The 72,089-nt window shown below is 41.1% G+C and overlaps 3 protein-coding genes across 6 annotated transcripts; 2 read left to right on the top strand and 1 right to left on the bottom strand.

Moving 5' to 3' along the window:
- Positions 1 to 21,887: 21,887 nt before the first annotated feature.
- Positions 21,888 to 30,732, top strand: LOC103723397 (ubiquitin-conjugating enzyme E2 32). 2 transcript variants are annotated; one of them, XM_026800076.2, is made up of 5 exons: positions 21,888 to 22,155; positions 23,619 to 23,750; positions 23,918 to 24,002; positions 29,753 to 29,916; positions 30,050 to 30,732. In XM_026800076.2, the coding sequence occupies exons 1-5, from the start codon at positions 22,036 to 22,038 to the stop codon at positions 30,449 to 30,451; spliced, it is 903 nt and encodes a 300-aa protein (XP_026655877.2). In that variant the 5' UTR covers positions 21,888 to 22,035; the 3' UTR covers positions 30,452 to 30,732. The 2 variants fall into 2 exon arrangements, with proteins under 2 accessions (XP_026655877.2, XP_008812524.2); XM_008814302.3 differs by having other exon boundaries at positions 21,891 to 22,155; positions 30,008 to 30,732.
- A 91-nt stretch (positions 30,733 to 30,823) lies between these two features.
- LOC103723396 (probable WRKY transcription factor 35) lies at positions 30,824 to 33,876 on the top strand. Its single transcript, XM_008814301.4, has 3 exons — positions 30,824 to 32,221; positions 32,335 to 32,472; positions 33,004 to 33,876. Exons 1-3 carry the CDS (start codon positions 32,142 to 32,144, stop codon positions 33,539 to 33,541), a joined length of 756 nt encoding a protein of 251 aa, XP_008812523.2. The 5' UTR covers positions 30,824 to 32,141; the 3' UTR covers positions 33,542 to 33,876.
- Positions 33,877 to 38,921: 5,045 nt separating this feature from the next.
- On the bottom strand, positions 38,922 to 43,813 carry LOC103723395 (eukaryotic translation initiation factor 5B-like). 3 transcript variants are annotated; one of them, XM_039124314.1, is made up of 7 exons: positions 43,547 to 43,813; positions 41,300 to 41,737; positions 41,016 to 41,239; positions 40,060 to 40,648; positions 39,862 to 39,962; positions 39,563 to 39,765; positions 38,922 to 39,337 (listed from the first exon to the last, which is right to left on the bottom strand). In XM_039124314.1, the coding sequence occupies exons 2-7, from the start codon at positions 41,685 to 41,687 to the stop codon at positions 39,211 to 39,213; spliced, it is 1,632 nt and encodes a 543-aa protein (XP_038980242.1). In that variant the 5' UTR covers positions 41,688 to 41,737; positions 43,547 to 43,813; the 3' UTR covers positions 38,922 to 39,210. The 3 variants fall into 3 exon arrangements, with proteins under 3 accessions (XP_038980242.1, XP_008812520.2, XP_008812521.2); XM_008814298.3 differs by having other exon boundaries at positions 41,016 to 41,698; XM_008814299.3 differs by having other exon boundaries at positions 41,016 to 41,737; positions 43,547 to 43,812.
- Between the last annotated feature and the right edge of the window lie 28,276 nt (positions 43,814 to 72,089).

Raw genomic sequence — 72,089 nt, 5'->3', positions numbered from 1 at the left:
CATATACCACTGGTGGAATTTGCTTATAACAATAGTTACCATTGCAGTATCCAGATGGCCCCATACGAAGCTCTCTATGGGAGAAAATGCCGATCCCCCTTACACTGGGATGATGTCGGGAAGCGGAAATGCTAGGCCCCGAACTGGTCCAGCACACCAGAGACAAGGTACGACTAATTAAGCAAAGGCTTTAGGCTGCCCAGGATAGACAGAAAAGATGGGCTGACAGAGGAAGAAGGGCCTTGGAATTTTTGGAGGGGAACTTTGTCTTCCTAAAATTTCTCCATCAAAGGGTATTACCCGATTTGGAAGACACGGCAAGTTAAGTCCTCGCTACATTGGCCCATTCGAGGTTCTTGCTAGAATAGGCAAGGTTGCCTACAAAATTGGCCCTACCTTCAGAGCTATCAGGCGTACACAACGTCTTCCCGTCTCCTTGTTACGGAGGTACGTTCCGGATCCCAGCCATGTGTTGCCACACGAGCCTCTGCAACTGAATACTTAACCTCATGAGGAAGCTTCCCCTGCGCATCATAGACGAAAAGAACAAATCCTACGAAGGCGCACCATTCCCTACGTTAAAGTTCAGTGGACCAATCACACGAAAAGGGAAGCTACCTGAGAGCTGGAGGATGAGATGCGCCAAAGTTACCCTCAACTCTTCGAGAACCAAGGTTGTTTAATTTTGGGGACGAAATTTATTTAAGGAGGAAGGATGTAATGTCCGGGCCCCAATACAGACTGGGCCCAATACTGTTGGGCCCAGTTTGAGGGTATTGGGCCAGGGTGAGGGTTAGCAGGCCCAGAAAGAACAGGCTCCCATCTTCCCCGAGGGCTGAAAAGACAGATCACAGATGGCCAACGGAGAGACCCCCACAGGCATGCACGGCGAGATCCGCCACCTCCTCCTCCTCGGCAGCTGGGCCTTGAGCTGGCCTGAAGGGGGGGGGGTAGCTTGGTGGCTCCCGAAGCCCTGAGCAAGGAGAGGATGCCACCTCTCTTAGGGTTCAAATCCCAAGCTTAGTTTTTATAGACCTAAGCCCTGCTAACCCTAATCTTTGATATACCCCTCCTAAGCTTCTAACCCTCTGATATTCGTACCAGAGAGCTAGGTCCCGGAGCTGGAGTGGAAGGTGCCCCCGCAGCCCTAGAGGAGAAAGGAGGGACTGGTGTACCGGTGACACCACGCTGCCCCGACCGACCACGACAAGGTAAGGAGCAGGCAAGTGTGATTCTTTTTTTTAGATCGAAAATGGAGAGGGGAAAGAAACCCTCTGTTCGATGTTTCCCCTCTCTGTTCCATTCTGTGAACAGAGGGGAGCACATCGGCACAAGGAGAAAGATCGGGGCAAGGAAGAAGACAACAACAAAACCCTAGGCCGGACCCACGGGCCGCGGGCCGGACCCACGGGCCGCGGGTCGGACTCAGGAAACCCAAGCCCAGGCCCGGCTGCCACCCGGGCCGAGCCCAACCGGACTTGGCCTGCGGGGTGACAGTCCCCGGCCGCTGCGCCCTAGGGCAGAGGGGCAGCCAGGGGGCCGCCGGTTCTGGCCGTGCCGGCGACCAATGTGGCCCCAAGGCCGCCAGCCTCCGCCCCCGCCTCTCCGCCGGCGAAGGGGTGGCGGTGCAACACCCATGAAGGAACCCACAAAAAAAAAAAAACAAAAAGAAAAAGGGGGAGGATCGATCCTTACCTCGGGCCACGGCCTCACCTCGCCGTGGCCGAAGGCGGAGAGGATCTTCCCCGGAGGAGATCCCACCTCGGACCCATCTTCCGACTCCTCTCCTTTCCTCCGACATCATCTCGAAGAAGGGGGAAAAAGGGGTCCCGACCCCATGCCACCATCACCCCGCCTCCCCGGTCGCCGGCGAGAGGAGGAGGAGATGTCGGAAGGGGTTCCGGCGGAGGCTAGGAGGGAACGAGGGAGGCGGAGAGGCCGAAGAAGGGAGAGGGGCGCGCGAAAGAGGCGGAAGCCTCTGGAACCCCCTGGAAAGGACCCTTAACGGGTCTGCCTAGCGGGTCGGATCCGAGTCCGGATCCGAAACCCGCTAGGCCTAAATCCTTTAATTCGATTTGGGTGAGTCCGATGAAGGATTGATTCAAGCCCAATCGAGTTAAACGGGTTAATTAAGTTTAATTGGTGTTGAGTCTGAACCCAATCAAGCCTGAATGAACCCGAATTAAGTAGATTGGGCTAAATCCAAACCCAATAGGAACTGAACCGAGCCCAATTGAATGAAATGGGTTAAATTAAGCCCACTTGAGCTGGGTCTGAACCCCCATTTATGCAATAGTAATCCCAGCAGGCCCAATTAATTGTAAATCAGGCCCAGTCCAAGCTAATTAAATTGACAAAGGGCCTAATTGGCTGAAAGAGGCTGGACTTAGTTTTAAATCAGGCCCAACCCTGTCATTAAAAGCCCAATTAACCATATGGATCCAAATGGCTTTAAACGAACACCAAAGGCTTCAAATTGGTTAAATTAAATGGGCTAAGATCCTTGGTTGGGACCCAAGCAAGTCCATGATAAGATGAACCAAATTCTATAATAAATAGAGAATAACATGATTTCTATAATGTGGTTTTAGGAATCAACGATTTGCCACCAGGACTTTGGATAACGAATTGCAGTAAGTAACCTGTTCTAATCCTGTTATGGATCATGTCATGTTATTAATGTTTCCTAAGCATTTATTTTAAGTATATATGTTTCATGCATGATATGTTACAATGCATAAGTAACTTGCATGATCTCAGAAGCTATGGCTATGTATGCAATATGATGATGCTGATATTTTAATCATGCATGTAAGTTTATAAAGTCTTAGCTAGCCAAGAGGCACTATAATGGGCTCAAAGATGCTACTGATCGAATGCAACTGAGCTGGCCTTGCTAGTGGCCGAGAATAACTTCACTGGCCTTGCTAGTGGCCGAGAATGACTAGCTGGCCCCGCCAGTGGCCGAATGGACTTGCAGTAGCATCCGAGAGAATGGACCACGGCATGCCGGGGGCACGGTTTCATATGCCTATTTTATGAAAATTTTGCACTACTGCTTTGTTTAATTTGCATACATATTATGCCATGATGATTATTAGATAAATATGCATGTCAGCTTCTCAAACCTGATATACATGTTTAGCCTACTAGTTGATCCGGTAGGATTATGCAGGATTACTTACTGAGCCGTGTAGCTCACGTCTGTTTATGCTTCGTTTTCTTTCAGATCCTCACCAGTGATCGCCATCAGATATGTTTTTATTTTGTTACAGAGCTTCGTTATTTTTGGAGAAGCTTATATACTTTTGTACATTTGAATAGCATAGAAGTTCTGTATTTTTGGTATCAAACTTCAAGGTTGTACTGCAAAACTTTTAATATATATAAGTTTGAATCCTTTTGGCTACCTGTTACCCCCGTAAGAGGCTGCATGCTACTGTGGGCGATAGTCGGCAATAGCACGGCCGTGTCACGGATCCGGGTCTGGCGCGTGACATCTAGTGGTATCAGAGCCTTAGGTTAAACAATAGAATAACCATAAAATGCCTAGGGCAAAGGATAGTTAAGAGTGTTATCATCATGAAAAATATTATAATATGCTAGTTTATTGTAATCTTATTATGAGAACTTTTGACTGCCAGGCGATTGTTCGAGAGATATGGACGACGACAGGAGACCACCCTCCCGGAGCCTAGTGAGCAGTCGGTCCCCCAGATACTCCACGGTCTGCAGCAGGTCAAGCAGGCCTTGCCAGGGTATATCAGCTTATGGCACAAGTGCTGCAACAGCAACAGATGATGCACTGGCCGCTATGCCACCGGCAGACTCCTGCTATGAGAGGTTTCGCCGACTAAACCCTCCGACCTTTGAGGGGGCCTGACCCTACGGCAGCAGAAGCATGATCCGGGAAATAGAAAGATGTTCCGAGCTCTTCTTTTCCCCGATGAGGTGAAGGTCCGGCTGGCGACCTCTATGATGAAGGGGAATGCCGAGTTCTGGTGGATGGCCATGGAGACGGCCTATGCTGTCGACGGACTTACATGGAGGGACTTCAAGAGGTTGTTTTACAACCAATATTTTCCGGATTCAGTCAACCAGTCTAAGCAGAATGAATTCTTGGCGCTGACCCAGACCGACGGATGTCTGTTCTGGAGTATGCCAATAAATTCAACGAGCTGGGACGATTTTGCCCCAGTTCATGGAGGAGGAGAGAAGTAAGGTGAACCGGTTTGAACAGGGATTGAGGTACGGGATTCGGTCCCGAATATCCTCCCATCTATTCTCAAGTTACCGGGATGTACTGGACCGAGCCTTGAAGGTTGAGGCTGACCTGATACGGTCCGGAGGGAGAGAGAAGACATGAAGAGGACCCGATCGTCGGGAGCTCAGAGTAGTGGGCTCCGCCACATTACTCACCACTCAACCACAGATTCAGGGGGATCTCGATAAACTGCAGGTTGAGGTGGTTACCCGAACTACAAGAAGTTTGCTGGCCGCTTTGAGTATACAACCAACCTTGATCGACAGAATAAAGGTTGCCCAGCAGTCTGATGAGCACATCTGCCAGCTCAAGGATGAAGGAAGAAAGGGTTGCGACCGAGCTCCAAATGCACCCAGATGGCACTCTAAGGTTTGGCCACCGACTGTGTGTACCGGCAAATATTGACCTAAAAAGGGAAATCATGGAAGAGGCCCACCAATCCGTTTCTCTATTCACCCGGGTAGTACTAAGATGTACCGGGACTTTCGGGAACATTACTGGTGGAAGGGGATGAAGAGAGAGATAGCTGAGTTTGTGGCCGATGTTTGACCTGTCAGCTAGTAAAAGCAGAGCACCAGAGGCCGGCAGGGTTGCTGGAACCAATAGAAATTTCTGAATGGAAGTGGGAGCACATCACGATGGATTTTGTTACAGGATCCCTAGAACAGTAAGAACGATGCGGTATGGGTGATAGTTGACCGTCTCACAAAATCGGCCCACTTTCTACTATTCAGAATTGGTACTCCTTTAGACAAGCTGGCCCAATTATACATCGACGAGATTGTACGCCTGCACGGAGTACCAGTGAGCATCATTTCTGATCGTGACCCCCGATTCGTGTCCAGATTCTGGGGAAGCTTTCAGAAGGCCATGGGTACCGGACTGAGGCTCAGTACAACATACCACCCCCAGACTGACGGCCAGTCAGAGCGGACAATCCAAACTCTGGAAGACATGTTGAGGGCTTGCACTGTGGACCTAGGTGGGAATTGGGATAGTCATATACCACTGGTGGAATTTGCTTATAACAATAGTTAGCATTCCAGTATCCAGATGGCCCCATACGAAGCTCTCTATGGGAGAAAATGCCGATCCCCCTTACACTGGGGATGATGTCGGGGAGCGGAAAATGCTAGGCCCCGAACTGGTCCAGCACACCAGAGACAAGGTACTACTAATTAAGCAAAGGCTTCAGGCTGCCCAGGATAGACAGAAAAGATGGGCTGACAGAGGAAAAGGGCCTTGGAATTTTTGGAGGGGAACTTTGTCTTCCTAAAAATTTCTCCATCAAAGGGTATTACCCGATTCGGAAGACACGGCAAGTTAAGTCCTCGCTACATTGGCCCATTCGAGGTTCTTGCTAAATAGGCAAGGTTGCCTACAAATTGGCCCTACCTTCAGAGCTATCAGGCGTACACAACGTCTTCCACGTCTCCTTGTTACGGAGGTACGTTCCGGATCCCAGCCATGTGTTGCCACACGAGCCTCTGCAATTGAATAAAGACTTAACCTATGAGGAAGCTCCCTGCGCATCATAGACAGAAAAGAACAAATCCTACGAAGGCGCACCATTCCCTACGTTAAAGTTCAGTGGACCAATCACACCGAAAGGAAGCTACCTGAGAGCTGGAGGATGAGATGCGCCAAAGTTACCCTCAACTCTTCGAGAACCAAGGTATGTTTAATTTCGGGACGAAATTTATTTAAGGGGGGAAGGATGTAATGTCCGGGCCCAATACAGACTGGGCCCAATACTGTTGGGCCAGTTTGAGGGTATTGGGCCAGGGTGAAGGGTTAGCAGGCCAGAAAGAACAGGCTCCATCTTCCCCGGGCTGAAAAGACAGGATCACAGATGGCCAACGGAGAGACCCCCACAGGCATGCACCATGCGAGAGCCCGCCACCTCCCTCCTCCTCGGCAGCTGGGCCTTGAGCTGGCCTGAAGGGGGGGGGGGTAGCTGGTGGCTCCGAAGCCCTGAGCAAGGAGAGGATGCCACCTCTCCTTAGGGTCAAATCCCAAGCTTAGTTTTTATAGACCTAAGCCCTGCTAACCCTAATCTTTGATATACCCTCCTAAGCTTCTAACCTCTGATATTCGGTACCAGAGAGCTAGGTCCCGGAGCTGGAGGTGGAAGGTGCCCCGCAGCCCTAGCGGAGGAAGGAGGGACTGTGTACCGGTGACACCACGCTGCCCCGACCGACCACGACAAGGTAAGGAGCAGGCAAGTGTGATTCTTTTTTTTTAGATCGAAAATGGGGAGGGAAGAAACCCTCTATTCGATGTTTCCCCTCTCTGTTCCATTCGTGAACAGAGGGGAGCACATCGGCACAAGGAGAAAGATCGGGCAAGAAGAAGACAACAACAAAACCCTAGGCCGGACCCACGGGCCGGACCCACGGGCCGCCGGCCGGACCACGGGCCGCCGCCGGACCCACGGGCCGCGGGCCGGACTCAGGAAACCCAAGCCCAGGCCCGGCTGCCACCCGGGCCGAGCCCAACCGGACTCGGCCTGCGGGGTGACAGTCCCCGGCCGCTGCCGCCCTAGGGCAGAGGGGCAGCCAGGGGGCCGCCGGTTCTGGCCGTGCCGGCGACCAATGGCCCCAAGGCCGCCAGCCTCCGCCCCCGCCTCTCCGCCGGCGAAGGGGTGCGGTGCAACCCATGAAGGAACCCACAAAAAAAAAAAAACAAAAGAAAAAGGGGAGGATCGATCCTTACCTCGGGCCACGGCCTCACCTCGCCGTGGCCGAAGGCGGAGAGGATCTTCCCCGGAGGAGATCCCACCTCGGACCCATCTTCCGACTCCTCTCCTTTCCTCCGACATCATCTCGAAGAAGGGGGAAAAAGGGGTCCCGACCCATGCCACCATCACCCCGCCTCCCCGGTCGCCGGCGAGAGGAGGAGGAGATGTCGGAAGGGTTCCGGCGGAGGCTAGGAGGGAACGAGGGAGGCGGAGAGGCCGAAGAAGGGAGAGGGGCGCGCGAAAGAGGCGGAAGCCTCTGGAACCCCCTGGAAAGGACCCTTAACGGGTCTGCCTAGCGGGTCGGATCCGAGTCCGGATCCGAAACCCGCTAGGCCTAAATCCTTTAATTCGATTTGGGTGAGTCCGATGAAGGATTGATTCAAGCCCAATCGAGTTAAACGGGTTAATTAAGTTTAATTGGTGTTGAGTCTGAACCCAATCAAGCCTGAATGAACCCGAATTAAGTAGATTGGGCTAAATCCAAACCCAATAGGAACTGAACCGAGCCCAATTGAATGAAATGGGTTAAATTAAGCCCACTTGAGCTGGGTCTGAACCCCCATTTATGCAATAGTAATCCCAGCAGGCCCAATTAATTGTAAATCAGGCCCAGTCCAAGCTAATTAAATTGACAAAGGGCCTAATTGGCTGAAGAGGCTGGACTTAGTTTTAAATCAGGCCAACCCTGTCATTAAAAGCCCAATTAACCATATGGATCCAAATGGCTTTAAACGAACACCAAAGGCTTCAAATTGGTTAAATTAAATGGGCTAAGATCCTTGGTTGGGACCCAAGCAAGTCCATGATAAGATGAACCAAATTCTATAATAAATAGAGAATAACATGATTCCTATAATGTGGTTTTAGGAATCAACGATTTGCCATCAGGACTTTGGATAACGAATTGCAGTAAGTAACCTGTTCTAATACTGTTATGGATCATGTCATGTTATTAATGTTTTCTAAGCATTTATTTTAAGTATATATGTTTCATGCATGATATGTTACAATGCATAAGTAACTTGCATGATCTCAGAAGCTATGGCTATGTATGCATATGATTGATGCTGATATTTTAATCATGCATGTAAGTTTATAAGTCTTAGCTAGCAAGAGGCACTATAATGGGCTCAAAGATGCTACTGATCGAATGCAACTGAGCTGGTCTTGCTAGTGGCCGAGAATAACTTCTGGCCTTGCTAGTGACCGAGAAGACTAGATGGCCCCGCCAGTGCCGAATAGACTTTGCAGTAGCATCCGAGAGAATGGACCACGGCATGCGGGGCACGGTTTCATATGCCTATTTTATGAAAATTTTGCACTACTGCTTTGTTTAATTGCATACATATTATGCCATGATGATTATTAGATAAATATGCATGTCAGCTTCTCAAACCTGATATACATGTTTAGCCTACTAGTTGATCCGGTAGGATTATGCAGGATTACTTACTGAGCCGTGTAGCTCACGTCTGTTTATGCTTCGTTTTCTTTCAGATCCTCACCAGTGATCGCATCAGATAGTTTTATTTTGTTACAGAGCTTCGTTATTTTGGAGAAGCTTATATACTTTGTACATTTGAATAGCATAGAAGTTCTGTATTTTGGTATCAAACTTCAAGGTTGTTACTGCAAAACTTTTAATATATTATAAGTTTGAATCCTTTTGGCTACCTGTTACCCCTGTATGAGGCTGCATGCTACTGTGGGCGATAGTCGGCAATAGCACGGCCGTGTCACGGATCCGGGTCGGGCGCGTGACATCTAGTGGTATCAGAGCCTTAGGTTTAAACAATAGAATAACCATAAAATGCCTAGGGCAAGGATAGTTAAGAGTGTTATCATCATGAAAAATATTATAATATGCTAGTTTATTGTAATTCTTATTATGAGACTTTTGACTGCCAGGCGATTTGTTCGAGAGATATGGACGACGACAGGAGACCACCCTCCTCGGAGCCTAGTGAGCAGTCGGTCCCCCCAGATACTCCACGGGTCTGCAGCAGGTCAAGCAGGCCTTGCCGGGGTATATCAGCTTATGGCACAAGTGCGCAACAGCAACAGATGATGCAGCTGGCCGCTATGCCACCGGCAGACTCCTGATATGAGAGGTTCGCCGACTAAACCCTCCGACCTTTGAGGGTGGGCCTGACCTAACGGCAGCAGAGCATGGATCCGGAAATAGAAAAGATGTTCCGAGCTCTTCTTTTCCCCGATGAGGTGAAGGTCCGGCTGGCGACCTCTATGATGAAGGGGAATGCCGAGTTCTGGTGGACGGCCATGGAGACGGCCTATGCTGTCGACGGACTTACATGGAGGGACTTCAAGAGGTTGTTTTACAACCAATATTTTCCGGATTCAGTCAACCAGTCTAAGCAGAATGAATTCTTGGCGGCTGACCCAGACCGATCGGAGTCTGTTCTGGAGTATGCCAATAAATTCAACGAGCTGGACGATTTGCCCCCAGTTCATGGAGGAGGAGAGAAGTAAGGGAACCGGTTTGAACAGGGATTGAGGTACGGGATTCGGTCCCGAATATCCTCCCATCTATTCTCAAGTTACCGGGATGTACTGGACCGAGCCTTGAAGGTTGAGGCTGACTGATACGGTCCGAGAGGGAGAGAGAAGACATGAAGAGGACCCGATCGTCGGAAGCTCAGAGTAGTGGGCTCCGCCACATACTCACCACTCAACCACAGATTCAGGGGGATCTCGATAAACTGCAGGTTGAGGTGGTTACCCGAACTACAAGAAGTTTGCTGGCCGCTTTGAGTATACAACCAACCTTGATCGACAGAATAAAGGTTGCCCAGCAGTCTGATGAGCACATCTGCCAGCTCAAGGATGAAGTGAAGAAAGGGTTGCGACCCGAGCTCCAAATGCACCCAGAGGCACTCTAAGGTTTGCCACCGACTGTGTGTACCGGCAAATATTGACCTAAAAAGGGAAATCATGGAAGAGGCCCACCAATCCCGTTTCTCTATTCACCCCGGGTAGTACTAAGATGTACCGGGACCTTCGGGAACATTACTGGTGGAAGGGGATAAAGAGAGAGATAGCTGAGTTTGTGGCCCGATGTTTGACCTGTCAGCTAGTAAAAGCAGAGCACCAGAGGCCGGCAGGGTTGCTGGAACCAATAGAAATTTCTGAATGGAAGTGGGAGCACATCACGATGGATTTTGTTACAGGACTCCCTAGAACAGTAAGGAAGAACGATGCGGTATGGGTGATAGTTGACCGTCTCACAAAATCGGCCCACTTTCTACTATTCAGAATTGGTACTCCTTTAGACAAGCTGGCCCAATTATACATCGACGAGATTGTACGCCTGCACGGAGTACCAGTGAGCATCATTTCTGATCGTGACCCCCGATTCGTGTCCAGATTCTGGGGAAGCTTTCAGAAGGCCATGGGTACTGGACTGAGGCTCAGTACAACATACCACCCCCAGACTGACGGCCATCAGAGCGGAGCACATCCAAACTCTGGAAGACATGTTGAGGGCTTGCACTGTGGACCTAGGTGGGAATTGGGATAGTCATATACCACTGGTGGAATTTGCTTATAACAATAGTTAGCATTCCAGTATCCAGATGGCCCCATACGAAGCTCTCTATGGGAGAAAATGCCGATCCCCCTTACACTGGGATGATGTCGGGGAGCGGAAAATGCTAGGCCCCGAACTGGTCCAGCACACCAGAGACAAGGTACTACTAATTAAGCAAAGGCTTCAGGCTGCCCAGGATAGACAGAAAAGATGGGCTGACAGAGGAACAAGGGCCTTGGAATTTTTGGAGGGGAACTTTGTCTTCCTAAAAATTTCTCCATCAAAGGGTATTACCCGATTCGGAAGACACGGCAAGTTAAGTCCTCGCTACATTGGCCCATTCGAGGTTCTTGCTAAAATAGGCAAGGTTGCCTACAAATTGGCCCTACCTTCAGAGCTATCAGGCGTACACAACGTCTTCCACGTCTCCTTGTTACGGAGGTACGTTCCGGATCCCAGCCATGTGTTGCCACACGAGCCTCTGCAATTGAATAAAGACTTAACCTATGAGGAAGCTCCCCTGCGCATCATAGACAGAAAAGAACAAATCCTACGAAGGCGCACCATTCCCTACGTTAAAGTTCAGTGGACCAATCACACCGAAAGGGAAGCTACCTGAGAGCTGGAGGATGAGATGCGCCAAAGTTACCCTCAACTCTTCGAGAACCAAGGTATGTTTAATTTCGGGGACGAAATTTATTTAAGGGGGAAGGTGTAATGTCCGGGCCCAATACAGACTGGGCCCAATACTGTTGGGCCCAGTTTGAGGGTATTGGGCCAGGGTGAAGGGTTAGCAGGCCTAGAAAGAACAGGCTCCCATCTTCCCCGAGGGCTGAAAAGACAGGATCACAGATGGCCAACGGAGAGACCCCCACAGGCATGCACCATGCGAGAGCCCGCCACCTCCCTCCTCCTCGGCAGCTGGGCCTTGAGCTGGCCTGAAGAGGGGGGGGGGGTAGCTGGTGGCTCCCGAAGCCCTGAGCAAGGAGAGGATGCCACCTTCCTTAGGGTCAAATCCCAAGCTTAGTTTTTATAGACCTAAGCCCTGCTAACCCTAATCTTTGATATACCCTCCTAAGCTTCTAACCCTCTGATATTCGGTACCAGAGAGCTAGGTCCCGGAGCTGGAGGTGGAAGGTGCCCCGCAGCCCTAGCGGAGGAAGGAGGGACTGTGTACCGGTGACACCACGCTGCCCCGACCGACCGACCACGACAAGGTAAGGAGCAGGCAAGTGTGATTCTTTTTTTTAGATCGAAAATGGGGAGGGGAAGAAACCCTCTATTCGATGTTTCCCCTCTCTGTTCCATTCGTGAACAGAGGGGAGCACATCGGCACAAGGAGAAAGATCGGGCAAGAAGAAGACAACAACAAAACCCTAGGCCGGACCCACGGGCCGGACCCACGGGCCGCCGGCCGGACCCACGGGCGCCGGCCGGACCCACGGGCGCGGACTCAGGAAACCCAAGCCCAGGCCCGGCTGCCACCCGGGCCGAGCCCAACCGGACTCGGCCTGCGGGGTGACAGTCCCCGGCCGCTGCCGCCCTAGGGCAGAGGGGCAGCCAGGGGGCCGCCGGTTCTGGCCGTGCCGGCGACCAATGCGGCCCCAAGGCCGCCAGCCTCCGCCCCCGCCTCTCCGCCGGCGAAGGGGTGGCGGTGCAAACACCCATGAAGGAACCCACAAAAAAAAAAAACAAAAAGAAAAGGGGGAGGATCGATCCTTACCTCGGGCCAACGGCCTCACCTCCGCGTGGCCCGAAGGCGGAGAGGATCTTCCCCGGAGGAGATCCCACCTCGACCCATCTTCCGACTCCTCTCCTTTCCTCCGACATCATCTCGAAGAAGGGGGAAAAGGGGTCCCGACCCCATGCCACCATCACCCCGCCTCCCCGGTCGCCGGCGAGAGGAGGAGGAGATGTCGGAAGGGGTTCCGGCGGAGGCCTAGGAGGAACGAGGGAGGCGGAGAGGCCGAAGAAAGGGAGAGGGCGCGCGAAAGAGGCGGAAGCCTCTGGAACCCCCCGGAAAGGACCCTTAACGGGTCTGCCTAGCGGGTCGGATCCGAGTCGGACCGAAACCGCGTAGGCCTAAATCCTTTAATTCGGATTTGGGTGAGTCCGATGAAGGATTGATTCAAGCCCAATCGAGTTAAACGGGTTAATTAAGTTTAATTGGTGTTGAGTCTGAACCCAATCAAGCCTGAATGAACCCGAATTAAGTAGATTGGGCTAAATCCAAACCCAATAGGAACTGAACCGAGCCCAATTGAATGAAATGGGTTAAATTAAGCCCACTTGAGCTGGGTCTGAACCCCCCATTTATGCAATAGTAATCCCAGCAGGCCAATTAATTGTAAATCAGGCCCAGTCCAAGCTAATTAAATTGACAAAGGGGCCTAATGGCTGAAGAGGCTGGACTTAGTTTTAAATCAGGCCCAACCCTGTCATTAAAAGCCCAATTAACCCATATGGATCCAAATGGCTTTAAACGAAACACCAAAGGCTTCAAATTGGTTAAATTAAATGGGCTAAAGATCCTTGGTTGGGACCCAAGCAAGTCCATGATAAGATGAACCAAATTCTATAATAAATAGAGAATAACATGATTCCTATAATGTGGTTTTAGGAATCAACGATTTGCCATCAGGACTTTGGATAACGAATTGCAAGTAAGTAACCTGTTCTAATACCTGTTATGGATCATGTCATGTTATAATGTTTTCTAAGCATTTATTTTAAGTATATATGTTTCATGCATGATATGTTACAATGCATAAGTAACTTGCATGATCTCAGAAGCTATGGGCTATGTATGCAATATGATTGATGCTGATATTTTAATCATGCATGTAAGTTTATAAAGTCTTAGCTAGCTAAGAGGCACTATAATGGGCTCAAAGATGCTACTGATCGAATGCAACTGAGCTGGTCTTGCTAGTGGCCGAGAATAACTTTCACTGGCCTTGCTAGTGGCCGAGAATGACTAGATGGCCCCGCCAGTGGCCGAATAGACTTTGCAGTAGCATCCGAGAGAATGGACCCACGGCATGCCGGGGGCACGGTTTCATATGGCCTATTTTATGAAAATTTTGCCACTACTGCTTTGTTTAATTTGCATACATATTATGCCATGATGATTATTAGATAAATATGCATGTCAGCTTCTCAAACCCTGATATACATGTTTTAGCCTACTAGTTGATCCGGTAGGCATTATGCAGGATTACTTACTGAGCCGTGTAGCTCACGTCTTTTATGCTTCGTTTTCTTTTCAGATCCTCACCAGTGATCGCCATCAGATATGTTTTTATTTTGTTACAGAGCTTCGTTATTTTTGGAAGAAGCCTTATATACTTTTGTACATTTGAATAGCATAGAAGTTCTGTATTCTTTGGTATCAAACTTCAAGGTTGTACTGCAAAACTTTAATATATATATAAGTTTGAATCCTTTTGGCTACCTGTTACCCCCTGTATGAGGCTGCATGCTACTGTGGCGATAGTCGGCAATAGCACGGCCGTGTCACGGATCCGGGTCCGGCGCGTGACATCTTAGTGGTATCAGAGGCCTTAGGTTAAACCAATAGAATAACCATAAAATGCCTAGGGCAAAGGATAGTTAGAGTGTTATCATCATGAAAAATATTATAATATCTAGTTTATTGTAATCTTATTATGAGAACTTTTGACCTGCCAGGCGATTGTTCGAGAGATATGGACGACGACAGGAGACCACCCCTCTCGGAGGCCTACGTGAGCAGTCGGTCCCCCCAGATACTCCACGGTCCTGCAGCAGGTCAAGCAGGCCTTGCCGGGGTATTATCAGCGTTATGGCACAAGTGCTGCAAACCAGCAACAGATGATGCAGCTGGCCGCTATGCCACCGGCAGACTCCCTGATATGAGAGGTTTCGCCGACTAAACCCTCCGACCTTTGAGGGTGGGCCTGACCCTACGCGCAGCAGAGCATGGATCCGGGAAAATAGAAAAGACTGTTCCGAGCCTCTTTCTTTTCCCCGATGAGGGTGAAGGTCCGGCTGGGCGACCTCTATGATGAAGGGGAATGCCAGTTCTGGTGGACGCCATTGGAGACGGGCCTATGCTGTCGACGACTTACATGGAGGGACTTCAAGAGGTTGTTTTACAACCAATATTTTTCCGGATTCAGTCAACAGTCTAAAGCAGAATGAATTCTTGGCGCTGACCCAGACCGATCGGATGTCTGTTCTGGAGTATGCCAATAATTCAACGAGCTGGCGACGATTTTGCCCCCCAGTTCATGGAGGAGGAGGAAGTAAGGTGAACCGGTTTGAACAGGGATTGAGGTACGGGATTCGGTCCCCGACATATCCTCCCATCTATTCTCAAGTTACCGGGATGTACTGGACCGAGCCTTGAAGGTTGAGGCTGACCTGATACGGTCCGGAGAGGGACAGAGAAGACATGAAGAGGACCCGATCGTCGGAAGCTCAGAGTAGTGGGCTCCGCCAACATTACTCACCACTCAACCACAGATTCAGGGGGGATCTCGATAAACTGCAGGTTGAGGTGGTTACCCGAACTACAAGAAGTTTGCTGGCCGCTTTGAGTATACAACCAACCTTGATCAGACAGGAATAAAGGTTGCCCAGCAGTCTGATGAGCACATCTGCCAGCTCAAGGATGAAGTGAAGAAAGGGTTGCGACCCGGAGCTCCAAATGCACCCAGATGGCACTCTAAGGTTTGGCCACCGACTGTGTGTACCGGCAAATATTGACCTAAAAAGGGAAATCATGGAAGAGGCCCCACCAATCCCGTTTCTCTATTCACCCGGGTAGTACTAAGATGTACCGGGACCTTCGGGAACATTACTGGTGGAAGGGGATAAAGAGAGAGATAAGCTGAGTTGTGGCCCGATGTTTGACCTGTCAGCTAGTAAAAGCAGAGCACCAGAGGCCGGCAGGGTTGCTGGAACCAATAGAAATTTCTGAATGGAAGTGGGAGCACATCACGATGGATTTTGTTACAGGACTCCCTAGAACAGTAAGGAAGAACGATGCGGTATGGGTGATAGTTGACCGTCTCACAAAATCGGCCACTTTCTACTATTCAGAATTGGTACTCCTTTAGACAAGCTGGCCCCAATTATACATCGACGAGATTGTACGCCTGCACGGAAGTACCAGTGAGCATCATTTCTGATCGTGACCCCCGATTCGTGTCCAGATTCTGGGGAAGGCTTTCAGAAGGCCATGGGTACTGGACTGAGGCTCAGTACAACATACCACCCCCAGACTGACGGGCCAGTCAGAGCGGACAATCCAAACTCTGGAAGACATGTTGAGGCTTGCACTGTGGACCTAGGTGGAAATTGGGATAGTCATATACCACTGGTGGAATTTGCTTATAACAATAGTTACCATTCCAGTATCCAGATGGCCCCATTACGAAGCTCTCTATGGGAGAAAATGCCGATCCCCCTTACACTGGGATTGATGTCGGGGAGCGGAAAATGCTAGGCCCCGAACTGGTCCAGCACACCAGAGACAAGGTACTACTAATTAAGCAAAGGCTTCAGGCTGCCCAGGATAGACAGAAAAGATGGGCTGACAGAGGAAGAAGGGCCTTGGAATTTTTGGAGGGGAACTTTGTCTTCCTAAAAATTTCTCCATCAAAGGGTATTACCCGATTCGGAAGACACGGCAAGTTAAGTCCTCGCTACATTGGCCCATTCGAGGTTCTTGCTAGAATAGGCAAGGTGCCTACCAAATTGGCCCTACCTCAGAGCTATCAGGCGTACACAACGTCTTCCACGTCTCCTTGTTACGGAGGTACGTTCCGGATCCCAGCCATGTTGTTGCCACACGAGCCTCTGCAATTGAATAAAGACTTAACCTATGAGGAAGCTCCCCTGCGCATCATAGACAGAAAAGAACAAATCCTACGAAGGCGCACCATCCCTACGTTAAAGTTCAGTGGAACCAATCACACCGAAGGGAAGCTACCTGAGGCTGGAGGATGAGATGCGCCAAAGTTACCCTCAACTCTTCGAGAACCAAGGTATGTTTAATTTCGGGGACGAAATTTATTTAAGGGGGGAAGGATGTAATGTCCGGGCCCAATACAGACTGGGCCCCAATACTGTTGGGGCCCAGTTGAGGGTATTGGGCCAGGGTGAAGGGTTAGCAGGCCCAGAAGAACAGGCTCCCATCTTCCCCTGAGGGCTGAAAAGACAGGATCACAGATGGCCAACGGAGAGACCCCCACAGGCATGCACCATGCGAGAGCCCGCCACCTCCCTCCTCCTCGGCAGCTGGGCCTTGAGCTGGCCTGAAGAGGGGGGGGGGGTGCTGGTGGCTCCCGAAGCCCTGCAGCAAGGAGAGGATGCCACCTCTCCTTAGGGTCAAATCCCCAAGCTTAGTTTTTATAGACCTAAGGCCCTGCTAACCCTAATCTTTGATATACCCTCCTAAGCTTCTAACCCTCTGATATTCCGGTACCAGAGAGCTAGGTCCCGGAGCTGGAGGTGGAAGGTGCCCCGCAGCCCTAGAGGAGGAAGGAGGACTGATGTACCGGTGACACCACGCTGCCCCGACCAGACCACGACAAGGTAAGGAGCAGGCAAGTGTGATTCTTTTTTTTTAGATCGAAAATGGGGAGGGGAAGAAACCCTCTGTTCGATGTTTCCCCTCTCCGTTCCATTCCAGTGAACAGAGGGGAGCACATCGGCACAAGGAGAAAGATCGGGCAAGAAGAAGACAACAATAAAACCCTAGGCCGGACCCCACGGGCCGGACCCACGGGCCGCCGGGCCGGACCCACGGGCCGCGGTCGGACTCAGGAAACCCAAGCCCAGGCCCAGCTGCCACCCGGGCGAGCCAACCGGACTCGGCCTGCGGGGTGACAAGTCCCCGGCCGCTGCCGCCCCTAGGGCAGAGGGGCAGCCAGGGGGCCGCCGGTTCTGGCCGTGCCGGCGACCAATGCAGCCCCAAGGCCGCCAGCCTCCGCCCCCGCCTCTTCCGCCGGCGAAGGGGTGGCGGTGCAACACCCATGAAGGAACCCACAAAAAAAAAAAACAAAAAGAAAAAGGGGGAGGAATCGATCCTTACCTCGGGCCACGGCCTCACCTCGCCGTGGCCGAAGGCGGAGAGGATCTTCCCCGGAGGAGATCCCACCTCGGACCCATCTTCCGACTCCTCTCCTTTCCTCCGACATCATCTCGAAGGAAGGGGGGAAAAAAGGAGGTCCCGACCCCATGCCACCATCACCCCGCCTCCCCGGTCGCCGGCGAGAGGAGGAGGAGATGTCGGAAGGGGTTCCGGGCGAGGCTAGGAGGGGAACGAGGGAGGCGGAGAGGCCGAAGAAGGGAGAGGGGCGCGGCGAAAGAGCGGAAGCCTCTGGAACCCCCCGGAAAGGACCCTTAACGGGTCTGCCTAGCGGGTCGGATCCGAGTCCGGATCCGAAACCCGCTAGGCCTAAATCCTTTAATTCGATTTGGGTGAGTCCGATGAAGGATTGATTCAAGCCCAATCGAGTTTAAACGGGTTAATTAAGTTTAATTGGGTGTTGAGTCTGAACCCAATCAAGCCTGAATGAACCCGAATTAAGTAGATTGGGCTAAATCCAAACCCAATAGGAACTGAACCGAGCCCAATTGAATGAAATGGGTTAAATTAAGCCCACTTGAGCTGGGTCTGAACCCCCATTTATGCAATAGTAATCCCAGCAGGCCCAATTAATTGTAAATCAGGCCTAGTCCAAGCTAATTAAATTGACAAAGGGCCTAATGCCTAATTGGCTGAAAGAGGCTGGACTTAGTTTTAAATCAGGCCCAACCCTGTCATTAAAAGCCCAATTAACCATATGGATCCAAATGGCTTTAAACGAACACCAAAGGCTTCAAATTGGTTAAATTAAATGGGCTAAGATCCTTGGTTGGGACCCAAGCAAGTCCATGATAAGATGAACCAAATTCTATAATAAATAGAGAATAACATGATTCCTATAATGTGGTTTTAGGAATCAACGATTTGCCACCAGGACTTTGAGATAACGAATTGCAGTAAGTAACCTGTTCTAATCCTGTTATGGATCATGTCATGTTATTAATATTTCCTAAGCATTTATTTTAAGTATATATGTTTCATGCATGATATGTTACAATGCATAAGTAACTTGCATGATCTCAGAAGCTATGGCTATGTATGCAACATTGATGATGCTGATATTTTAATCATGCATGTAAGTTTATAAAGTCTTAGCTAGCCAAGAGGCACTATAATGGGCTCAAAGATGCTACTGATCGAATGCAACTGAGCTGGCCTTGCTAGTGGCCGAGAATAACTTCGCTGGCCTTGCTAGTGGCCGAGAATGACTAGCTGGCCCCGCCAGTGGCCGAATGGACTTCGCCAGTAGCATCCGAGAGAATGGACCACGGCATGCCGGGGGCACGGTTTCATATGGCTATTTTATGAAAATTTTGCACTACTGCTTTGTTTAATTTGCATACATATTATGCCATGATGATTATTAGATAAATATGCATGTCAGCTTCTCAAACCCTAATATACATGTTTAGCCTACTAGTTGATCCGGTTAGGATTATGCAGGATTACTTACTGAGCCGTGTAGCTCACGTCTGTTTATGCTTCGTTTTCTTTCAGATCCTCACCAGTGATCGCCATCAGATATGTTTTTATTTTGTTACAGAGCTTCGTTATTTTTGAAGAAGCTTATATACTTTTGTACATTTGAATAGCATAGAAGTTCTGTATTTTTGCATCAAACTTTAAGGTTGTACTGCCAAAACTTTTAATATATATATAAATTTGAATCCTTTTGGCTACCTGTTACCTCTGTATGAGGCTGCGTGCTACTGTGGGCGTTAGTCGGCAATAGCACGGCCGTGTCACGGATCCGGGGTCCGGGGCGTGACAAGACATCCCCTAAAAATGAGATTAATTGTAATAAAAGGAATTTATAATGATTGTTCATATGGCTGCTGTTTCCAAACTTTGGTTATATTTAGGTTCAAGTGCATGATAAGAATGGAAGAAAACCGTATGCTTTTTGTTAGGAAATTATCATGGGAGTGTGGATGGTGGTGGAAACATGACACAGATTGTAAACGAAGCACATGTAACCTATGATTGTTATTATTTAACTTGAGCTCATCCTGCAAATCAACTCATGTGATGATGTGGACTGAACTATCTGAGGAATACTCACTGAGTTAATCAGAAATCTAGTGGCTCCAGAAAAAGGCATGATTAACACATTACAAGATGATTAAGTTATTGCATATGGTTTGGAGTATGATCTAATCAAGATATATATGTTGTTCTACTTAAAATAGATTTACCACTCACTGAATTTTAATTAAAGGAATTGTATGTGGACATTTGTGCTTACAAATTCACCAACATGGAAAAAAATTATAGAAAAATGACTGAAACAACATATTATGAGATGGGAGTACATACACCAAAGCGATCATATTACAAAGATTAATACATTAAAGAAGTTTTGAGTATACATATGATGTTCCAAATAAAAGAGAATCTATTACAAATTTTGGATCCTCATTTCAAGCAAGAGGAAAAATGAAAAGAGAGTTTAATTACACAGTTTTTCCTCTCGGACTTCTGCCTTGCTTGCTTACTGATCCCATCTATCTTGACTAAATGATCATCTTGCTTGCTGTTGTTATGCTTCCTGACAGTCTTCGCTGCATCTCTTCCTCTCTAGTCGAAGAACCATTTTGATAAACTGCTTGCAATCACAATAGGTTTTGTTAGGAAACAAGCAGAAAAGGAATGAGAAGGAAGATGACAATTTAAGCACAGAGGAAGAAGCAGGAGGCTTTTCATACATAACCTAGGAGTCATCTCTTGGCTCTTGTATTATTCATTTCCCTAGCTTGGGTTGCCCCTGAAGAAGAACAAAGGCCTCGCCTGGGTGATGCCCAGAATGGGCAAATGGATCGAACTCTGGAACTCGTAAAAAGAAAGGTCCTGCTGGATGTTGAAGTACCACCTCAGACCACTTTGACGAGCTTCTGCTGCTGCTGCTGCCGCGGCTGCAGGCACCACCAACTCCTTCCAAAAACTAGAAGAGGTGCAACCCTCCATGTCTTAGATAGAAGTGAGGTTTGATTTGTTTTCACACAGATGAACTGTCCTAGATACATGTGAATGGATGGAGGTTGTTCTTATGCATCACTTAAAAAAGTTGGATGGTCATCAAAAATCAATGAAAAAATAGCGTACGAAATATCAGAGGATTACTGTAACAAGATAACCATAGCTATCGTTCACTATGACTACCAGCTGTGCAACAGAAATCTAGATCTTTCATGAATCTGCTAATGGAGACTAAAAGATAAAATAGTTTCTCTTTAGCTTTCCATTGGCTACCACTGAGCAACTCTCTGAGATTGGCATTTCATGATGTATTAATTGTATACAGGGCTTCACATTGCTGGAGTATTACATTCTACAAATCTATTGTGTCTGATTTTATAAAATTATATATCAAGACCTATACCTCTGTTTTGTTGGTGCTAGTTAGCGCATCGCTCAATTCATTCATCCAAAGAATGCTACAACAGAAACTTTCTCGCTGATGAGAGCATAACTTGCTCAACTTGCTCATCTTTAAAGTCATCCAAGATTCTCTGGGCATTTTCTGATATTTATTTGGCTTGATACATTGGTCATTCATTGAACCGAGCAGTACAAGACGGTGGTGTACCGACACTTAGTGCATAAAAAAAATTCGTACCATATTGTATTGACATTGTGCTAATATGACTGGATGGGCCGGTATTCAGATGCTGACCCTTATTTCGAGGTTTCTACTATTATGCCCATTAATGTGGAAATACCTGAGAAGCATTTAATTGTAGATATTCCATTATACCTTTAATTTTCACAAGGACTGTCCAGTGCAATGGACTGAGCATTTCATCGAATATATGGCACTCTCTTGAGTTCTTGCGTCGAAAGATACCCTAAAATATCGAAGTTCCGGTAGTTTACATAATTTTTTTTCTAAAAAGTTGTATCTTTCACGTGAAAGAACGATTCGCCCTCTTTTGCATGAATCCACCGTTGGATACACGATCAAAGTTCGAGTGCTTTGTGAGATGTGCGGATCGCGGTTGAATGGTCGAGCGAAAGTAGATCGATCATTCTTTCGCTAGTTCATCCCGAATTTAGAGCACGATGGATTCAAAATTCTCCATCCAGATCCTGCCACGTACCCTCTCCCTCGAATAGAACGTGTAACAACTCGAGCATTATGTTGGACACGTGTCGTCTTCTCATCTGCTGTCGGATGTCTGAAATCCAGCTGCTGTCTCCGCTCCGTTCCGTCTTCGTCCCCAAGTTCCCACGTCTCCTTTTGTCGTCTCCATTTGTTGCCGAGTTTTTGTCATTTATTCCGTTTCTCGCGGAATAATCCGGCGGTATCTACCGTGCGCCGGCGGGGACGGCCGTTAGAACGTGAGCGCATGGCGTCGGCGGCGGAGGACAAGTACAATCGGAAGAACCCGGCGGTGAAGCGGATCCTTCAGGAGGTGAAGGAGATGCAATCCAACCCCTCCGAAGATTTCATGAGCCTCCCCCTCGAGGTAACCACCCCCTCCAGACCCTAACCCTTTAGGATCGAATAGATCTCCAGTCTGATCGGAAAGAAGCTGGTTTTTCAGACATTTCATGGATATGTTTTCTATTCTGGGGCTTAGAAATCGTCATTTCATTGAATTTTCGAATCCCTTCTTTCTATTTTAATCACAAAAAGCTACTTTTTGTGGGCTTTGCGTCGATTTCTTGGGTGGTGAAATGTCTTATTATTGTTGCATTTAACTTAGGTCTTGAATATTTCCACGAGAATGATCCGAAGGGCCTATTTCTTGCAGTTTCCTTTTTTAATACATTTTTATTTTTTAACGAAAAGTTCGAAATGTCTCGTTTTGCTTTGAAACTCGAGTCTGTTCACCAGGCGGGTCCGAACGTGGGGCTTCTTATAGACTTTTTTTTAAAATGTTTTTCCTGATTTTTAGGGTGTCTAGATATCTCATTTAACTTAGACCTTGGATATCTCTACCAAAAATGACTCCAAAAACTATTACTTATAGCTCTTTTTGGGCCTTTGATCCTTTTTTTAAAGTTTTGAAAGTGTCATGTTTTATTTTGATTCTTATGAGTCTCTGCATCAGTTTTTCATTGTTTTTTAGGGTTTCAGAAAAGGTCTATTTAGTTCAGATCTGAGTGTTCCCCTCAAGAATGGTCTGAACGAGCTACTTCCTGCAGCTTTTTTCTATTACATTCTCCAATTTCTCAGGTTTCGAGAAATCCCCTCTTTTCTCTTTCGAATCCTGTTATGAAATTGGTGTGACTAAGCTTCTCCCTCTAGCTCTTTTCAGGCAGTTCTTCTAGGACTTCGGAAAGTATCTTTTTTTTTTCTTTCTTTCAGATCTCTATTTTTTTTAACAAAATGATTTTGTAGCGTTTGAAAGTCTTGTTTGTTTTAGATTTAGAATATCTTAAGAAAATTTGTGTTGAAGATGTTTCATATGGCTCTTTTGTGGCCGTTGTCTGAAACACCGTTGTTTTAATTTTGGATCGCCATGCTGGTATGTTTTGAAGAAGTGGCTTTTGAGTGATTTTTTACCCCAGGTTTTCCTCTAGTTCCTATGCTTTCTGGAAGGGCCTATGCTTGTTAAGATTTCAGGTCTCCTCACAATCATAAATTGAAGAGGCTATTTGGGCCTTGTTATTGTAGAAAGATAAATTTTGGTTTTGCCTTGTTCCTTGATGCACCTTTTTTTTTTTCCCTGCAAGAAAATAATAGAACGATTATGGTGGTTATCTTTAAGGCATTCTATACCTGCACAAAGTGATGGAAGGAGTTTATGAATGGGACGCAGATTGATAAGTTATAGGAATGTGATGCAGAATGATAAATATATTGTTTCCATTTCTGGCTGGTAGCTATCATGGAACATAGGAATGCAATGCAGAATGATAAGTTACAGGTGCTTTTGGGCTTTGTTGGTATTGGATTTTAATTTATGTTTATCCTTGTCTTCAGGAGAATATATTTGAGTGGCAATTTGCCATCCTTGGTCCTCGTGATTCTGAGTTTGAGGGTGGAATCTATCATGGGAGGATCCAGCTTCCTGCAGACTACCCGTTTAATCCTCCTTCCTTTATGATGCTAACTGTAAGTACCTGTTCTGCTACCTAATTCCTCTAGCAAATTGCCTATATATATATATATATATATATATATATATATATATATATATATATATATATATATATATATATATCTGTTTATTTCTTGTTTGCTTCTTTTGGCTAACAAGTTCCTTTTTCTCATTTGTTCAGCCAAATGGTCGATTTGAAACCCAGACAAAGATATGCCTAAGCATATCAAATCATCACCCCGAGCACTGGCAACCATCATGGAGTGGTATGTTTAGTAGTTGGGAGATGCCTAAGCTTTCTTTATTGTCAATTGATTATGGCTTCATAGTTTTGCATATTGTCCTCTTTCATCTTCATTTAAATATATGATGTAATGTATCTGTGGAATTTTACATTAGCGGATATTACCTTTACATTGTGAATCATCCTAGAATTTGGATGGGTCATGAAAACAGAGGTGGAAGTAGAACTTTGGACAGATGGCTAAGCCAGATTCTTAGCTTTCAATAAGTTCAAGCCCATATATTGCTAGGTTCTCCAGGAAGTCTAAACCTTGATTTGTTGTGGTTTATGAACTCTTCATTTCTTTCTTTCTTATAAATTTCTTGTATAAGCACTGATTTTTATCTTCTTCCATCAAACAAGAAGATTATAGTCATTTTATAGTCATCTTGTCCATCATATTTCCTCCTAGATACTTTTGATGAGAGATTATTAGTACCTTACTACATAGATGCTCTCTTTATTCCTATTCGTCATGCATCTCAAGAACCTAATGCTAGGAATTCTGTTATATTTTCTGATTATGTATGGACTATTTGTAACTATCACCAACTAATACTTGTGAAATTATTCGTAAGTGGCAAACAATCATATCTTTATTTTTTTTACTTTGCTCCCTAATTCTGATAATTTTTCTTTTCACAAGGACGCATGAGAGAATCTTTTTGCTAAGTATGTCTATGTGCATATGTACATACATAGGTACATAGACACATATGTGCATATATGTACGTGTATTTGTACGCACACACCCACACATATATACTAGAATTTGGTGGGTGCTAGCACGTGCAATGAAAAAGAAAAAAGTTTTTTTTCAGAAGTATGGTACATTTTAGGTGCGAGATTTGCTGTGAGGAAAGCCCCTAAGGGCCAAGGCGAGGATTTGGAGTCCAATATGCACTGGACTCCTAGCTATCTTAGGCAAGGATTCAACTTTAGGGATCCTTATTTACCAAGTATTCTTAATTAGGGCCGCATTTGATGTTCTCCAAGTTTCTCCAAATCCTTCCTCACCATCCGTGTTATTTAGAACTTCCCCTCCTTCTCATATGACCTTCAACAAAAACCAAAGTACCTCTCCTTACTGGAGCCTTCTCCAATCATCATCGTACATATCCATACCATCTCAATCGATATGTATGTATGTATGCAGGTATTGATTTGGGCTTAGTTAGAGTTGCTGAGAGCTTGTCTTAGTTCAGTTCCATTGAAGTCTCTATGTATATACTGAATTGGGTTCGAGGAGCTGCATTTGGTGCGCATGGCAAATCTGATTAGAGTTGCTGACAGACTACATTTGGACAAAGGATAACTTGGTGGTTCGATTAGTTTGGTCCATGGATTTTAGTGCGGTTTGCCATGATATGACACACAATGTATGTATTGTGCTAGGGGCTAGTGCTTTTTTGGAACATGGCATTGGCATGATATTAGTGTGTTCCAGGACTGGGCATGCAACCAGGGCAATGCATGTGCATGCCGAGCATTGACATGGCATGGCATGGTATGTGATTTTCCGATGCCAAATTGGATCTTAAATTCTTGTTTTGGACTTCTTTTTTGTGTATTTTGGGCAACTCACCCATAGCCATCCAATGTGGTTGCTCTTCATATTCGTATCTATTGCATGTTCTCTGCATACATTGGTAGTAAATATTTAGCAAACATATCAGATTTCATAATATTTATGTTCTTTTGGAAATAGTGTAGTTGATTCAGCACCAAAAATTTCATAGTCTGCACTTGTTTCTGTGGTTTGTAGGCTATACGAGCATGGTGCTACATTTATTTCACTTTGTTGTTAGATATGTCATTTGACATCATGTTGTCCAATGATGATCAACAAAAGTGACATTAATTATCTCTTAATGATAAATGCAATGTTGAATGTATATTATAAGTTTATTATCGATGGGTATCATTTCATAAATAGCATGCTAAATTGATTTTTTGTAAGTTGATGTTGTATGCATTCTTTATGCATGTAATAATCAAATAAATGGTTCATATGATTGATTTTTCAATCTATTAATAAATTATACCATCCATGGCCTTATTGTGAAAATCTTAGGCCCTGATTGGCATCAATTCCAGTTTCTAGTTCCAGTTTTTGGTTTCAAAAGTAGAGAAATCGAGGCAGCAATGGCATTTGGTAACCCAATTTCTATTTTCAGTCTTTTGAAAACCCTTTCTTAGTTTTTTAAAATATCTGTTTTTCAAAGTTTCTGAAAACCAAAATCCCTTGTGGCTACCACCACTGCCTGTTGCCTATCGCTGCCACCGCGCCTTGGCCCCCACTGCTACCTGTTGTCTGCCGCTTCCATGGTGGGCAGCATTCTGTCAGCCACCATGGCTAGCTGTTTGCACCACCACCACTAGCTGACGGTGCCATCAACATGGCCAACATCTGACACCAGCAGCAATTGCCGCCACTAATCATCAGCCGCCACTGCCGTCGCCACTGGTTACCACCAGCACTGCCATTGCCACCAAACACACTGCAAGTGACTATCAAGAATTTTGAATATTGATTTTCAAAAAGAAAAGATAGAAATTGGTTTTAGTTTTCATGAAAACCAAAAATTGGAAGTGATGCCGAACACATCCTTAGTCTGTCAAAGCTTCTAAGAGGCAGCGGAGAAAATGGGAATAGAAGGGTATACTTTAAAAATTTTTTACTAGCTAACTTTGTCCTGCTTGTTGATTGTATATTTGAGGTAGCACCGAAGTTTCATTGTCTGCTCTTAATTTTTATGGTTAGTGGACTCTATGAACATTGATATCAGTTCAATTTTGTTGCTGGAAATGTCATTTGGCATTCGTGCTGTCCAATGTCTCAGCGAACAGAAGTGGAACGAGCATTTCTCAATAATAATTTCAGTTATCAATGTTAAAGCATGTCAATGACAATCTAATAAATAATTTCATATTCCTGAAGTATTTTGCATATATATTATTTCTTGTTTTCATTTTAAAAACAAAATTATAGAAACCATGAGAAGAAACATATTTAGTGCTATTGTTTTTGTTTTCTTTTTTTTTCAAAAGTCATTTTAGTTATGCCTAAAAATATGAAAGTAAAAAATTTTATCAATATTTTCAAAAATAAGAAACTCATGTTCTTTACTACCACCACTAATACCCTCGCCGCCACCATTGTTGCCATCGCTGCCACCCTAACTGTTGTTGCTGTTGACCACACCTTTGCCACATTGCTGGCGCCTCCATCATCGTTGCGGCCATTAACATTGTCGTTAATGCCTCCATCACTTCACCTTCCCCATCCTCGTCACTTTTGCCATATTGTTGGTTCCTTCGCCACCATTACCATTGCCACCTCAGCCATATGGCCACCTGCCCACCACGAACACCATCGCCGTCTCTACCACCTCTGCCGCTATTACCACTGCCTCTCCTACCATCACCATGTTTATTTTTAAAGATAATTGATTATACCAAACATATTTATATTTTTCTAAAAAAGAAAAAATTAAAAATAAAATTTCTACCCTTTCTATTTCTAAAAATAGAAAAAAGGTGATACCAAACAATACCTGAGATTTTTGTTCTAATGACCCTCAAGCCCATCCAAACACATTTTGCGAAAGTATAACTTTATTGGAAAGCAAGAAATATCAAAACATATAGATTTGCTTTGGTTTAGATATCTGTTTGGAAGTATTTGCTTGAGATATGTGAATCTTCAGAATATTATGCGATTTCTTTTTTCTCATCTTGTTTGCTTTTGAGAATCCAATTTGAAATGAATAAGGTACTTTATTTGAATTAAATAAATTATCATTTCCTGAGAAGTTTTTGAGCTAATTAAAGTTACTAAATATAGGAAAATCATGGAAGATACCTTTTCCTCTATAAATACCATGACCTTCAAGCCTTGTACCAACTACTTGGGACCGGCTTAATGCATCCTTATTTGCCAAGCATTTCAAATCAGGCCTACATCTGATTTTATGGTGAGCTTCCCCATATTGTTTCCCACAACTTCCAGCCATGTATCTTAGGTGTTCTCCTCTTCATACATTCTTTAATCAAAGTTAAAGTACCCCTTTGTGTAATGTTAGGTTCTATTATAGGGGACTGGTATGTAGTCATACAGATTTGCCAGTGGTAGATTTTAAGTTTCTGTGTTCATGAAATGGAGCTAAGAAGTTTTGCCCCTTATGATCTAGGATTCCTGTCAAGGGTTACTAAATGTAATTTAAGAGCTAGGCGGGTCAAATGTTTGACCATGGTCCGCCGTAAGCCTCGGACCAGTACTGGATCAGCGTGGAATCCGGTACCAGTAGCTTATCATTGAAGAACCGGTACGGGACTGGTACCGATTGATATGGGACCGGTATAGATCGGTACGGAACTGGTACGCACCGGTACCGTACTGGTTCGGGCCGCCACCAGTACGCCGACCGGTATTAGTACGGCGGACCTTGGTTTTGACCCTTCACCTGTTGCCTAGTATGGATAGGATCCAGACTTAGAGTTCCTGAAAACCTGTTTAACTGTTGTTCTGATCGGTTTGACAATATTAATTGCCTGGTTAAGCAGCTTAACTGACCTCGATAGAGACGTTAGTTTTATTAAAGGAAGAAATAAATGATCTGTGAAGAGTAGCCTTTGGGTCTTGATGGCTTATACCCTAAGTCCTCTAAATGTGTTAGCCCCTAAACCCTCTTAGTTCTTCTCTTCCTTGTTGCCTCAGTCAGCAGTTGACAATGCTAAGAACTAGGAAGGAAAGGCTCTGGCTGCAGAGTATAAAAGGAGTGCAGGCTGTAGGGTACTGGCTGCCAATTCCAAGGATTGGGGAGAAGGACAGGCCATGGGTAGGAGGGCAGGTGGTGAGAGATTAGGTGCCAGCACAAGGATTGGGGAGGATGGTGAGCCACAGGAAGGAGCACAGGCGGAGGGTATGGGAGGATGATGATGGGAGGAGGGCAAGGTGGAAGTTGGATTGGATCTGGTATGGGGTTTCTTTATATCTTATCTCTGTCCTGCAGTCGAATGGTGAACTCATGACCCATCTGCCTATTGGTTTTAAACATTGACATTAAATGGAGGAGACCTGGTATTTGTTATACTAGTTGTATTGATAATATGGAGAATAAATTAGCCCTTATGTTTATTTTCCTTGTTTTTTCTTTCCCTTTACCCTTCCAACCTGCTTGGTGAAGATATGAAGACTCTTAGGGCTCGTTTGGTTCGCGGGAAGCATTTTCCCTCTTAGGAATATGATTTCTGGAAAGTAGATTCCTAGGAAGAGGATGCCTAGGAAAGTACTTTTGGCATGTTTGGTTGACCATGGGAAAGTCACAGATTTCCAAAGTGCTTATGTTTGGTTGACCATCCACTTTTCTGGGAAAGTTATGTATAATTCCTATTATACCCTTAATAAAAATTAGGTCTTTAATGCTTCTTTAATGCTGAAGGGTCTTTTTGGGAAAAAATAAAAATAAAGTGATTCCCGCCTCATGGGAAAGTAACTTTTCCATGTTTCTCATGGAAAAGACTTTCCCATGAAATGTGGGAATCATATTTCCATGGGAATACAACTTTTCCATCTCTCTCCTTTGAAAACTCCAACCAAACAAAAGGCATCTCATTACTTTTCCTTTGACCACACTTTCCCCCCTTCTTTTTTCCGCGAACCAAACGAGCCCCTAGACGATTCAAATTATTTCAACATGTTCTAATTCATTATTCTTCTTTTATTCCTAGTACGTACGGCCTTGGTGGCCTTGATTGCTTTCATGCCGACAAACCCTGATGGAGCACTAGGTTCGCTAGATTACAAGAAGGAAGAAAGACGAGCTCTTGCTATCAAGTCGCGTGAAACTCCTCCCAGATTTGGAACCCCAGAGCGACAGAATCTAATAGATGAGGTTCGCTTAAATCAGTTCCTGCAGATTCCTGCTCTAAATGTTACTTCGTATCTTTTGTCACTCAGATTCATGAGCTAATATTTTAACACAGATTCACCAATACATGCTTAGCAAGGCCCCCCCTGTTCCTCAGATCCCATCGACAGCAACTACTGGTGAAGAACCAAATAATGCAGCAAGTGAAGAAGAGCAGATGGAAACTCCTGATTCCAATGCTGTGGTGCCAGCTGAGCAGCATCCACACCTGGAACTGGAGCAGAGGCTTGTGGAAGATGTGCGAGAGGTCCGTGTGAATGGCGCTGCCGGTGGGATAAGATTCAGCTTCAGTGCTGGAGTCAGGTTATCAAGAAGGGTGCCAGCAGCAGCAACAGATGAACAGGCCCAGGGGAATGAAGCAAGGGTTCGGAAGCCGCCAATGGACGACCGCTTGTTTACTTGGGCAGCCATTGGATTGACAGTTGCTATAGTTATCCTCTTGGTGAAGAAGTTTCTGAAGTTACATGGGATTGCTGCTGGTTACCTGGATATACCGTAGATTAATGCAGGCAACTAGTTTGGTTATAATAAAAAGTCATTCTGAAGCAAATGATTCAAAGTTGTTATTGTTGATTATTTTCTGACAAGAAGATATGTAAGTGCTGCTCATAGCTGTATGTATTGCCGATACAATTTTACCGAGCTACTTGCACAGGGGTGCATCATCATCATCATCCTTAAGATTATGCTGTAATTTTTATTATTTTTATTATTTTTAACAGAAGATTGTACTGCAAGTTGTTAATTGTAAGTTGTGCCAGCTGACTTTCAAATATTTGTGTACAAATTTTTCCAGAGGTCCAACAGAAGCTTAACAAAAACTAACAAAGAAATGGTCTATAGTTAGATGATCCATCAATGATCATGGTCATGGTTGCTTATGGTTGCATCACTATTAAATCTTTGCCTTTTGACAGCATCCATCTGTTCTTATTCCCCAAAAGGGAAACAGGAAAAGCATAGACATAGATAAACAGGTCCTAGATTATCTGTTCTTAATGTCGTACATCTTTTTATAGGAACATAGCAAATAAAGTCACCTGCTTTTTAACAACGCAGGTGTAGCTTACCTATCCACAAAAGGATTTGCCTTTCCACTTCTCTTAGCATCTGGTAAGTGCATCTGGTAAGTGTCATGTAATTTGTAAAACAGGTTGGTAAAATTGAACAGTAAATTCCTTTGTAGTACCAACCTATATTCGTGCTGTAGACTTTCTGTACCATCCCTGCAAGGAATGAAACCTCTTTGATCATGCTAGGAGTTATGTTTGAACTATGAAAAGGTGAGGACACAACCCATCCTTGATGCTCTTTTAGTCAATAACTCCTAAAAGAAATTTTGTTAACATGGTCTTCAGCTGTAGATGGTGAACTACAGAGATCAGTTCATCAAGAGTTCTTGGCCCAGTTATGAAAAGTGTTTTTAGTCATTGAATTTTATTATTAGCAATATGCAAATACAAATGCATATGGTATTTAAACTTGGTATAAGATCATTTAAGATGCATTGTATGACTTGAATGATATGAATGCCAAATGGTTTATCCATAACCTCTTTGTGAGAGTCTTTACCTTCTATAAGATCCATATCAGTTGTGGAACTTTGTTGCATTAGCATCACTATATAGGTTTTCTGAAGGAAATGGACCATGAATTCAGAGTTCCTAGCATTTTAGTGTGCTTCTGTGTTTGGGGCAATTATCATCTAAGTCCTGTTACTGTTGGATGAACAATTTTGTGGGGACAACTGAGGCTAATGCAAAAGCTCAGTGTGTACTCAAGTAACAGAATATATTTTATATTAACCTTTCCCTTGTGTAAGACTAACATTGGGACCAACCATCGTATAGAGGACTGTAGGGTGGTTTGCATTTTTTTTTTTTTTTGGGGATCAGCAGTATTCTGTAGCTAGTGCAGCAACATGATTTCTGTAACCTTGTATTCTTTAGTGGGAAAGGGAAGTCAAAGAAAGAAAGCAACATGGCCTGTCCACTCACGCCCTTCCCCTTGATGAAAGAAAGCTTGATTCATATCCATTTCACTATCATTTGGAACATCTCTCTCTCTCTCTCTCTCTCTCTCGCTTTGCTATGAGCCATGCGACTATAAAGAACCTATTTTCCCAGAAACAAGAAGAATATGTAGTTGAAGAGAAAGAGAAAGAAGAGCTCACAAGTTAATAGGGCAGAATGGATGGCCCCCCACCTACAGAACAAGTTCTGAAGTTTCACAAGGAGTCCAAGATAGACAATTCCGGCTCCAAGAGAAGGTTCCTTTCTCTCTTTCACTTTTTTTTTTTCCAATCTTTTTTCTCGAATTAAGGTGCTCCTAAAAGCCTTTTGATGTGTAATCTATTGTGAAACTCTTTGTTTTGCGATATAGGAAGATGGTTCAGAAGACTGTGATCACATTCAGAATTGAAGCAGATGCTGGGAAGCAGAAGGGCGAATGTCCACCTTCAGATTTTTGGTCTTGGAGAAAATATGGACAGAAACCCATCAAAGGGTCTCCCTATCCTAGGTGGTGCTCTCTTTTCCTTCAAATGATTTCTCCTCCTTAGATAACTCGATATTTTAAATATTACATGATTCTGGATACCACAAGTGATTGGAAGATATGCTGGCGTTCTCTGTTATTCTCCTAAATAATGATTTGGAAAGTGAAACAGCTGCATTTTTGTTGGTTCTCTGTTAATTATTTTGCTGCCTTCAGCTGCTAATAGTGATGTGTATCAAAATAAATAACCTAGCTTCACACACATACCTGGGGATGTTCCAACCCTTCTTAGAAGGAGGGCTGTAACCACTATGGCAATGCCCAGTAAACAAAACAGAAGTGATCTCAAGTTCTTTTCTTTCTTGGTATTTAAACTAGCTATAATATGTTCCATTCTTCTTTCAAGTGAAATCAGTAGCAATTACTTTTGCCTTTACTATTTAACCTAAACACATCAAACCTCTGAACCCAGATTTTTGATAGAGTTTGTTTGTGAACCATCATATAATAATGATAGCATGTAGCTAATCATATTGTTCCTTGTTCCTATACTAGGGGTTATTACAGGTGCAGCACCTCCAAAGGTTGTTCAGCCAAGAAGCAAGTGGAGAGGAGCAGAACAGATTCATCAGTTCTCATCATCACCTACACCTCAGATCACAATCATCCAGGCCTTCATCTCCCCTCTATCAGTCCAAATGAAACATTCCTCCAGAGTCTGTCCATTAACCATGACTGCCCCACAACTAAGACCCCAAACCAACCTAACCCCACAAGCGAAGAAAGCCTCAACAAGGAGAAATCCCCCCTCCCATCTCCACCCAAAAACTCCCAAGAGATCACCCTACACAATCCACCAACAGATATAGAAGGAGCCCATTGTCATCAACTAAATATCCTCTTTGATGAAGGGGACCCCCTCCCTTACCCCAACTCGATGACCTTCTCATCAACAGCATCAAAGACTAATGAGGAGAATGACTTCTTCGATGAGCTAGAGGAGCTGCCCATCCCTCCATCTATCACAAACTTGGTCCGAGAAAGCTTCCTCGATGAAAGGATCCTTTTCGTCCCTTCTCAAACTATATTCTAGATGGACTTCTTCATGCTGTACAAACCATGGTAGTTTCTTTTTCTTGTTTTCCTCGCTCTTTTTCCTCCGAGCGTACATAATTGTCTCTTAATCGGAAAGAAATCATCATGTGGTACTAATGATGAGAACCGCTCAACTCATAGGGCTTATATATGTGTGCATGCACATTTGTGTGTAGAAATCTTCAGTTCTATAACATACAACCTATAAATTCTTGTAAGAAAGCTCACAGATATATCTCTTATCATCAGCGACTTGTTTAATCTTTCTTGACGCTACCAAATAATCCATCATGTACTTATTTTTAAGGAATAAGTCTGTAAATTAACAATGTAGCTATAGTATTCTTTTGAGGGAACAAGGTATCTATAGTAATTGCAAATATCCAACCAAATATAGACAGTGATAAACATACACAGACTTATGTTGCACCATACGCAAAAGTTCTGATCCCTCGATATCTTTTACTTCCCTACTAATAATTATCAGGTCCGAAATTTTATTTCAATAGGAAACCAACTATATGCAAAGTGCAAACTCCAATGCTCCAGTTACAAAATACTAACAAAGAGAAGCTTCTAACCACACATGTATTGCCTTTTAATTTAAGGATGGTTTGCACTGTAACTAATCCTCTACATCTACATCATATGCGAGTATCTATTCCCGTCTGCTCTTTTCTGATTATTTTTTTTAATACAGTAACACGTTGCGCCCATTCTCAGATTTACCATTTTTTAAATTTACTTTTGCAATATTTTTACATATTTCTTTTTCAAAATATGTGAATTTTGACATGATAAAAGGATTCAGGCGTGAAACAGTCGAGTGGAAATATATTTCGATGAAGGCTTTAGATAGATTGGATTGTTGATTATAACAGTAAAGATGAATCATTCATCTGGATTATATATTCTTCAGTGCCCTTTTACCAAATATTTAACAAACAAGAGCAAACCAGTAATCAAAATTATGTTTCCTATGATATCTATTGTTTCATGGGGCCTCATCCTGAAAATTATTTCTTCACTTACCTAAAACTAGAAAACACAAGGAAAGCGTCCTAAATAAGCAGAATCTGATAGGAATCTCCTGAAAGCCAACCAAGTTTCTGGCCACCCCAATGTGTTTGCTACATGTCCTCGCTACCTCTACATCAATGGCATCTTTCTACTGCTCATTCTAGCATCTTATTCTTTGTACCACTTCCCTGACTCCTGATGTGGCAACAACAATGGCTTCGACTAATAATTGTGCTCCCTAGATTATTAAACTCTGCTCTTGTCCCACAGAGAAAAGGCTCTGATTCCAATCGATTTACTTCTCATGATTCCCCAACATGATGCATCTGAGACAAGATTTAGGGCAGTACCTCCACATAGTGTGAGGATTCCTTGAAGGGGCCATATTTTTTGGCCTGAGACATTGTCCTAGAAGCCACACATGCCACTAATTGAGCGTCTGAAGTCCAGTGCCAGTTTATTGTCATCAAGAGGCTCCATGGACCATGTGCTTCGTTATCTTCAGACTATAGACGATGCTATATGTTGCCATCTCCAGGGGACCAAGTGCAATGAACTAATGAAAGGAAAACTTTTGAAACTTTTTAGTTCAATTGTGCTTCAGGACATCAAATCATTCACCTCTTTATTTTGGATCATAAGGCCCACTCTTGCACTCACTCTTTTGGACAGAGAAATTGACCCAACAACCAGCAACAAGTCACAAATAATTCCTCGAGGCACAGTGCTTTGTAACATGGCTTCTTTCAAGAACAACCACCATTGGTGCGCCTCCTTTTGGACTTTCAGGACCATTCGTGCACTCACTCTTCTGGTCAGAGAACATCTACCAACAACCACCAATGTCACGAATAATAACTCAAGGCATAGTGCTTTACCTTCGTATCATTGCTCCTCACTCCCCACTCTCAATTTTTTTACTTAGCATTTGTAAAAAGATAATGGAATAGATAGTATTTATAATAAAGTTCTACTTAAAAGAAAAGGTAAGCTATATTAGCCACTAATGCAATAGATTACTTAATGTGATTGATTTTTTGTAGCTAAAATTCTCAACCAGAATAAGTTTTTGTTAGAGTTTACAGAACATTAAGAGGAAATAATGATAGCAAAATTGTAAAAGATTTAAGGGGAGGGAAGGGGGAAAAACTCAAACAATAAAATGATTAAAAAAATTCTAGGCTGCTTTCAGTTTAGTCATCAGCACAGCCTACACCCATTAGTAAACTGACCATCAACAGGAAGGATGGCAATCATCGTTGCCCTGGCTAAAAAAATGATTCCATCCCCCACCCCCCACCTCCTTTTACCTTTACAGTTTATCCTTAACCATTTGTGATCAGCTTGACAAATTCTTCAAATTGGCAACAAGTCAAGATGTACTTGCATTGTCAGTCTTAAAAACTATAAACCAATCATTTACCTAATCTCCATGCATGAAGGTAAGAACTGATGAATCTTCGAAGTCAGGTCCCATTCATCCTAATTGGCAAAGACTGAAGCATAAATGACAGACCATGAAATTGACACAGAAGATATCATTAGGTGTTGATGGCATGATCAACCTATACTTGACGACAACATGGCAATTAATTATATTAAACAATGGCATGTGCAATGGTTAAGTAGATGCGGACTTTAACATTATAAAGGGTGGGGGACATCAAAATGTAAGTTTTAATTTTAAAATTTGAATTTGATCCAATCAACAGTGTTTTAACAATATTCAATGCAGACGTATTCTAACAATAGAAAAAGATATTTATTCATACATAAACACTCAGTAAGTAATCTTTTTACATTAATGAAGACATTTATAATCAAATAAACATGGAATCACAGGCTTGGACAAGCACGTGGACACATTCAGAACCATTTGACAATGGCTGGATGGCAGTAAAAATCTAAAGCACAGATGACATGGCATTGTTAAATCTTACTTATATCCAAGTCTTTAAGGAATCCACAATCATGTACCGAAAGTACAGGTTTACAATCACTATAGATTAACCTGCATTTGTTGCTTTCCATGCACTTGTATGGAGGTCTCATAGCTATCTGTTGATCCCTTCATTTAAGTTTATAGTCATATCCTCCTATGTGAAACCCGAGATGAATCAAAGCTCATCAAGCTCATCAGATTATGCAGGATAACTTGATCAATTTTGCACTTATATTGGCATGGTTGGACCTGCACCTACTTGCATAACCATGGGAAATAGTATCCAAAGATAGTCCTATGAGTAAACATGGTTCCAATAATGGAAATAATACCCATTTTCTTGCTATTAGAAATGGAAATAACATCCTCTATTCGCCTAGTCCAGCCTTCTGACTCAATTTTATAATATTCGCCTAGTCCAGCCTTCTGACTCAATTTTATATTATTTTGAACCGGGTTATTAGGCTTCGGCCTGCTGTAAATCTTCTATATGTTTGATTCAATCTTAACCCATGACATCCCTGTTCAATAATCATTAACGTGATCTGAAAAGCTCTAGTTACAGAAAAGTTGTACTATTTAAAAAAGGTGGCCTAGTGCATGAGGTTCTTGCTATTGCAGGGTTCGGGAGAGTCAGATGTATAATCTTATCCCCATGTATAGAGAGACTATTTCTATATTTCAAATCCATGACTTTCAAGTTACAGTGAAGCAACCTTACTGTTGAGCTCACCCTCACACTGAATATCATTAAAACAGTGTTGATTGGATCCACTTCAAATTTTAAAGATAAAATTTACCTAAGATGTAATGTTACTGACAAAGACTTAATTGCATTATCTATACTTTGGATTCCCTAACACCAACAGAAGGATGGTCCGTCTTCAAATTGCTGTCAAGAGTACAGAGGTCATAGTCATTTAGCCTTTAGATTAAGGTTTTTCAAACTCCTATACTCGATGCAATCTCAGCAGCTGGTCAATAACGATCACCACCTGGTAATGGGACAAACCAAATTCTAGCCTCTAGGTTCAACTCACTAAAGGTGAAGTGTAAAAAAATTTAATTATTTTTCATTAATTTTAAGATAACAGGATATGACAGCCACTGAATATGAATCCAGATACCAGAATTTAAAACAGTAGAGACACACAGAAATTACCTACAATTTTTCACATTAATTTTACTATTACGTGCTTGAAAAACCAGTAGTTTATAAAGAATGATGCAATGAAAATGTGTAAACTACACATAACTTATTGGGGGGCGTCCAATATCTACACAGTAGAGCAAATGCCTAGATAAAATGATAAAGTTTAGGAAGGGTGGGAGTTCCAGGCCCCATCCTTTGTGGAATGTCAATAGTGTTTTCAAGATGTACACTACATCTCAAACATTCTTTCAATCACTACTATTTGGTGATGATATGCACTAAACTAGAAAATGAATTGAAGTGAATCAGAAGGAAAATTTACTTATGAAAGAACTGAAATGGAAAAAAAAAAACACATTTCAAAGAAACCCAAGTTGGGACAAGCACCTGATAAGTAAACTTCAAAACTTTCAAACATTGTGTCATGAAGATTGTGGTGATGATTTGTTGCGAACTACCAAACACTATAGAACATTAAAAGAAAGAACACAATCCAGGGATCAATCATTTTAGTTTTGCAATGGCATCAAAAATGCACTGTAACAATACTAAAAAAGTTGGGTAACTGTTTACTTCAGAGTTACCAGAAATATATCCGATTACTGAATTTCGGAAGCAAAACAAATATGGAGAGAACAACATTAGCAAACAAACAAGTAGATGAATGAGATACAACAAATGCACAAACAGACGTGATGGATGAATATAAACTCAAAATATTTAGAAGCTGGAACTCATGGATATCTAAATGGGTAGAGAACAGATAAGAAAAAATGAAGAACAGTAGGTCCACTCGGAGTTTGACCAATATTTAAGATAACAAGATCAATGTCTTTTGCATATCAGGCAACCACAAATTCTAAAACAAACTATAGGTCTACACTCATAAAATTAGTCAAAGAAAAAAATCATCTAGAATTTTACAGATCAAACAGAAAGGGGAAGTCCAACTCACCTCTCAATCAATTATGTCAAAATCAAGCTTGCACCCAAACAGACCTAATAGTAATTATAAGGGACCTTTTCGTGAGCTTACAGATAAAACAAGTAACAAAGCAACCTCTCTTGCAAGACACAGATCGGACAGTAAGCTCTCTTTCAGGGCAATGGATTCAAACAAGGGAAGATAAATTGAAATGCAAAAAACAGTTCTCTGGTCTGCCGTCCAGCACATGCTTGCAACATGCTGCATATAGATCAATTCTTGGTCTGCAAGTCCACAACTGTATACCCCCATATGAACCCACATGAGACAAGCAAAAATCTGGAAAGGATATATCCTTATGATTTAAAAATTGAAGCAACTTACAGGGCAAAAAAGGGAGAGAAAAAGGAAACACTTTCACAAAGAAACAGAAGGATATGACAGATATCTTTGTCATCACTAAACATATAAGCTGAATTCCAATCAGCTTAACACATGTAATAACAAAAAGAAAAAATGGGAAAAATCATCTACTTTGAGGTGGGGTTAGGCTATAATTGTCAGATTACCTGCTCCTAAAACAGCAGAACACCTACATGGTAAGAAACATCAACATGTTGTTAACGGTTAAGCATTTCCTTGAACTGCTCTATAACACTGCAGACTGCACAATGGAAGTTTAGACTTTGAATCCCGGTATTTGTATTCATTTGTACATGACGGGCCAGCACACTTCTCTCGGGGAGGTGGGTAACTGAGTCCAGAGAAAACAGAAAAGTAATCAGCCAACAAGCAAAGGCATCAAACAGTGAATGCCAACATAAAATATGCCTCTGGGTAAATGCCAACCTAATGTTGCAAAGTTGTAGATGACTACAGCATGCATCTAAACACAGCTATATCATGCATTATACAAGGAAAATATTAATGCTGGCATCATCAGAAGCAATATTTTCAAAATGAAGCACAGTTGTCTGACCTGCACGGCTTCGAGCTGAATATACACGGCAGGCCCACATCTTCAGGGAATGTAACAACTGTGCCAGTTGGTTCCCTGATCCATCTGATGTTGTTTAATGCTAATTCCTGTGATTTAGCAGCCTTTTCTTCTCGCTCTTTCTGCTTCTTTTCCTCCTTCCTCTTGTCAGAATCCAGGCCCAGTATTTTCCTGATTGCATCAGCCTGTGAAGCTCAAATATGAGTCAGAAACCAATTTTCAAGAATTTATTGATAGAGAATATGCAGTACAAATTTCGGAATATAGTATTTTTAATGAACCTCAGATTCTCGAGCTGCCTTCTCTACTTGCAATCTACGTCTCTGAGCAGCTTCTGCTTTCTTTGCTTGTATCTCTACGTCTGAAAGCTTCTCCTTTTGCTCTGCAGTTGTAAGATAAAATTAGCACCATATAAAAAAGAAAATATCTTTTGGTAATCAGTATTATGCTTCAGTATAAACTAAAAAGTAGTCCCTTACTTCTTGAAGGAGCAGGGGGCAACCCATTTGGGAACTCAATCACACTCTCGTCATTGCCACGTTTCCAAGATTGAAGCGCACGTTGGCGTGTCGTAAGAGGCTCAGTTCTGACATCAGGTGGTGAGTCTACGGATGTCTTCTCTTTCTTTCTCTTGGCCTCAGGGCCACCAGCAGAACCAGGTTCTTCCTCTTCAATATAATCTACATCATTAGATTCCCTTCCTGATCTTGGCATTTTCCTGCTCTCCTTGTTTGATCGTGATATAGCATAGTTCTCATCCAACTCACATGGTGTATTCCTCTTTTTTGAAAGTTTGGCAATTTTCTGATTCTTGACACAGCAGATCTCAGCATCTTCCTCACCATCATCAAATGCACCATCCCTAACATGTCTCTTAGGCAGCCTCTTGCTTCTACGAAGAGGTTCAGAAGCAGATATACCATGAAGCTTGTCTGTTTGCTTTCCTGGTATGCCTTCTCTCAGAGAATCATCCTTTGCCCCACGAGAAAATCTTAATCCACTGGAATCCTTCCACGCATCTCCTTGAAAGCCATTCCCCTTTTCTTGTGAATGACCATTAGAGATATCCTACGGCAAAGAAAAATTTAGGTTTAAATGTTCCACAAAATGCAGGCTTCTTGAAGAAGCAATGGTAAAAGGGCATTCAGCTCAGATTATTGTGACGTAATAAACAGAGTCTAGATATGAGAATACTCTACTAGTCAACAACTTCTTGTTGTTTTACATTCTTTAGCAAGGTGTGTGTTCATGTTATGATTCTCTGTTCAACGTGAGACGTAACAACTCTCAATTATTCACATTACTACATTCAGACAGAAAACCCTTGACTGTTGAAATTTTATAAGTTTTGTTGGCCATGGTCAAAGTTATTAAAAATTGTTTCCATATTTTTATTATTTTTTCAGAAAGTTAAACACAACACAGAGCCAGCTACCTGAGGGCTAAGCTTTTGATAATGCCGAAAAGCATCAGAAGAACGTGGAGGCTTTGTAGAAGAGCCACCATTACCAGCCTCTAAATTGGATCTTGCATGTATCGTGTGTGTGACTCCACCAACTTTGAGTTTCACCTTTCTCAGCTTGTTCTCAGCCGATAGACTTTGAGCTCCCTCAGGCCGATACATATCATGACCATCACCACTCCTGCCCAGGCAGCCATCTGGAGATTTTAACTGCATTTCAAAGCTCTCTTTAATTTTATCTGAGCTTTTCCAGTTACCTGGAGTGAGTGCACTTTCACTGCAATGCTTCAAATCAGGTCCATTCTCACCTTCCGAACAACCACTTCCATAGCGACCATCATCAAAACCCCCAGATGTCTTGTCATCCCTCTTAACCTTCTTTGAAGATGTTTTATCTCTAGTTTTGTTAACAGATGACCTCCTTGGAAGACGGTTGTTTACATAAACCTCTTTCCTCCGGAATCCAGCATCACTTTCTCCATTCTCATCAGGAGAATTTTTTCTTGAATTGTTTAAAGGATATGACATATCGTGATTCTCCATAATCAGTTGTACCTCAGGCCGAGGCCGCCTTGAAGTAGCACTCCTCTGCTTCTTCATTACAGCACTCACATAATTGAATCCAGAGCCTCCAAAGCCCTCCATAGCAATAAATTCTACTTAAAACATAGAAGTACCAATAGTTTATTATAAATCTGATGATCAGAAGGAAAACCCAAGAAATTAGTGACCAGTTGAGTAATGGGAAGAAAAAGAAAGAAAGAAATTTGCCAACTAAAATCTGGAATAGCATCATCAATCAACCAGAAATAAACATTAACAAAGACTTAAATAGATAGCATTTACAAGCCAAAAGCAATGCAAACAATCAAACTATCTATTATAGAAAAGGAATGTTGACTTTAGAAAAAAAACATAATGCAACCAACCATACTCAACTCAACTAAGTCTTAATCCTAAATTAGTTGGAATCAGTACATAAGTCCTTTTTTCTCCATTCCACTCGATTTAGAACTATACATATGATTTTCGGTCTACCTCTAGCCCTCTTCTTTTCAACATATCAAATAACTCCCTCATACTGGTACAACTCTCAGCCTATGTATACATATCCAAACCATTTAAGTCTTCCCCTCAATTTATCCTCAATTAGTGCCACCTCCATCTTTTTAAGAATAACTTCATCTATCATTCTATCTTTCTTATATTACGATATATCCATCTCAACATTTTCATTTTGGTCACATACTATCCTAGTTACACCTCTTCATTTACGCTTCAATCTCATGGATAACATCCTCTTTAATCTTCCCTAGTCAATAATCAATTAGGAATTTTATGATCTTCAATTTGCACTCCATTTTTATTTTTATCTCTAATTTTATTAAAACCGCATCTCATGTATTCCATCTTGATTCTACTTAATCTAAAATCCTTGGATTCTATCGCACTTTTCTGTAATTCCAGTTTATAATTAACCCCGATCTTAGTTTCATCCACTAAGACTACATCATCTACAAACAAAATGCATAAAAAAATATCATCTTGAATATGCCTAATAAGCTCATCTATAACTAGCCAAAAAAGATGAGGACTTAGAGCAGATCCTTAGCGTAAATCTATTGTGATTGAAAACTCACTAATATTACTACTAGTAATTTTCACAGTAGCAACTGATCCATTATAAAATCAAACATATGAGCCTTTAAATAGATTGACAGATTCAAGTGAACACCTAAAACATCAATATAATTAGGCTACTCTTTACCAATATCAACAGGTACAGATCGAAACCAAAGAATAAACGTAGATTACCGATGCCAAAGAAAGTTCGAGAATATAAGGAAACTTGAACAAATTTCAACATTATTCCAAGAATATAGGAAGCCTTGCAGACAAATAGGAAGACGTACCACAAGCGACCAAGTATACAAAATGTCCCAACATGGAACATCTTGTGAGGCCAAAAGCAATGCAAGTACGAAAATCAAAGCCAAGCAAGGAATTAACCACGAGAAAGCATGAAATCAACCCTGAAAACATGAAGGCCGTCCAAAGATTCTAAAGAACGCCAAAGAATCTACCAGCATTAGGCCAGCAAACAATTATACCGACAACTACGTATCAGAACTCGGAAGAAATTAAACAAAATTGCCAAAACCTGAGAGAAAACCTGATCAAAGTCCACGATTTTCACCAAAACACAGACGAAACCGGCAAAAGCAAGACCAGAAAATGCAGCATTTCGAGAAACTCGTTCCAAATAGAGGCCTGAATTCCTTCCCCAAAACCCAATAAAACTTCTGAAAAAATCCAATGAGGCATAAATAAAGCCCCAATCTTGAACGTGAACAAACAAAACGAACACCAAAATCTCAGAATCCACCGAAAACATAAAAAAGAACCGACTTTGATCGATCAATCAACGAGAAAGAGACGAAATCAGAATCCCGAGATGCATAAAAGCCGTAAAAAATCGATATCCAGAAACAACAGAACCTCACCTCTACGACGATATCAGGAACCCTAGATGCCGGCAAGCTCGATTCGAAACGAAAAGACGCGAGAGAGTAGCAAAAACAGCCAAAAAGAGGGAGGATCGGGAGGGGAATTGTGGGAAAAGCCTCTGAAGGCGGATGTCGAGAGATACAAGGGAGAGAGATACAGGGTTAGAATGCAAAGAGGGGAGGCTTCTCTATTTCTTCCTTCGCGTCCCCTCACCTCTAACCCTTCACGCCTCCTCTTCCTTGTCTCTCTAAACCCAAGAAAACCTTTACATAACAAAATTTTAAAATAGATACAACTACAAACTTATTTTAATTTTTTTTACTAGTAAGTTTAGCACTTTGCGGTGCACAAGGAAATGAGGAATGCAATCTATTTTTATTATCCAATCTATTTAAAGAATTTTTATTTTTTCTCTTTACTAATAAATCTAGCACTTTTGCCATGTAAGAGAAATGCTATCTACTTTTATTTACCAATCCACTACATCACTATTCCATAACTTTGATTATATTTTATATTCCATTTTAAATAGAAATTTGTCATAGTGATTTGATAATGTTTTCTAAATCAAATAAAATTAATATAGGGTCACAATGATCAATTCTTTTAATGAAAGAAAAAAAAATTGAGAAGACAACCCTATTGGCATGCGACATGATAAGAGAGGATTATTGCGGCTTACAAAATCCATGTGATTAGATTCTAGTACAATTTCTTATCAAAGGACATATTTCAATAATAAATAATTTTAAATAATATAAATTAAAAAAATAACCGTAAGAATAAGAAAGGGAAGCTAGAAAATTTTTAAAATTGTGAGAAAAAAATCTTCACCTTCCTTCCTTTCACTGGTCTGCTTTTCTTCCTCTCCTCCCATGGCCTTGAGGTCATTGTCACTACCTCGTCCTCTCTTTATAAGGCAGCTTGAAGCCGGGCCCCTCTTCATTCTCTTTTTTTTTTTTTTTTGAGCGAAGAAGCACATTAAATACTTATTTAGTTGGCCCAGCAGATTTCTCCTTCTACATTGTGTAGTCTTCTTGCTAGTGATTTAGATGGTTATGCCCATGCTAGAGCGGTGTGAGTGGCCGATTTACCAAAAAAAAATACTTATTTAATTTGCAGAAAAAAATACTATTAATAAAAAAAATTATATTAAGTTGGAGATTTCAAAAAGAATAAAAAATATTGTACTTATACAAATAAATTTTTCAAATTTTATTAAAAAAACATGGAACATAAAAAAAATTATATTTTCATGGGCTGAAATCCATGCCCTGTCTCTCCTCATCGCAATGCCTCAGGGGTTCGGCTTCTCGCTGGCGCTCCAGTCTACATGACCGTCCCAAGGCAGCCAATCATGTAATCTGTCCCAACTTTGGGTATAATTAGTATTTTTCTAGTCATTATAATTGTCGATAACAATTTTGGGAAGGTCTATTATTAACAAAGTGACACTGTTATTATGTAACTTATGTTACAAGAGGAGGGAAGGAGAAAGATAAAATACTATAATATTTTATTATTACCATTATTTTTCTTTTATACCAGCCATTATCACAGTCATGATTTTAATAATAAATAATTTAACATCACATAGGCTAGGGAAACAATGGTAATTATCTATAAGATTCTTTATAATAAAATAAATTGTGATTAAAATCTTAGAGGAAAGAAGATGTGGAATATAATGTCAGTTATTTTCCTGTTTTGTCCACTATGTTTTATTACATATCACTCCAAAAGATATTAATATTGCAATTACTATTTTAATAATAAGCAATTCCAAATCACATATGTTGGATCTAATGGTGGTCATCATAATGGTTCATGTTGAGTTTGGTAAAAGCTGTTAAATATTATTAGAATAATTAGGAGAAACTGAGGAGTAAAAATAAAATAAGGATATGGGAGAAGTAAAGAAAAGAAGAGAGAAAAAAATGAAAAAAATAAAATAAAAAGAATCATTAGCCTCAATTAGAACGAGGGGAAGTGGTATTTCTATAAAACCATATAAGCATGCCATACAGAATGATAGAAGGGACATGGTGAAATTTTGCAAGATCTCATACATTATATGTCATTATAAGATTTTGTGTCTTTCTAGTTTTTGGAGAATGGAGGATGAAAAATGAGGAGGGCGGCTTAAATTAGGGGTGTAAATGAGCCAAACTGCTCGAGCTCGACTCGACTATTATCGGATTTCAGTAGCAAAATACTCGACTTGAAGGCTCGCAAGTCTAGTTGAATATGAATATTTTTAATAATATTTTTTTATTCATAATATATATTATCAATTTAATATTTTAAAATAAAATATTATGTTATATTTGTTTTAACCATATTTCTAATTATGATGAAAGCTCGAATTCAAGCTTGAGTATGGCTTAGTTGATATTCTAGTCGAGTCGAGTAGATCTCGAGTATTATTTTTTTTGATCGAGTCAAGTTTGAGCTTAGTATTAGGGCGTGATCAATTTCGAGTCGAGCTCGAGCCTCTAGCTTCTCGATTTAGCTCAGTTCTTTTGCACCCCTAAACTAAATAAAATACACAAGTTGTTGGTACTTTAGATTACTCTAGAAGATTTAGGATTTGGAAGGTTCTATGAAATTCAGACAAAATTATATTTATAGAAGTCTCACATAATAGGCAATATGCAAATCATCATTTGTTTATACCTTCGAGATTAAGGAATCATCTTATAATCTCTTTGTAGGATGTCCACTCGGTCCAACTATGAAGGACATTACCAGTGGCATGCTATATTTTTGTTATATAAAATGACAATTTTCAAATCAAAAAAAAATTGCTTTTAATTTTTTCTATCGTTCTTTATATTGAATATCTCTTCTTATCCGTTCAAAAGTATGTCAATTAGGGTGCGTTTGGTATTGGTTAAAAAAAAATCTCATACAACTTCTAAAGCAAAAAAGCACTTTCTAAAAAATATAAAAAAAATTAGTAATATTTTATGAAAAATGTTTTTCAAGAAGAAAAGTTAAGAAAAAAGATCTTAGAAAATCTATAAAATCTAGGTTCTAGCTATTTTTGTTTTTTGATAAAAGCAAAAACATAATGCTCTATTACTAGCTTCTCTCACATGTGCATTGCGGGTGCCTAGTTACTTGTCATCTTAAATTTAAGAGTTGAGTATATAATTAGAAAATTTGCACCTTCATATAGTTAGTCTGCTTGTCTTTCCAAATGCACTTACTATAAGGGCACCATATATACACTGAAATGTCATAACCAAATGGATAAAAGTAGCGGACATGAAATGGCAAATTAAAACTATCTATTGCTTACAACTAAAAGGAAGACAAGGATGCCATGACAACAAAGACAAAAGGGAAAGAAAAATTTCAAAGGTGGTTCACGCTATCATGCATGCTAGCTCTATTGAAAATACCGATAATGCTATCACAACAATGCCACTGCTACTACCACCGACGATGGTAACAACAACAATAAAAAATGACAATAGCGACAACTTTCTATCATGCTTTAAAGGTAACACTTGGATCGACTTGGCTCAGTTCGTTTGCACTCCTAGCCTAAATAAAATACACAAGTTGTTGATAAAATTTCTACGGTCTAAATTGCTCTAGAAGATTTAGGATTTGGAGGGTTTAGGATTTGGAAGGTTCTATGAAATTCAGACAAAATTATATTTATAGAAGTCTAGCATAATGGGCAATATACAAATAATCATTTGTTTATGCCTTCAGGGTTAAGGAATCATCTTATAATCTCTTTGTAGGATGACCACTCAGTCCAACTATGAAGGACATTACCAGCTGGCATGTTATATTTGTGTTATATAAAATGCAATTTTCAAATCAAAAAATAGTTGCTTTTAATTTTCTTTCTATCATTCTTTATATTGAATATATCTTCTTATCCTTCTAAAAGTATGTCAATTAGGGTGCGTTTGGTATTGGTTTAAAAAAAAAGATCTCGTACAACTTCTAAAGCAAAAAAGCACTTTCTGAAAAATATAAAAATATTTAGTAATTTTTATGAAAAATGTTTTTCAAGAAGAAAAGTTCAAAAAAAAGATCTTAGAAAATCTATAAAATGTAGGTTCTAGCTCTCTTTTTTTTGATAAAAGCAAAAACAATACCAAACATAATGCTCTATCTACTAGCTTCTCCACCTACATTACCTACTCTCTCTCTTCTTTTTTCTATTCAAATTAGATCCTTCTATAACGCTTCCAAATAAATTAGACTGTCTTTCTCTAATTTGACTTCCATGCTGATTGAACTCTTTGATTCAATTCTTTAACAAATTGAACTCCATTACTTTCTCTTATCTCTTCTCTCACATGTGCATTCTAGGTGCCTAGTTAGCTTGCCATCTTAAATTTAAGGGTCGAGTATATAATTAGAAAATTTACACCTTCATATAGTTAGTTTGCCTGTCTTTCCAAATGCACTTACTATAAGGGCACCATATATATACACTGAAATGTCATAACCAAATGGATAAAAGTAGTAGACATGAAATGGCAAATTAAAACTATCTATGCATACAACTGAAAGGAAGACAAGGAAAAGAAAATTCTCAAAGGTAGTTCACACTATCACACATGCTAGCTCTATTGAAAATGCCGATAACACCATCACCACCACCACTACCACCACCAACAATAGTAAGAACAATAATAAAAAAGTTGACAATAGCGACAACTTGCTATCATGCATTAAACATAACACTCGGATCGACCAAGTAATATAGCTGCATACCTTCCGAGAGCATAACACTGGAGTTTAGAGAACATGCGAAGCATGATAGTCTTAATCAAATATTTAGCAAACAGGATATAAGAAATTAAGATAGACAAAATATTTTTTTATTAATTATTGATGATCATGTTGGATCCCGTTTTAATTAAACCATGATACCGTTTAATTAAAACCTACATTTGACAAGTGCCCCTTGAATTTCGTAAATCCTGATAATCACAAGGGCATTGAGGTATTTTTACAGCAGTGAAGGGTTACCTTGATGGAGCGTGACTCTTCACGGGTGTAACCACCTGCAGCGTTTGGTCCCTGGAGAGGGCTATAAATAGCCTATTAGACCCCTTCTCTAAAACACACATTAAGAGCTCTCTCTCCAGAAGATCTCTCGCTAATTTCAATATAGATCAGAGCAATCTCAGTTGATCGAGGCTGCGCACGCATCTCAGAGTTCAATTCAAGATGGATTTAGCGACTCAAGGTATGATTTATAATTCATTAAAGTTAATCATTTCATCAATGGTATCAGAGCAGATGGAGTCTAAAATAAATCATACCTAATTGATCTGTTGATTTAGTCTGATGGAGAACCCGATGTTATTTAAACATTGGAAAGATTTTTGGCTTCCTGATGTGGGACTAAAAGTCTCTTTCGGGATGAAGGTTTTTGCCCATATTACTTAAAGCAATGAAATATCTTTGTCTGGACGATATGGGACTAAAACCCTTCACCCTTGCCACACCTCCTTCCACCCCTGTTTAAGAACAGAAGAAGGGAGAGGAGGCAACCATGGCCACCGCCGCCCACGGCCGCCCTGGCCGCCGCCTCCCCGGCTACCGCTGCAACCCGGCCCGGCGAGCCGGCCGTGGCTGCAAACTGCCATGGCCACCATCGCCGAGGCAAGTGGAAAGGGGAAAGGAGGACTCGGTCGCCGTGGCCTGCGGCCCGCCGCTAAGCGGCCCCGGCTGCTGCCCGCGGCGCCAGCCGCGCCTCCCACGGCGCCCGTAGCAAGGCCTACGGCCGACGCCCCTACGGTCTGCGACCGCGGGCTACGGCCGCACTGAAAGATATTCCTACGTTCTTCGGTGTTTAGCATGCTAAATTTTTTTTTTTTTTGAAAACTATGGCTGAACCTGATCGGGTTGCCTACGTACCCCTTCACAAGGGAAATCAAGACACACGTAGTTCTTTTAAAGTTTCAAAAATACAACGAAAAAATGAATCAAACAATTTAATTCAAGCATGCTTACAAGATCAAATCTAGAAATCAGCACATTAAGAACACATAGGATTATGCCGGAATTGTTTAAACAATTATGCTAAAACTTTTATGCATGATTAACTATTAGATCTGAAACTTAAGAACTCTATTCCAATTAATCTCCGAATATCCATCGAATGGATTTTGGAGATATCTCCGTGAGGAGCCCCAAAAGAGGGTAAAACCTCGGAGAATCGAACCAAGACCTTGACACCATAATAAATGATTAATGCTAGATTAATACCTTTTATGATGGATAAAAGTTGTGAATCTAATTCTTGACTTCGCAGCCACGCACACGAATGGCCTCTACGAGAAGTACACGCGAAGTCCTGAAGGATCTTCTTCCGCAACAGTGCTAGCAACTGCAGAACACTTGAAAGCTGAAATCTGCCCGCCGGAATTCAATCAACTCTTGATCAATCGTCTTGAAGCAGATAGAGATGAGGTTTGTAAGAAAAGTAGAGGACTCAGATCTGATCTTGAATTTTCTAGATATTCACCCTGAAAACCCTATCTAAAATGGAGAAGAAGAGGAGGAGGAGGCGGGTGAGGAAGAAGGCTGCAATAGATGTATTTTCGGTGCCCATGTTTGACCCCTTTTAATGGCCTCCGAATTTTCATTCAAAATTCAAAATTTATTTTCAGAAAACCTCCTTTAGTTGGCACATGCAAAGAAATAGGAACAACCCAAATCAGATCTCAACCAAATCTGATTTAAATTCAAATTTTAAACACATGTGCAAGAGGGAAGGAATTTGAAATCCATGCAGCAAAATTTTTCTACCTCTTGTCGCATATATTTCATTTGAATTTCGAATTTAAATGATTCAGAGGTTCACACGTCAGCTAGGAAAGTTATTTGATGTATGAAATCATTTAATATATTGCTTAATGTTTGAATTCAAATTCAAACAACAAACAATGTCGCCATGTGTCAAGCAATGGGTCCCTGCGCCATGCAATAATTTTGGTTTATTTAAAATTCATGAAATCCAATTCCATATCACCACTAATTGCCACATCATCTGAGCCTAATCCTCTTGGGTTGCACCTAATCAAATTTAGTCAAACTCGGATTAAAACAAAGCAATTTGGTTGAACCCAACTAATCAGGTCAGATCCTGATTGAGCCCAAACTTGAATCCAATTCAATTTGGCTCATCCTTAGCACAATTACTCAATCAAATTGAGTTTATTAGTAATTTAATTACTAATTAATTCTTCAATAATTACTTTAATTATTTTATAAGATAATTTGCCAATCAAATTGACCAAATTATCCCTGAATGATTCTTAATCATTCATCAGCTTTCTTGATCAATCAGGAATCTTCTATGCGTGTGACCTCATAGGTTCGAACCTAAGCCGGTAGTATAGAAACAATATCCTACACTAATCGATGTGACCATCTAGCAATGGTATCCGACGTCCGGATAGGCTGAATATATGCGAAGCAAATATTCTGGAACCCTGAACTATGGTTACTGTATAATTCAATCCCTTTGACTTCTAATGCCAGGATGACTTAGAGCTCACTGTCAACCCTATAATTAGTACATTCATTATGTGATTAACTTTAGATATCCCGTGACTCCTCACTGGGATTACCCTGGCCAAAGTTTTGCTAAATTAATCACAAGACATTATCTCCTATTTTCAGGAGGGGTCAATTCCATCTTGACTCACAACTGGCTACGCAAGTACTTGACTGCACCCAGTGACCTTCCGTCACTGAATTAGAAATTCAGGTTGTCCGGTACCAAAGTACAGTGAGTTGCTTGCTAGTCACAGGTTGCGGTCTTAGGTCAGAGGGCCAAACTTATACCCATATCCACTCGGAACATCTCTCGACAGTAGAGCGTTCCGGAATTGGTCACGTTTAGTGAAATGTACTCCTACACTTCACCTGTGTGGCATACCAGTGTCTCCACACTCCTTGGTTAAGAGGACAACCAACGTATATGTCACACAACGACCTAATCTCGATTATGCTGTCGTCCTAGTAACAACATATCATTTGGTCGCGAACAAGTTTAAGGACTCAAAGATAAATCCTTCTTTATCATAACATAAGTCCCAAGGACTTCATCATATAAGAGTTCATTTGAAGATGAAATGATGAATAATGCCAAATAACACTTTATTAATTTGTCAATTCATTTACAAAATTCAATCATCAATATGCTGACGATTGACATTTCGGATACAAATCCCAACAACTCCCACTTAGCCTAATGTCAATCGGCACAGTATCTAATACCCATCTTCGACTTGTGTTCGTCGAACTCTTTGATGCCGAGAACTTTGGTAAATGGGTCAGCCAGATTTTCTTTTGTGTCAATCTTCTGAAGATCAATATCACCTCGATCGATGATCTCTCGAACCAGGTGGTAGCGACGTAGAATATGTTTGGTCTGCTGATGTGCTTTGGGTTCTCTTGCTTGAGCTATGGCCCCAGTATTGTCACAAAATACAGGCACTGGACCATCAATGGAGGGTGTCACTCCAAGCTCGGTGATGAACTTCCGCAACCATACAGCTTTCTTGGCGGCATCAGATGCTGCGATATATTCTGCTTCACATGTAGAATCTTCCACTGTATGCTGCTTGGAACTCTTCCAGCAGATGGTCCCACCCTTAAGAGTGAAGATATATCCTGACACGCTCTTGCTATCATCTTCATCTGACTGAAAACTTGAATCAGTATATCCCTCAAGTTTTAAGTCAGAATCACCATAGACAAGCCACTGATCTTTAGTATTTCTCAAATACTTAAGGATGGTTTTTACAACCTTCTAGTGGTTGCTACTTGGATCAGACTGGTGTCTGCTCACTACTCCTAGTGAGTATGCCACGTCTGGTCTAGTACATGTCATGGCATACATTATAGATCCCACTGCCAAAGCATATGGAATTCTATCCATACTCTCTCTTTCTTGAGGGGTTGTCGGACAATCCCTTTTAGAGAGGTTAATTCCATGGCCCATCAGAAGATAGCCTTTCTTGGAATTAATCATACTGAACCTCTTCAGTATAGTATCAATATATGTGGATTAGGATAATCCAAGCAATCTTCTAGATCTATCTCTATAGATCTTCATCCCTAGGATGTAAGATGCTTCTCCCAAATCCTTCATGGCAAATTGAGATGATAGCCAAACCTTTATTCCTTGTAATGCAGGAATGTCATTCCCGATTAAAAGAATGTCATCCACATACAAAATAAGGAATATAATAACTAAACCATTTGCCCATTTATAAATGCAAGGTTCCTCTTCATTCTTAATGAAGCCATATGTTTTGATTACCTTATCAAAATGTATATTCCAACTCCGTGAAGCTTGCTTTAATCCATAAATGGATTTTTGAAGCTTGCACACTTTAGACTCATCTGCAGATGTAAAACCTTCAGGTTGTATCATATACACTTCCTCTTCTAAATCTCCATTTAGAAATGCGGTCTTTACATCCATTTGCCAGATTTCATAGTCTAAATGTGCTGCTATCGCAAGCATAATCCGAATGGACTTGAGCATTGCCACAGAAAAAAACGTCTCGTCAAAGTCAATACCATAACGTTGACGATAACCCTTGGCAACCAGACGGGCTTTATAGGTCTCTACCTTTCCGTCTGCGCTCCGTTTCCTTTTGAATATCCACTTACGCCCTATGGATTTAATTCCTTCGGGTGGGTCAACTGATGTCCAAACATCATTGACCTTATGGATTTCATTTCGGATTGCATGGCTCCAAGCCATTTATCAGAGTCATACCTCTGCATTGCATCTATATATGTGATCGGATCCTCATCGTTTTCATCAAGTTCGATAGGATCCCCATCCCAGACCAAGAAATCGTAGTATCTGTCCGGTTGACTTGGTACTCTACCCGATCGCCTTAATGGTGCATCTAATATGGGTTCTGGATCTGAACTAATCAAATCCGACTCAACTGGTTCAGTAGATGGTGTCGGATCTTCTACATGTTGAACTTCTCTAAGCTCAACATTAGAGCTATTTATTCCTTCACCAAGGAATTCCTTTTTTAAGAAAATTGCTTTATTGCTTACGAACAACTTTTGTTCTTCAGCAAAGTAGAAGTAATATCCTTTAGTTTCTTTAGGATAACCCACAAAGAAACATTTGTCAGACTTGGGTTCAAGTTTGTCTGTCTTCAAACGTTTGACGTACGCCGGACACCCCCAAATCCTAAGGTGAGAGAGCATCGGCTTGCGTCCAGTCCACATCTCATGTGGTGTTTTATTTACAGACTTACTTAGAACCTTATTTAGAATATAGCAGGCTAACTCAAGAGCATATACCCAAAAGGATATGGGCAGATTAGCAAACCCCATCATGGATCGAACCATGTCTAACAGAGTTCGATTTCTCCATTCTGACACACCATTATATTGTGGTGTACCAGGAGGAGTCCATTGGGAGAGAATCTCATTTTCTCCTAGATATGTCAAAAATTCACTGGAGAGGTATTCACCTCCTCGATCTGATCGAAGAGTTTTAATACTCTTTTCAGTTTATTTTTCTACTTCATTACGATATAATTTGAATATTTCAAATGATTCAGATTTATGTCTCATTAAATAGACATAACCATACCTAGAAAGGTCGTCTGTAAACGTAATAAAATATGAATACCCACCTCTAGCATCTGTGCTCATTGGCCCACATACATCAGAATGTACAAGGGTTAATAAATCACTGGCTCGTTCACCTTTTCGGATAAAAGGTGATTTGGTCATTTTACCAAGAAGACATGATTCACAGGTTGTCAATGATTCACAATCATTAACATCAAGGATTCCCTCTTTACTTAACCTGTTCATCCTGTTCTTGTTAACATGACCTAGCCTATGATGCCAAAGGTAGACATCCGTGACATTATCTATTCTAGGGCGCTTATTGGATTTATACATTACATGAACAGGCTGTGACAAAATGTAAATGTCATTACTCAGAATTCCATTCATTACAACAACACCATTCCAAATGACATTGCAATAATCCTTTTTTATTGATATTTCATAACCATTTTTGGCCAAAAGGCCTACAGAAATGATATTCAATAGAAAACTTGGACAATAGTGACAATCACTAAGAACATTTACATGAGAGCTGAATTCAAGTTTAAAAATTTCTAAAGCTAGAACTGGAACTGGTCTTCCATCTCCAACATTCAGGAACCTTTCTCCTTCTTCAAACCTCTTACTGACTTGTAGCCCCTGCAACGAATTACAAATATTAAAAGGACTACCGGTATCCAATACCCAGGTCGAATTATCACAAATAGAAAAATTGCAAGGTGTTATCATATAAGTACCTTGATTGGCAACTGATTGCCCACTTTTCTTAGGCCGGTTCGGATCGAGGGATGCAATGTAAAGAGGACAGTTCCTCTTCCAATATCCTTGCTTCTTGCAGAAGAAGCACTCCGCCTTGCTCTGATCAGCCTTTTTATTCTTTTTCTGACTAGGCTGAGCATGGTGCACCTGTTTCTTTTGGATTTTATTTTTCTTTCTCTCTCTCTTAAAGGAGCGACCCTTGGATGAACCTCCCACTAAGTTCACCGTCTTCTTAAGAAGTTGGTGATCATTCTCAAACGTCTGTAGTAACCCCAACAATTGGTGATAATTTACTACAGATTTCGTCATACGAAAATGAGTGAGAAAAAGATGGTATGATCCAGGCAATGAGTTTAGTATGGCATTCTTCCCCAATTGATCATGAAGGAGAAAGCCAAGAGAGCTTAGACGCTCGATCAACTCAATCATGTACAGTACATGATCAGTTACCGAGGTCCCATCTTTCATTCGGGCGCTGAAGATGGCACAACTAGTTTTGTGCCTCTCAACGTCGTCAGGAACGCCGAATGATTCATTCAACACTTGAATGATATCTTCTGACTGCGTATTCTCAAAACGCCTACTAAACTCATCACTCATTGCTGCCAACATGATGCATCGAACAGTGATTCGGTCACTGAGCCACTTCTGATAAGTGTCTCTGGCCAATCTTGATGCATTAGCAGCGGGCTGCTCAGGTGCTTGATCCGTTATCACATAAAGGATCCTCTCATGCTCTAGCACTATATTCAGTTTCCTATGCCAATTATTGAAATTTGGACCAGTCAACTTGTCATTGTCCAACAATGAGCGAAGTGACAAATTAGTGGCCATTCCTGCATAAAATTTTTTTTGGGCTATTAGTATATAAATTGACTAAACTCAATAGACTTGGACTTTAGTCTAAAGGTATTCCCACTATTTTATACAAATTGGTAGCCTCTACCTCTAATTCGAAAAATTACTCCTAATTCTTTAGTGGGCACTAGAACCCAATAAATCACATATAGGCCCGAGTGTGGCTCGGCCAACCCATATACACCTATCGGTAGGTTCTTAACCAATTGCTTCACCAAGCAACTTCTAGTGATGATTTTGCCCTAGGTTTTCCGGCAGGCGTGTAGCGCCTCCACCGAATACCCTAGTAAGGTCCAACCATTAGATGATAGGGTTAAGTCTAATCAACTAATAGACGACTAAGCCCGAGTGTGGCTCGGCTCACCTGACCGCCTATTGAAGGTATACTTAACTCATCATATATTGAATGACAATTCCAATGCTTGATAAGTACCAGGCGTGTGGCGCCTCCAATAATTATCAAAATATTGGACCCATTATCATCCAACTTAATGGAAGGCTATGACCTAGTTATCCCCATAACCATTTCATTTTAAGGACCTAATAATTATAGAGGATTTCATAATTAGGATAGATGAGAAGATCCGGTTAGTCTAATTTCTCCCACTGACTTCACCAAATCAGATTAGACTCAAACCGGTTAAGGAGACACCTAAATCAGTCATACTAATTTTTCTTAAAGCATGGGCTAACTCGAATCATAAAGCGATTCAATCAAAATGTGATTGACCATGTCGGCCAGGTAAGTGAGATCGGTGGAAGGGATATGCCATTAACTCGACAAAGACGAATCAGTGCGAGTAGCTCCCAATTAAAAACCACCGATCAAAACTGCCAAACTTACCTTAGACACCGACTGGTTAATCAATTTTGATTTGATTACTCAAATGACTCGGGCTACATCTCTGAGCCTAAATCAAGTTCCATCTTGGTCTAATCAAAGACATGGAATTGATCAATCTACAACTATTGTATTTAACCTGGAGTTTTCTTGACCTAATCTAGTTACTACTTAATTAGATTTGATCAATTAACTCTAATTAGACCATGTTTGATTCTAACCTTAGGTCTAACCCAATCCTAAGAACTTGATTCAAGCTAACCCATATGCCCAAAGAATTATGCAATGTCAATTAATTGAGTTACAATTCTATTTCATAACACTTAATTTTCAATTAAGTTTAGACTTATGAAAGTTTTGATCATTGCATATTTCTTTTTAATTACATATTAATTACAATTTTTCAGTTCTTAAAACACATTTTCAGATCTGAGTTTTTGTAATTAATCACATGTAATCAGATTTAATTCATGTTTAAGTCATTATGTTTTATGTTCATGCATCACATATACATAACAACATAAATTAATACAAACAACATACATCTTATGTATTTGTTTTTTCACTTTTATTTTTAGATCTGATTTGTTCATTAAAATCAGAGATCATATGAATCATAAACTTTATTTAGATCTAATCTAAACAATATTATAATTTCAGATTTATTCATGTTACTAATCCTAACACAAACATGCATCATATGCATCCAAAATTTCAGATCTACTTAATCATGCATTATCAGCAATTAAATCAATCATAAAAAGCACTTTAGATCTAATCTAAACATGTTAATAATTTATATTTAATTGCAAGAATTAAAATATAAAAGTTTAAACATAAACCTGGCTCTGATACCATTTGAAGAGGGAGTCTCCACTCCTACATGGGTTCGGTCCTATTAAAAATAGGGTGACACCCATGTATACCTATCAGAGCACGCATCTCTATATGCCTCCGGACGGAGAGCCACGCTTTGTCACACGATCACGCGTGAGAGTTTCCGGAGATCGGTCACAACTCTTGGACCTTTGCTCTGATACCACTAAAAGTTATTCCTAGGTTCTTCGGTGTTTAGCATGCTGAATTTTTTTTTTTTTTGAAAATCATGGTTGAACCTAATCGGGTTGCCTACGTACCTCTTCACAAGGGGAATCAAGCCACACGTAGTTCTTTTAAAGTTTCAAAAATACAGCGAAAAAATGAATCAAACAATTTAATTCATGCATGCTTATAAGATCAAATCTAGAAATCAGCATATTAAGAACATATAGGATTATGCCGGAATCGTTTAAACAATTATGTTAAAACTTTTATACATGATTAACTATTAGATCTGAAACTTAAGAACTCTATTCTAATTAATCTCCAAATATCCATCAAATGAATTCTGGAGATATCTCCGTGAGGAACCCCAAAAGAGGGTAAAACCTCAGGAAATCGGACCTAGACCTTGACACCATAATAAATGATTAATGCTAGATTAATACCTTTTATGATGGATGAAAGTTGTGAATCTGATTCTTGACTTCGCAGCCACGCACACGAATGGCCTCTACGAGAAGTACACGCGAAGTTCTGAAGGATCTTCTTCCGCAACAGTGCTAGCAGCTGCAGAACACTTGAAAGCTGAAATCTGCCTGCCGGAATTCAATCAACTCTTGATCAATCGTCTTGAAGCAGATAGAGATGAGATTTGTAAGGCAAGTAGAGGACTCAGATCTGATCTTGAATCTTTTAGATATTCACCTTGAAAACCCTATCTAAAATGGAGAAGAAGAGGAGGAGGAGGCGGGTGAGGAAGAAGGATGCAATGGATGTATTTTCGGTGCCCATGTTTGACCCCTTTTAATGGCCTTCGAATTTTCATTCAAAATTTGAAATTTATTTTCAGAAAACCTCCTTTAGTTGGCACATGCAAAGAAATAGGAACAATCCAAATCAGATCTCAACCAAATCTGATTTAAATTCAAATTTTAAACACATGTGCAAGAGGGAAGGAATTTGAAATCCATGTAGCAGAATTTTCCAACCTCTTGTCGCATATATTTCATTTGAATTTCAAATTTAAATGATTCAGAGGTTCACACGCCAGCTAGAAAAAGTTATTTGATGTATGAAATCATTTAATATATTGCTTAATGTTTGAATTCAAATTCAAACAACAAACAATATCACCATGTGTCAAGCAATAGGTCCATGCGCCATGTAATAATTTTGGTTTATTTAAAATTCATGAAATCCAATTCCATATCACCACTAATTGCACATCATCTGAGCCTAATCCTCTTAGGTTGCACCTAATCAAATTTGGTCAAACCCGGATTAAAACAAAGCAATTTGGTTGAACCCAATCGAATCAGGTCAGACCCTGATTGAGCCCAAACTTGAATCCAATTCAATTTGGCTCATCCTTAGCACAATTACTCAATCAAATTGAGTTTATTAGTAATTTAATTACTAATTAATCCTTCAATAATTACTTTAATTATTTTATATGATAATTTGCCAATCAAATTGACCAAATTATTCCTGAATGATTCTTAATCATTCATCAGTTTTCTTGATCAATCAGGAATCTTCTATGCGTGTGACCTCATAGGTTCGAACCTAAGCCGGTAGGATAGGAACAATTTCCTACACTAATCGATGTGACCATCTAGCAATGGTACCCGACGTCCGAATAGGCCGAATATATGCGAAGCAAATATTCTGGAACCCTGAACTATGGTTACTGTATAATTCAATCCCTTTGACTCCTAATGCCAGGATGACTTAGAGCTCACTGTCAATCCTATAATTAGTACATCCATTATGTGATTAACTTTAGATATCCCGTGACTCCTCACTGGGATTACCCTGGCCAAGATTTTGCTAAATTAATCACAAGACATTATCTCCTATTTTCAGGAGGGGTCAATTCCATCTTGACTCACAACTGACTACGCAAGTACTTGACTGCACCCAGTGACCTTCCGTCACTGAATTAGAAATTCAGGTAGTCCGGTACCAAAGTACAGTAAGTTGCTTGCTAGTCACAGCTTGCGGTCTCAGATCAGAGGGCCAAACTTATACCCATATCCACTCGAACATCTCTCGACAGTAGAGCGTTTCGGAATTGGTCACGTTCAGTGAAATGTACTCCTACACTTCACCTGTGTGGCATACCAGTGTCTCCACACTCCTTGGTTAAGAGGACAACCAACGTATATGTCACACAACGACCTAATCTCGATTATGCTGTCGTCCTAGTAACAACATATCATTTGGTCGCGAACAAGTTTAAGGACTCAAAGATAAATCCTCCTTTATCATAACATAAGTCCTAAGGACTTCATCATATAAGAGTTCATTTGAAGATGAAATGATGAATAATGCCAAATAACACTTTATTAATTTGTCAATTCATTTACAAAATTCAATCATCAATATGCTGACGATTGACATTTAGGATACAAATCCCAACACGCACCCCGCGGCCTCCGCGGCCGACCCCAGCCTCCGGCCCCACCTTGCGGCCGCCCCCGCGGCCTGCGGCCGTGCCTACGGCCGGCTGCGGCGGTTGCGCCACCGAAAGAATGGGAGAAGATCACCGGTTTTGGCCACCTCCTCCTCTTTCTTTCGATCAGCCTCGTTTGGGGAAGATGAAGAGATGGGTTTCGGGTTTCAGGCATGGAATCCAACCCGAAATCTGAATCCATTTAAATAATAATAAAAAAAAGGGTGAAGGGATTAACAGGTTTCGGGTTATTGGGTCTCGGCCCGTAACCCGAAACTCGAATCCTTTTGACTAAACTGTGCATTTTGCAGTTAAACCCCTGACAATATGTTATTCTGAAAAAGGGGCTTTAGAAATTCATATGTGGTCCCCAGCCGAAAGTTGAATTATCAAAAGGGTCCTAAAATATATTTATGTGGTCCCTTTGCTAAAGTTTCATTACAGAACAGTACTTTAACAATTATGTATTACTCCAAGTAATAAATTTATTGCATAATTCATCAATTTATATGCTTTCTTATGATGATACATGATTGTTTATATTATTCATATTTTTATGATGAAAGGGTGATATATGCATGAGACGAGCCAAAGCATCTTATGTAGGAAAAGACATAAAAATGATTAAAATTTTGCATATTTGTGGTGACGAGCCAAAGCATCCCATAAATTTTAGAATGCTTTAATTTAATTTAAACAATAAAGAGTCTTTTATTACCATCTCATGAAATTGAATACTTGCATCATATATAAGGAACCAGCCCCAAAGAGAAGTCATTATACAAGGATAATGATGGGATGAAATAATGTTATTAGTATGATATTTATGATGAAATCTTGTTGCCCAAAGGCCTTGAATTCTTCATTAATATTGAACAATATCTAGTAAAATTTTATCCATTGAATAACGGTGTCTAAGAAAAGCTTGTCAAAAGGCATACGTGCCTAAGAAAGGCTGGTATTTAAGTGAGCCTAGTGCTCCACCACCGATCTGGAGCTGATCTGGCTATTATTCTTTGGATTTTTCCAACTAGATATATAAAGTTCATTAAATGTCATACTTAATGCATTAGTTTTATCGTAAAGGGGTAAATCATATAAAGTTAATTTTGATTTACTCACTAAATTGCTAATATGGGTTAGTGATTTAGATAAGGTTTTAGCGTAATTATAGCATGCATATTGATAGTAAGCATATGTTTTGCAGCTTTATTTCCGACAGTTTTTTCACAATCCACATTATGCATCCCAATACTTAATGGTTCAAATTTCTCGGAATGGAAAGAAAGATTGACATTTACTTTAGGGTGCATGGATATTGATTTGGCACTTCGTGAGGACATGCCACTAGTCCCCACGGAGGAAACAACGCCAGAGAAGAAAAAGTTGTATGAGAGGTGGGAGCGGTCAAACCGCTTAAGTCTTTTACTCATACAAAATCATATCTCCAGAAAGATAAGGGGCTCAATTCCTGATTGCAAAACTGCAAAAAAAATCTTAACAGCAGTAGAAGAGCAATTTGTGAGTTCGAAGAAAGCCCTAGCCAGCACCTTAATATCAAGGTTTGCTTTCTTAAAGTATAATGATAATGGTGGTATGCGCGAGCACATTATGGAATTACGTGACATCGCTGCCCAATTAAAATCATTGGAAGTAGACATGTCAGAGACTTTTCTTGTACACTTTGTTCTTAATTCTCTGCCTATGGAGTATGCACCATTTAAGATCTCATACAACACTCATACAGAAAAATGGACTATGAATCAACTTCTAGCCATGTGTGTTGATGAGGAGTAGAGAATAAAACAAGAGAGGCAAGAGAGTGTTTATCTCACCTCTCATAAGGAAAAAGGACATAAAGAGGTCGGCGGTACCAGTCATCATATTCCTGTTAAGAAGAAGAAAATGAAAGTGTGATAGTCAATTTTAAAGACCACGCAATAGCACGTATCTGGTAAAATAGTGATTACGGGTATCGATCCACAGGGATTGGGGTATAGTTGTTTTCTTTAAAAAAATATTTAAACAGAAGAATTTGTAAAGAAAATTAAACTAGAAATTTAATAAGAAATGCAATTAAAATGATATCAGTTTGGGGGAACCTAGGGCAAGGAATTCACCACTAACATCGGAACAAGGATTATTTGTATTTTAATTCGTTCTTGGATTAACATGCAAATTGGCTACAAGCCTAATAAGCATTCAGATAAAAATTCACAAAAGTAATTTGGGAATAATCCATCTTTAGTTGGCATGAAATGTCTACCCTAAACTAATGTAGCAGGACACTGCATCTTTCCTAAGCATGAACTATCTTATATTTACTTAGTGATCATGAAGAACAGTTGTACGAACATCATACTTAAAATCACAGAAATTAAATATGATTCAAAAGAAGATATTAATTAAAAATAATAAGTTCATACAACCTCAAGAACATAAAATTAAATATACAAAACCCTTGACCCTTTATTAGGGCTGCATCCAGCCCTAATGAAGAAATTAGCCTTCCATGAAAAGTTGAATAGTGGCAGCGCCGAGAGCTTCCATTCTTCTTCCCGTCTCTGGTTCTCTCCTCCCTTCTCTGTCTCCCGTGAGAACTCCTCCGAAGGATGAATGGGATTTTCCGGCTCCCTTGGAATGGTTCAGAAGAGAATACCCCCTCTGTTCACGTCTAGGCCTTTTATAGGCTGCAAACTCCCTCTTTCCTCCCCTGTTTCGAGTACAAGATAAGGATGGAAGGCAGATATCTCTCGATCCTTCGACGCGGTGAACACTTGCGGCTCTAATCCGGACGTTGGAAGATACGCATAACAGGGGAGATTTCGCGAATGGTGGATGGAATGCAATCCATGAATGAAGGCTGATCTCGATCGTATCCCAGAATGAGTGCGGCTGTAGCCGGATCGGAAGAAATCTACGCTGCTTTAACGCGGTGGTGATGCGGACGGTGGACGTTGAAAGGATCCTGGATCTGTTCCGAAGCAAGGGGAGACTGTGGGACGTTTGAGGATGATAGTGTTATTTTGATGATTAACAAGCAATTATCTAGAGTATGTTATAAGTTAAATCGATACTTCATTTATAAGTCTATTACTCTCAGTATATTTGGATAAATTGATATAGATACATTTCATTGTTTATTTGAATGAATCTAACCTTGAGATACAGCAAAGTGTAGATTGAGTCGACCCAAAGGATGATTGGGTCGACCCCGGCACATCAAGAAAGCATTTGGCATACTTCTGCAAAAATGGCACAAATGAACAGTGAGTTGGGTCGACCCAAGGAAAGCATGAGTCGCCCCAAACATCAAGATCCTCAAACAGAAGACAGAAAATGGTTCTCTGGATTTACTGAGAGGGTCGACCCAAGATATAGTTGAGTCGACCCAAGCTTGAGTCGACCCAAACCTTGAGAGGGTCGACCCAAAGGTAAGACAGAACAGAAGACAGAAAAGGTTCTCTGGAAACCCTGTTAGGGTCGACCCAAGAAGAAGTTGAGTTGACCCAACTGAACCTTGAGTCGACCCAAAGAAAGGTTGGGTCGACCCAAGTGAAGGAAGGCTGAATTTCAAGTTTCTGTGGATTCTGAGAGGGTCGACCCAAGGAATGTTTGAGTCTACCCAAGTGAAAGTTGGGTCGACCCAATGACAGGTTGAGCCGACCCAATGACAGGTTGAGCCGACCCAAACACGGGCAGAAGCATAACGGCTAGTTCTGCAGATGTACTTTTTGTCCTTCCAACAGTGAGTAACGGCTAGTTTTTGAATTCTAACCGTTGGGGCTTGTCCAATGGAGGTAGGAAACTATTTAAAGGGGCACTATTCATCAGATAGAACATCCTTTCCAAAGAATATCAAAGAGTACACAAGAAAGAGAAAGTGCCCTAATCTTCTTCATCCAAGTGCTTCATTCAAGAATCAAAGAAAGGGGTTGAGCAGATTCAAAGAGTCATCAAGAGCTCCATCCTCCCTTGAAGAATGAAGCATCCTTGACAAAGAAGAGAGAAGTCACTACAAGCGATAAATACTTTCTAAACTCTTCTTTGTTGATTATATTGTTTTATTTGCTCATCTAGGAGTTTAAATCTTCCTTCTTTATTTGTTAAACTACTTGTAAAGGTTGGTTGGTTAGCCCGCAAAACCAACGGAATAGGTTGATTGGTGAACCCGAAAAACCAATTGTAAAGGTTCGTTGGTGAGCCCGAAAAACCAACATAGGTTCGTTGGTGAGCCCGTAAAACCAACATAGGTTTTTGGTGAATCCGGAAAACCAAGGTGTAAAGGTTTTTGGATTGTGAGCCTGGAAAACAATCCAACTGTAATCCGCGGGATTATAGTGAATTTCCAAGGGGTCGCTTGGGGAGTGGACGTAGGTGCTAAGGAGAGCACCGAACCACTATACTTCTTGTTGTTTGCATTGTGATTTGTTTAAGTTCACTAACTCATCATTTAACACAAGTAAGATAGTTAAAATTAAAAGAAACCAATTCCCCCCCCCCCCCCCTCTTGGCTTGTTACCTTGGGCAACAAGTGGTATCAGAGCAAGGTGCTCCAATAGTACTCATTGATCTCACAATCAAGAGTTAAAGATCATGACAACCCAAGTGGGATGTTCTATGAGTGAGGGGCAATCCACAAATAGACCACCTCTATTTAATGGCACAAACTACACATATTGGAAAGCTAGGATGAGGATATTCATTCAAGCTTTAGACTATGAATTATGGTACATCATTACTAGAGGGCCTCACATACCCACACTTAATATAGAGGGCACTATCATACCCAAACCAGAAATGGATTGGAATGAAAGTGATAGAAGATTGGCACAGTTAAATGCAAAAGCTATAAATGTACTTTATTGCTCATTAGATGTAAGTGAATTTAATAGAATATCTACTTGCATCTCTGCTAAAGAAATTTGGGACAAACTTGAGGTCACTCATGAAGGGACCAATCAAGTTAAGAAGACAAAAGTAAACATATTAGTACACAAGTATGAATTGTTTAAACTAGAATCTACTGAGTCCATAACTGATATGTTTACTCGTTTTACTGAAATTACAAATGGGCTTAAGAGTTTAGGAAAGTCTTACACTAACTCTGAATTGGTGCGAAAAATTCTCAGGTCTCTACCAAGAATTTGGGAGGCCAAGGTAACCGCAATTCAAGAAGCTAAGGACCTCAACACACTGCAATTAGAGGAGCTTCTAGGATCACTCATGACCCATGAGTTGACAATGAGGCAAAATTCGGAAGATGAGGTTAAGAGAAGAAAGCCCATTGCCCTAAAGACTACCACCCCTAAACAACAAACTGAATCGGAAGATTCAGATGATGATGATGAATTTGATGAAGAAGGGATGGCTATGCTTGGAAGAAAATTCAAAAAATTTATGAGAGGTAAGAATAGATTTTATAGAAAGAAACCCTTTCTCAAAGGTAGCTCAAGCAAAGAAAAGGGTAAGGACAAAGAAAAGGAAAAAGAAACTCCTATTTGCTATGAGTGTAACAAACCCGGGCATTATAAGATAGATTGCCCAGATTTGAAATGGATGGCAAGAAAACTGAAAAAGAAGAACTTCATGGCTGAATGGAGTGAAAGTGAGGAGTCAAGTTCGGAAGAGGAAGATCATCAAGAGACGGCCCAAATGTGTCATATGGCCAATGATGATGAGGTAGATTCTGAACTTGACTGTGATTTTACTGTTGATGAATTGCATGATGCATTCTTAGAACTCATGGAAGAACATAAGAAACTAATCAATAAAAATAAAATTCTAAAAGAAGAAAATCAATCTCTTATACAAGATAAGTTAAAACTGTCTCATAACTATGAAACATTAAGTAGAAAACTTACAAATGAAACCAAGAATCTAATTGCTGAAAACATCAAGTTAAAAGAAGATGCTGAAAAATATAAATTCTTGGTAGATAAATTTACACTTAGCTCTACCAAATTAAATATGATTCTTGATAGTCAAAAAGCTGTATATGATAAGGCTGGATTAGGATATAAGACAAATAGGAAACAAAAATTCTTAAAGAACATTTTTGTAAAAGCTAAAAGTGAAAATATTACTTGTCATTGCTGCAATAAATTAGGACATAGAGCATATGAATGTAACTATAGAAAGTCCAGTCATAACTAATTAAGTAATAATCAAAAGATTAAATTCAAGAAAGTTTGGATTCCAAAAGGAACATCAAGTACTAACCCTAAAGGACCCAACATAGTTTGGGTACCTAAAGCTCTTTCTTGATCTTGATTGCAGGGGTGTCTTGCAGCTGATAAAGTGGAAAAACGATGGTATCTAGATAGCGGCTGTTCAAGACACATGACCGGTGACGTAGATCAATTTGTCACCTTGGAATCAAAGAAGGATGGAGTAGTAACCTATGGAGACAATGGAAAAGGGCATATCATTGGAAAGGGTAAAATTTTCATTACTCCATCTATTTTTATAGAAAATGTCTTATTAGTTAAGGGGTTGAAACATAATCTGCTTAGCATAAGTCAATTTTGTGATAAAGGGTTTAAAGTCACATCTGAAGCATCTGTATGCATAATCACAAATCCTAAAGATAATAGCATTGTACTTGTAGGATAAAGGCAAATAAATATTTACTTGGTAGATCTTCATGATTTAGGCAAGAAAAATGGATTATGCTTAATTACTAATGAAGAAAAGAGAAATGAAACAAGTTGGCTTTGACATCGTAGACTAGGACATGCTAGTATGGAATTAATCTCAAAACTAGTCAAGAAGGAATTAATAAAGGATGTGCCAAAATTGATTTTTGAAAAGGACAAAATCTGTGGACCATGTTCATTGGGAAAACAAACTAAATCATCTTTCAAATCAAAGAATATAGTATCAACAACTAGGCCTTTTGAACTCATACACATGGATTTATTTGGACCCACTAGAACCGCGAGTCTAGGAGGGAAGAAGTATGGACTAGTTATTGTTGATGATTTTTCAAGATATATATGGGTTTCATTTTTGGCACATAAGAATGAAGCATTTTCAGAATTCTTGAAACTATATAATAATATCATAAATGAAAAGAAACTCACCTTAGTAGCAATTCGAAGTGATCATGGTACTGAATTTGAAAATCAACACTTTGAAGAATTTTGTACTAAAAATGGTATTTCACATCAATTTTCAGCACCTAGAACGCCTCAACAAAATGGGGTTGTTGAAAGGAAAAATAGGACATTGGCAGAAATGGCACGCACGATGTTGTGTGAGTCAAATCTTCCAAAGTACTTTTGGGCTGAAGCTATAAGCACTGCTTGCCATATTCTAAATCGAGTTTTAATACGACCAATAACCAAGAAAACTCCTTATGAACTTTGGAAGAATAAGAAACCAACTGCTAAATATCTTAAAGTATTTGGATGTAGATGTTTCATCTTAAACAATGGCAAGGAGGATCTAAGTAAATTTGATGCCAAGTCAGATGAAGGTATCTTCTTAGGATACTCCACATCTAGTAAGGCATACAGAGTATTCAATAAAAGAACTCTAGTAGTGGAAGAGTCAGTCAATATTATATTTGATGAGTCTGATAGTGAGTCTGCTAGGAAAGAAAATATTGTTTATGATGATACAGAAATTATCGACTTTGAAAAGTTGAATATTGATGACGTGCCAATTCAAGATAAGGGAGATGATTGCGTGCCACCACAATCCCAAAGCTTGCCAAAGGAATGGAGGTATGCATATGGACACCCTAAAGACTTAATCATTGGTGATCCATCTCAAGGGATAAGAACTCGATCATCTCTTAGAAACTTAAATGATTATCTTGCTTTTGTTTCACAATTAGAACCTAAGACTTATGAAGAAGCTGAAAAAGATACTAATTGGATAAATGCCATGCAAGATGAATTAAATCAATTCAAAAGAAGTAATGTATGGACATTAACTGAAAGACCAAAGCATAACTCAGTAATTGGAACAAAATGGATATTTAGAAATAAATTAGATGAAAATGGGTTAGTTATAAGAAATAAGGCTAGACTTGTAGCTAAGGGATACAATCAAGAAGAAGGAATAGATTTTGATGAAATATTTGCTCCTGTAGCTAGATTAGAGGCCATTAGACTACTTCTAGCATTTGCATGTTTCATGGATTTCAAATTGTATCAAATGGATGTAAAAAGTGCATTCTTAAATGGTTTTATTGAGGAAGAAGTATATGTAGAGCAACCTCCTGGTTTTGAGAATCATGAATTGCCAAATCATGTGTTTAGACTACATAAGGCATTATATGGATTAAAGCAAGCACCTAGGGCTTGGTATGATCGATTAAGCAAATTTCTGCTTAATAATGACTTTAGTAGAGGAAATGTAGATAAAACACTATTTCTCAAAAGAAAGGACAAATCTATTAGTGGCACAAATATATGTAGATGACATAATCTTTGGTGCCACAAATGATACTCTTTGCAAAGAATTTGCTAATTTAATGCATGGAGAATTCGAAATGAGCTTGATGGGAGAACTAAGTTTCTTTCTAGGATTACAAATCAAACAAACTAAAGAAGGCATTTTCATTCATCAAACTAAGTATACAAAGGAAATACTAAAGAAGTTTGGGAATGAAAATCATAAGGGAGTAGGTACTCCAATGAATCCTACTAGTAAGCTAGACAAAGATGAAAAAGAGAAGAGTATTGATATTAAGCTTTATAGAGGACTAATTGGATCCTTGCTCTACCTTACTGCTAGTAGACCAGACATCGTATTTAGTGTAGGAATATGTGCTAGATACCAATCAGATCCTAAGGAGTCACATTTAAGTGCTGTTAAAGGAATCCTTAGATATTTAAGAGGAACTACAAATATTGGATTATGGTACTCTAGAGACTCTTGTCTAGATTTGCTTGCATATTCAGATGCTGATTTTGCCGGATGCAAATTAGATAGGAAGAGCACAAGTGGCACATGTCAATTCTTAGGAAACAACTTAGTATCATGGTTTAGCAAAAAGCAGAATTCAGTGGCACTGTCAACAGCTGAAGCTGAATATATAGCTGCCGGTAGCTATTGTGCTCAAGTACTATGGCTTAAGCAACAACTAGAGGACTATGGAGTTAAGCTAGATAATATTCCTATTAAGTGTGATAATACTAGTGCCATCAATCTTACTAAAAATCCGGTTCAGCATTCTAAAGCCAAACACATAGAAATACGATATCATTTTATTAGGGATCATGTGCAAAATGGAAACATATGTATTGATGTTGACCCCCTAATGGATTTTGATGAATACAAAACACTAGAGTATAATTCCATTTATCTTAACAATTTAATTGAGAAATTCATGTGTTTTATTAAGAATATTGTTAAGAAATGTCTAGGCAAGTTCCCATAATTTTTATGAATTTATTGAAGAATTTTTTGAGATGAAAGAAAAAGTTCAGGGACAGCCGAGACGTCTCCTGATAGTCTCAGAGACGTCTCTGGCACAAACAGGAAGAACTGGCACACTTGGAGACGTCCCCGGCACCTGCCGAGTCGTCCCCACGATAGCGGAGTCGACTCTCTCAGTAGCGGAGTCGACTCTCTCAGTGGCGGCAGAAAGGCAGTTTTCAAGAGATATGCGCGAGACGTCCCCACAGCAAGCAGAGTCGTCCCCACAAGTAAAAAGGAGACTTCCCGAGTCGTCCCCAAGATAGCGGAGACGGCTCTCTCAGGGTTTTCCAGAGAATGATTTTTTCGGTGATAAGGCAGCGGAGACGTCCCCTGAAAGAGCGGAGTCGGCTCTCTCAGGGAATTCCAGAGGACATGTTTTTCGGAGATAAAGAAGCGGAGTCGACCCCGAGACAGCGGAGTCGTCCCCATTCAAAAAGTGCAAACAAGCAGAGTCGTCCCCGTAAAGTGCCGAGTCGACCCCAGACAACGTAAAAAGTAAAATCTTGTAGCCGAGACGTCTCTCGTTGAAGCGGAGACGTCCCCGGAACGACTGGAACGCGACTGACAACTTTTACAGGTTTGGTTTGAATTTCAAATCTCTTTTACTTTATCTCTAACGGCTATATTTGCTTTTTGGGCTATAAAAGGGAGCTCTTAAGTGCTTCAAAACAACTTTTCACCAACCCAAAAAGCTAGATCATTTAAGAGAGAAGCAAGAGAGAGAAGTTCAAGGGAATGAGTGCATTCAAGTGAAGAAATCAAGTGCTTTCAAGCTTTCCAAGTGATTTCAAGCTCAACCACTCTCTTCCGCTCGTGCATTCAAAGCTCACACTCAAATCTACGCGATCCACATCGGAAGAATCACCATTTCTCACGCTTTCAACGGCAAAAGGATTCTTCCGGGTTCTATTGTTCATCATTGCCATATTTGCTTCTCTAGAGCTCTTCTTTTCTATGTAAACTCTTTCATTGTGGTGCTTGTTCCAGTCAAGGGACTTGGAACAAGGGAAAGGCGTGCCAAGCCTAAGTGAAATTGGGGGTGTTAGGGTTTGTTGTGAGCCCGGTGTAAAACAACGAGTTAGGTAGTGAACTCGCAAAACTATCGTACTGTAATCTTGGATTATAGTGAAAATTCCCAAAGGTGATTTGGGGAGTGGATGTAGGAGCAGTCGAAGCTCCGAACCACTATAAAACCTTGTGTTTGCGATTGACCTTTCTCATTCCTCCTTCTTTACTTTAGTGCATATATTTGTGTGTTTTATTTTTAATTAGGCGAAAAGTTTTAAAACACCCAATTCACCCCCCTCTTGGGTAACCATCTCTGGGCAACAAGTGGTATCAGAGCAGGTGCTCTGTGTATTTCTTGAAAGACCTAACCGTCTTAGCCAAAGATCTAGATGGCAACACCCTTTAACAATGTTCCTGCCGAGGGGCAAGCAACTAATAGACCTCCACTCTTCAATGGGACAAATTATACCTATTGGAAGACTAGAATGAGAATTTTCATTCAAGCACAAGACTATGCCTTGTGGAGGGTTATAGTCAAGGGACCACAAGTACCATCACACGTGGTTAATGGCATTCGAGTTCCCAAACCTGAGGAGGATTGGGATGAGAATGATGATAGGATGGCTCAACTCAATTCGAGAGCCATGAACTCATTATTTTGTTCTTTAGATGTAAATGAGTTTAATAGAGTCTCCACATGTAGTTCCGCTAAGAAAATATGGGATAGGTTTGAAGTTATCCACGAGGGTACAAATCAAGTCAAAGAGTCCAAAGTGAACATTCTAGTTCACAAATATGAATTGTTTAAGATGGAACCTAATGAAACTATTACATGCATGTTTACACGCTTTACCGATATTATTAATGGTCTAAAGAGCTTGGGTAAATCTTACACTAATCCGGAACTTCTGAGTAAAATTCTCAGGTCTTTGCCAAAAGCATGGGAAGCAAAGGTCACGGCGATCGTAGAAGCCAAAGACCTCAACACCTTGGGGCTAGAACAACTTTTGGGGTCATTGATGACGCATGAGCTCACGATGAAGCAACATGAAGAAGAGTTGCCGAAGAAAAAGACAATCGCACTCAAGGCTACCTCAAGTGTGTGTGAAGAAGAGAGTAGTGAGAGTGAAGAAGAAAGCCAAGATGAGGACTTGGGTTTGATAGTAAGGAAGTTTAAGAAATTCATGAGAAGAAAGAAACCCTTCCCAAGAAAGAAATTTGGAGGGAGAAATGATTAGGAAAAAGAAAAGGAAAAAGAAAGAGACCCAATCATATGCTATGATTGCAAGAGACCGGGACACATTCGTTCCGAATGTCCTCAACAAAAGAAGTATTTTGGAAAGAAGAAGAAGAAGGCATTGAAGGCAACATGGGATGATAGTGACACATCATCCTCCGAGGAAGAGAAGGAAGAGACCGCCAATTTGTGCTTCATGGCGTTCGAAGACGACGAGGTATGTCAAAACCCAACCATAAATTTTACTTTAGAAGAATTGTATGAAGCTTTTCAAGAACTTATGGGTGATTGTAGTAT

Source organism: Phoenix dactylifera, chromosome 1, assembly GCF_009389715.1.
Source record: "Phoenix dactylifera cultivar Barhee BC4 chromosome 1, palm_55x_up_171113_PBpolish2nd_filt_p, whole genome shotgun sequence".
In the NCBI taxonomy this organism is placed as follows: Eukaryota; Viridiplantae; Streptophyta; class Magnoliopsida; order Arecales; family Arecaceae; genus Phoenix; species Phoenix dactylifera.
This window is presented reverse-complemented; position numbering and strand designations above follow the sequence as displayed.

Coding starts and splice junctions, on each gene's coding strand:
- LOC103723397 (XM_008814302.3), top strand. CDS start 22,036: ATGGCGTCGGCGGCGGAGGACAAGTACAATCGGAAGAACCCGGCGGTG. Junction 23,751..23,917: donor CTTCCTTTATGATGCTAACT/GTAAGTACCTGT, acceptor TCATTTGTTCAG/CCAAATGGTCGATTTGAAAC. Junction 29,917..30,007: donor GACAGAATCTAATAGATGAG/GTTCGCTTAAAT, acceptor ATTTTAACACAG/ATTCACCAATACATGCTTAG.
- LOC103723396 (XM_008814301.4), top strand. CDS start 32,142: ATGGATGGCCCCCCACCTACAGAACAAGTTCTGAAGTTTCACAAGGAG. Junction 32,222..32,334: donor AATTCCGGCTCCAAGAGAAG/GTTCCTTTCTCT, acceptor TTTGCGATATAG/GAAGATGGTTCAGAAGACTG. Junction 32,473..33,003: donor AAAGGGTCTCCCTATCCTAG/GTGGTGCTCTCT, acceptor TTCCTATACTAG/GGGTTATTACAGGTGCAGCA.
- LOC103723395 (XM_008814298.3), bottom strand. CDS start 41,687: ATGGAGGGCTTTGGAGGCTCTGGATTCAATTATGTGAGTGCTGTAATG. Junction 40,649..41,015: donor ATCAAAAGCTTAGCCCTCAG/GTAGCTGGCTCT, acceptor TCTTTGCCGTAG/GATATCTCTAATGGTCATTC. Junction 39,338..39,562: donor TTCAGCTCGAAGCCGTGCAG/GTCAGACAACTG, acceptor CTCTGGACTCAG/TTACCCACCTCCCCGAGAGA.